General features: G+C 43.7%; 3 protein-coding genes across 7 annotated transcripts in view; 2 read left to right on the forward strand and 1 right to left on the reverse strand.

Annotated features, from left to right (window-relative positions):
• Positions 1 to 22,179: 22,179 nt before the first annotated feature.
• Positions 22,180 to 46,234, reverse strand: STX2 (syntaxin 2). 3 transcript variants are annotated; one of them, XM_081339311.1, is made up of 11 exons: positions 46,015 to 46,234; positions 39,747 to 39,821; positions 37,208 to 37,307; positions 34,389 to 34,463; positions 32,324 to 32,397; positions 30,454 to 30,562; positions 30,235 to 30,308; positions 29,731 to 29,868; positions 26,068 to 26,178; positions 25,297 to 25,423; positions 22,180 to 24,249 (listed from the first exon to the last, which is right to left on the reverse strand). In XM_081339311.1, the coding sequence occupies exons 1-10, from the start codon at positions 46,042 to 46,044 to the stop codon at positions 25,340 to 25,342; spliced, it is 870 nt and encodes a 289-aa protein (XP_081195437.1). In that variant the 5' UTR covers positions 46,045 to 46,234; the 3' UTR covers positions 22,180 to 24,249; positions 25,297 to 25,339. The 3 variants fall into 3 exon arrangements, with proteins under 3 accessions (XP_081195437.1, XP_081195439.1, XP_081195438.1); XM_081339313.1 differs by having other exon boundaries at positions 39,747 to 39,812; positions 46,015 to 46,193; XM_081339312.1 differs by lacking the exon at positions 25,297 to 25,423.
• A 1,976-nt stretch (positions 46,235 to 48,210) lies between these two features.
• On the forward strand, positions 48,211 to 54,355 carry RAN (RAN, member RAS oncogene family). Of its 3 annotated transcripts, none has more exons than XM_081338849.1 (7): positions 48,211 to 48,409; positions 50,073 to 50,118; positions 51,233 to 51,317; positions 51,848 to 51,973; positions 52,282 to 52,469; positions 53,691 to 53,861; positions 53,949 to 54,355. In XM_081338849.1, the coding sequence occupies exons 2-7, from the start codon at positions 50,080 to 50,082 to the stop codon at positions 53,991 to 53,993; spliced, it is 654 nt and encodes a 217-aa protein (XP_081194975.1). In that variant the 5' UTR covers positions 48,211 to 48,409; positions 50,073 to 50,079; the 3' UTR covers positions 53,994 to 54,355. The 3 variants fall into 3 exon arrangements, with proteins under 3 accessions (XP_081194975.1, XP_081194976.1, XP_081194977.1); XM_081338850.1 differs by lacking the exon at positions 48,211 to 48,409 and adding an exon at positions 48,700 to 48,762; XM_081338851.1 differs by lacking the exon at positions 48,211 to 48,409 and adding an exon at positions 49,122 to 49,749.
• Positions 54,356 to 67,180: 12,825 nt separating this feature from the next.
• Positions 67,181 to 70,966, forward strand: part of ADGRD1 (adhesion G protein-coupled receptor D1) — a gene marked incomplete at its 3' end in the record, with an annotated part of 96,717 nt that continues 92,931 nt past the window's right edge. The window contains exons 1-2 of the mRNA XM_081338815.1: positions 67,181 to 67,409; positions 67,539 to 67,575. Coding sequence (XP_081194941.1) covers positions 67,356 to 67,409; positions 67,539 to 67,575 — 91 coding nt within the window. The 5' untranslated portion in view covers positions 67,181 to 67,355. The remainder of the gene's footprint in view (positions 67,410 to 67,538; positions 67,576 to 70,966) is intronic.

Below are 70,966 nucleotides of genomic sequence, written 5' to 3' on the forward strand. Positions count from 1 at the left end.
ATGTTTGCAATCATGTGAGGCCTTCAGGAGCAGGCAAAGTAGTTCAACAGAGTCACAATGCCAAGGCGGGGGGGGGGGGGGCTAGACTAGAAGACCTCCAAGGTCCCTTCCAACTCTGCTATTCTGTAACATTTGCAATCATGTGAGGCCTTCAGGAGCAGGCAAAGTAGTTCAATAGAGTCACAATGCCAAGGCGGGGGGCTAGACTAGAAGACCTCCAAGATCCCTTCCAACTCTGCTATTCTGTAACATTTGCAATCATGTGAGGCCTTCAGGAGCAGGCAAAGTAGTTCAACAGAGTCACAATGCCAAGGCGGGGGGCTAGACTAGAAGACCTCCAAGGTCCCTTCCAACTCTGCTGTTCTTATTCTATTAATTGCTTCAGCCGTGCAAGAGAGCAACCGTGCACGTCTTGGCACGGACTTCACAGCATCAGGGCATCATCTTGGTTATTTGAGTAAGTGTCAGTCTTACAAAGGAGCTAACTTTATCAAAGTGTTTGAAGAGTCGGCCATCCTTAACTATTCAGGCTGGGCTCCAATTGCTATTCCTGTCTCGTGCTGCGATTGGCTCTCCTCTCTGAACGCTCCAGTGCAAAACTTTGCCACGTTTGATATTTATATTCACTCGCCTGCCCCTCTAGAATAGCAATCCTCCCCCACCCCAATGAAAGTGAAACATTATCCATTTGCATAACCGTGGTCTCTTTTTGGCTTCCCCAAAGAGCCGGGTCTTTTTAGGAAGCAATCAAGAGAAGGTTGTCTCTTTCCGAAACAAACTGGAGGAAATATCTCCACATTGACAATCATGAAACAGCTGGCTGAAGGGGGCTGTTCAAAGCCATAAAAAAAACGCAATGCAGGAAAACACGAGGAACCGCACCAGCATTCTCCCTGAAGCTATCTATCTATTCTGACACCCAACAAAGACTTGACACCAAAGAGGACCTACATTTGCAGCTCACCAGCCCTTCCTCAAAAAAGTGATTAAAAATGATAAATCAGAACTAAGACAGAGAAGACAGAATCGGTTGCTAGCTGAAAACACCAGTTGCAGACCAGAAACAATTCTATTTTAGAATAGAATAGAATAGAATAGAATAGAATAGAATAGAATAGAATAGAATAGAATAGAATAGAATAGAATAGAATAGAATAGAATAGAATAGAATAGAATAGAATAGAATAGAATAGGGTGGAGTGGGATGGAATAGAATAGAATAGAACAGAACAGAATAGAATAGAATAGGGTGGAGTGGGATGGAATAGAATAGAATAGAATAGAATAGAATAGAATAGAATAGAATAGAATAGAATAGAATAGAATAGAATAGAATAGAATAGAATAGAATAGAATAGAATAGAATGGGACCTTGGAGGTCTTCTGCTCAAGCAAGAGGACCTATACCATCTCAGACTGGTCATTGTCCAGTCTCTTCTTAAAAATCTCCAGCGATGGGACTTCCGGTGGCTCCGCGGCGACGGAGACAGCCTTCCCGGGCTGCCCGCGGCTCAGCTGTTGTTTTTTCGCCCGAAACAGCGCCGATCAGCTGTTCGGGCGAATTTGAAGCCCCCTCCTCGGGAGAAGAGGAGGGGGCGAGCTCCCAGGTAGGGGTAGAGTTCTCCAGGGCCGCCTGAGCTTATGGCTTGGGCGGCTGAAGGATTGAACTCCTCCGTAGCCTGGGCTGCTCCCAGCTGGCCGGCGCCTCTGCTCCTGATTCTTGGAGCAGAGCCAGGCGTCTGCGACCACCCCTGCCTGAAGGAATGACTATGGATTAAAGGAGCAGGCAGAGCGATACAAGAGGAAAAGGTGATATTTTACTCTCCAGCTTGATGGCCTTTTTTGGATTATAAATCTGAAGTGAAAGTGCGTCGCATTTGGTAAAAGATGGCGGCTAAACCACCCCCTAAAACTCTTCGGAGTGCTGGAACTTCTCCTGTGCAACAATCATTACTGCAGGCGCTGCATCCTCCTGATGTATTGACATCAAAGGACTTACAAGATGCTCTTGAAAAACACGCCCAGGTAATTTTGGAATCAATTAATGCTAGATTTGTACAGATGGAGGAGAAATTGGAGAAATTGGAGGAGAGAATGGAGGAGAGGATGGAACAGAAGTTCAGAGTGATGAAGGCAGACATCTTGTCTTCAGTGTGTAAAGTGGCTCGCTGTGTGGAAGAATTGGAGGAAAAGCTAGAAGATCTGACTCAAAAGAATGCTATATTAGAAGCAAAAGTATTGGAGAATGAAGATAAAGTGGAAAAGGAACTGAGTCTTGCTCAATATTACCAGATGCAGTTTGCCATTAGAGTTAGAGGCTTAAAGGAGAATACCAAGGAAGATCTAAAGCAGCTGGTTTCTGAGGCTTTTGAAGAAGTGTTGAAACAGCCAGCATCTGAAATAAAAGGAGGCATGGATAAAGTGTTTCATGTGAATTCATGGATTGCTAGACAGAGAAAGGTGCCTAGAGATGTGGTGGTATATTTTGCAAAAAGGGAAACTAGAGATGAAGTTATACGAGCTGCTTATGATACTAAAGTTGTGATTGCTAATCAAGAAGTTTTGGTCTTAAAAGAAATTCCTCCAAAGATTTTAAGGAGAAGGAAGGATTTTACATTCCTTGTGCAAGAGCTCAAGCAACGAGATATAAGGTTTAGATGGGAGATCCCAGCTGGGTTGATGGTGACGCACGAAGGTAAAAGGTACCGTCTGGTAACTGTGATGCAAGCGCGTGATTTCTATAATAATGTTTTAAATGCAACGCCATTAACATCTCTGGAAGCTGAAAAGGGATCTGGAGAAGGAGTGCATCAAGAGGTCGAAGGTGGTCAGATAGAAGACAACGGTGTTGGAAGAGATCAAGATACAACTTCGTCGGATGATTCAATAGAACAGAGGGTGACGCGTGCTGCTGCAAAACGAGCTAAGAAGAGAAAATAGCAGGATTTGCAGAAGTCTATGGAATTTCTACGACGTATTCATAGTCAAGTATGGGAGGTGGGAAAAGATTTGGGTGTAGATGCAATATATTTTTTACATGTGGTGGTTTTGTGGAAAGGGTGAGGTTTTTTTGGATTAAAGTTTGGTGGAATATATAGAAGATTTCCAAATGGAGGTTAAAGTTTTGTTCGCAATTTTTTTATTGTTTGGAATAATTATAGATGTGCTGGAAGAGGAACGGCCGATTACAGAAGACTGGACTTTAAAGTTTTCTGATTTGGTTGAGGTGGCGAAGATCTTGGTTAATTTGAAAGATTATTTGTAAGAACGTTATATCATGTAATGGACAAAAAGGGATGGAGTCTATTTAGGACAAGTATAGGTTGAGAAGTATTATATAGTATTTGAATAATTCTTTTTTCCTTTTTTTTCTGTTCTTTTTTTTCTCTTTCTATTTTGGGGTTCTTTTTCCTGTTTTTAATGTATATTTAATATTATTAAGGTTTGTCTTATTCTATATAAGCTAGAAAGTGTTTTTTTTATTTTAGTTTTTTATATATATTTAATAGTGCCAAGGTTTGGTTTATCCTATATAAGCTAGAGAGTGATGGATTTTAGAATTTATAGTTGTTAGTACATGGTTGCTTATGTTTGCCTTTCTTTTTTTTTCTTTCTCTTTTTATATATATACCTTGTATTCAGCTCTGGGAAGTCGGGGGGGGGGAGGGGGGGAGGGGGGGAGGCAGGGGGGGGAGGAGGGAGGGAGGGAGGGGGGGAGGTAGGGGGGGAGGAGGGAGGGGGAAGGGGGGTTTTTTAAAGGAAAATTGTATTTTAAAACTTTTCAATAAAAAAAAAATATCAAAAAATCTCCAGCGATGGAGCACCTGTGATTTCTGGAGGCAAAGCTGTTCCACTAGTTAATTGTCCTCACTGTCAGGAAGTTTCTCCTTAATTCCAGGTTGCTTCTCTCTTTGATCAGTTTCCAACCATTGTTTCTCATCCTTCCCTCTGGTCCTTTGATGAATAATTTGACCCCCTCTTCTTTGTGGCAGCCCCTCAGATACTGTAATACTGCTATCATGTCTCCCCTCTTTTACAAAGGCATCGTTGCATACAGAACTCATGCCTTCCTTAATTCAAGAGATATGCCAACAGCTTTGCAAGAGTCCTTTAGAATCTCACTCTGGATGATCTTACCAAATTTTTACGGGGGGGGGGGGGCAGGATCTGATTCTTCACCACTTCCTCCTCCCTTCCAGCAGGATCTGGGCCACTGAAAAGGTTTTTTTTTTTTTAATTTATTCATTGATGTATCATCAGACGTCTGAATAAAGGCTGAAATTCAAACCTTTGGATCTCTTTAGCCCTACTGAAACATTCAAAGGCAGACTTACACCTTCCACAACAAGGAACAGACTCTTTTTCATTTGTATCCAAAGTAAAGAAAAAGGGGCGAGTAAACGGGTAAACAGAAAAGGTCTCCAATATTTTGGGGGCAGCCAAGATTAGATATTCTACAATTTGGAGAAAACCTGGTTCAGTCTTCTGATTCTCAGTTGGATGTGTAGAAAGTCAGCTCACACACATACACACACCCTCCCAAGGAAGGAAATATTTTGGGGGTTATTAAAAAAAAGGCAGAATATTATATTTCCCCAAAGGAATCATCATCATCATCATCATCATCATCTTGGGCAGAAACCAGCCCCCAGTCTCCTTTCCCCCAGGCAGAGGCCAACTTTTTAGAAATGCAGATTTGGGACCATCCATTCATAAGCAAAATCTTTATCTTTATCTTTATCTTTATTAGACTTATATACTGCCCTTCTCCTGTAGGACTCAGGGCGGTTCACAAGGTTGTATTAAAATAACAGTACAACAATTACAAAAATTAAAAACAGTTAAAATAATTACATTTAAACCTTGAATAAATATAAAACCCCAACTGAAATCCAATTTAAAACCCCAATTAATACTCTCAATGCCTTCAGCCCCAGCCCCAGAGGTTTGCGCTGATGTGATTAGAAAAACATAGACTCTTGCAAACACAGGAGCATGACCTTTAGGACATAATAGGATTAACCCACCACCATTAGAATACCAAAAAGGGCACACTCAAGCTCAGGTCAAAGTACAGGAACAAATACAAAGTCCAAGGAAGGTATAAAAGCCCAACTATCCCAACTCCATATGGTCAGCTGTCCCAGAACCACATGCTGTTGGTTCTGTTCTTCAATAAACAACAGCCTTCTTTCCAAACAGCCTCCATACCAAGCACTGAGGAATGTCCATGCTTGGTCTGCACAGGCTGGCATAAGGAGAACATTTTTTCAATTTGTGTCATGCTGAATTGTGGACTCTCCAGGGGATGTTCTATCCAGCAGGTCTGAAGACAAATGAGTGGGCTTCCCACTCCCAATTATTTGCAGTAATTCCTCCAAGGGGGTTGCATTCCAGTACAATGCAGGGAGGGAGGGAGGGAGGGAGGGAGAGGAAGGAAGGAAGGAAGGAAGGAAGGAAGGAAGGAAGGAAGGAAGGAAGGAAGGAAGGAAGGAAGGAAGGAAGGGAGAAGGATCATCTGAAGTCTCTCAATCCAAAAAGCATCTAAGTATATCCCACATCTGGAGATGGAGCCTTCAGGAGAATTTCCTTCTTAAATAAGCCAATCCAGACATTCCAGAGACAATCCCATTTCAGGGCCAGACCTCATCCACAACAACATAAATGACTTCCTAATTTCAGAGGAACTCTAGAGTGGTTGAACTGACATGATCCAGAGAATGAAGAGACTGTTCCAGAATTCTCCAGAACTTTCCGTTTCTGGAGACAGCATGGTTTACAGGTACCCAGAATGAAAGTCTGTGGAGTAAGAAGTCTATAATACCATCTTCATTTTAAAAGAGGGTCTTAAGCTTGAGGTAGACCAACGGAATTTGTAAGAAATAAGCGGGCCATCCTATGCCTTATTTAGAAGATTCAGAAGCCAAAAGGCCAAATATAATGGTTCTAAAGGGCAGCAGAAGCCCTCTGTGGTCTAGTAATAAATGGATATTCTATGCTTAGCCATGATCAAATTTCTTCCAATTTTCTATCTCAGGGGCTGCCCCAAAGAAGAGGGAGTCAAGCTATTCTCCAAAGCCCCTGAAGGCAGGAGAAGAAGCAACGGATGGAAACTAACCAAAGAGAGAAGCAACCTAGAACTAAGGGGAAACTTCCTGACAGTGAGAACAATTAACCAGTGGAACAACCTGCCTCCAGAGGTGGTGAATGCTCCAACACTGGAGGTTTTTAAGAAGAGACTGGACAGCCATTTGTCTGAAATGGTATAGGGTTTCCTGCCTGAGCAGGGGGTTGGACTAGATGACCTCCAAGGTCCCTTCCAACTACTTCTTCTTCTTCTTCTTCTTCTTCTTCTTCTTCTTCTTCTTCTTCTTCTTCTTCTTCTTCTTCTTCTTCTTCTTATTATTATTATTATTATTATTATTATTATTATTATTATTATTATTTTACCTCCCCCTTCAGCAAAAAAATCATTCGATTAAGGACCAAAGAAAAAAATCATTGAAAGCCAATTTTCAAACAAGCCGATTGTTCCTATATTTCACATCGCATCCAATTATTCTTCCCATCCACTTTCATTTTTTTTTAAACGTCGAGAAATGGGAATCTACTAGTAATGGATTAAAGAGCTTAGAGTCCCTTGAAGGGAAGGAGATAAGAGAGTTTGGCAGACCAAAAAAAGAAAGGAAAGGGGGAAAAAAAAATGCTCATTTGAATAAACTCAGCAAGCATCTTCGTGGATGCCATAGCAACTCTGGAAAAAGCCAAATATGGGAGGGGGAAAAAAATGCATTAAGCCTTTACGTGACGGCTAGAGAATTAGAAGGCTCCTGGAGCTTTTAACACCGATGCAGCATTATTTGTCAATAACCAGGAGGCCAATGGCTTTACTTTTAATAAATGTGTCAACCAAACAGCGATGGTGGTGGGACAGTAGCTCACTTCTATTCAGGGCACGGCATATAAGCGATGCTTGAGCAAGGTCCACAGGATGGTCTGGGAATCTACACATCCATGAGCAGTTTTCCTTGTTGCCTTCTGGGACCAGGGGGCTTCGTGGTATCCGAAGCAGGAATCTATGACTGCTTGCTATGAGCAACTCACCGCAGCCAACTTTCCACTGGATAACTCACCGTGGCCAACTCACTGTGGGACAAGGGCTACATTAAACACTGAAGAAAGAGTGGAACAGAATCGTTAAAGAAAGGAACGCAAAAGGAGGGACAGAACGAAAAGGTGAACGACAAAGGTTAAAATCGTTTTTTTAAAATCATTTTAAGTAATTAAATTGAATTGTTGTAATTGTCCCGCAGCGAGGTGTCCTGTGGCAAGCTGGCCATGGCGAGTTGCTACGTGGAGTTGTCCCATTCTGCCAAAGCAGAACATCTAGATTCAGTCACAGTTTTGTTCCAACCTTGCAAACTCTCAAGTTTCTTCTTTCTGCTATGTATTCAAAATGGACAGTGACTAATATATATCTGTGTGTGTATATGTGTGTGTATATATATTTGTGTGTGTGTGTGTGTGTGTGTGTATGTATGTAGCATGTGTATATGTGTATATAGGTATATGGGTATATTAGCAGCCGTGGTGATGCAGTGGTTAGAACAGGGGTCTTCAAACTTGGCCCTTTTATGACTTGTGGACTTCAACTCCCAGAATTCCTCAGCCAGGCAGACTGGCTGAGGTATTCTGGGAGTTGAAGTCCACAAGTCACAAAAGGTCCAATTTGAAGACCCCTGGGTTAGAATATAGTATTACAGGCTAATTGTGCTCACTGCCAGGAGTTCGATCCTCACCATCTGAAGGTTGACTCAGCTTTCCATCCTTCCAAGGTGGATAAAATGAGGAGCCAGATTGTTGGGGGCAACAGGCTGACTCTGTAAACCGCTTATAGAGTGCTGTAAAGCACTGTGAAGTGGTATATAAGTCTAAGAGCTATTGCTATTGTCCTTCCTTCCTTCCTTCCTTCCTTCCTTCCTTCCTTCTTTTCCCTCCCTCCCTTCCATGGTATGCAGGGGTTAAAATGCAGCATTGAAGGCTGACTCTGCCCACTGCCAGGAGTTCGATCATGACCAGCTCAAGGTGGACTCAGCCTTCCATCCTTCTGAGGTCGGTAAAATGGAGATCCAGATTGTTGGGGGCCGTAGGCTCTGTAAACCGCTTGGAGAGGGCTATAAATCACTGTGAAGCAGTATATAACTTTAAGTGCTATTGCTAAGTGCTATATGTATCTCTCCTTTTTATTGAGAGCGGGCAACAGAATTTCATTTTTAATGTGGGCCAGTGTTGTCACAGTAAAAAATGGCAATACAGGTGATCTTATCTTACCTTACCTTACCTTACCTCACCTCAGTTGTGCTGGTTTCATTTCACTCAGCTTTGTATTGTCCTCGAAAGGTCTAGGTCTCTGCAAAAGCTTGATAATTCAATCAAGTCCCATTCCTAACTCGGCTTTCAACTCAAATTTCTATGTACGACGGAACCCGTATTTAGAAACAGACTGCTATTCCTAAAAATGTGGGTGACATTCCCCATCCTGGAGCTGGCAACCCACTGAAGCCGGGCCACGTTCTCATGAGCTGCTGAAAACAGGTTGCATCTTCAAAACACCTGGCTTCAGAAGTTCATAAAAAGATTGCACAGCTTCAGCAGTTCGTGGGTTCAAGAAAGAAGAACACCATCCTCCATTTTTAGTAATAGGAGTCTGTTTGTAAATATGAGCTCTCCATAACTCAGATGTTCTTCGCTTGGTGATTGCCCATATTGTATTTCAGCACTTGTTTGATGTGTTTGCAGAGCTCAGCAATGATCAATGGCAGAGGGAAAATTTGCCTTATCTTCAACAAAGGTCAACTTCAGTAAGATCAAAAGACACAGTTCATCCCTTTATATAGAAAGAATGAAGAGAAGGACTAGAGGTGACATGATAGCAGTGTTCCAATATCTCAGGGGCTGCCACAAAGAAGAGGGAGCCAAGCTATCCTCAAAAGCACCTGAAGGCAGGACAAGAAACAACGGATGGAAACTCATCAAGGAGAGAAGCAACCTAGAACTAAGGAGGAATTTCCCAATCATGAGAACGATTAATCAGTGGAACGACTTGCCTCCAGAAGTTGTGAGTGCTCCAACACTGGAAGCTTTTAAGAAGAGACTGGACAGCCATTTGTCTGAAATGGTATAGGGTTTCCTGCCTAAGCAGTGGGTTGGACTAGAAGACCTCCAAGGTCCCTTCCGACTCTGTTATTCTATTCTATTCTATTCTATTCTATTCTATTCTATTCTATTCTATTCTATTCTATTCTATTCTATTCCATTCCATTCCATTCCATTCCATTCCAATCCATTTTCTATTCTATTCTATTCTATTCCATTCCATTCCATTCCATTCCATTCTATATTTCTATTCTATTCTATTCTATTCTATTCTATTCTATTCTATTCTATTCTATTCTATTCTATTCTATTCTATTCTATTCTATTCTATTCCTATTCCTATTCCTATTCCTATTCTAGGTTTCCTGTCCACTTTTCATTCAGATCATAGTCTCAAGACAACTGCATCCCAGCCACCGTCTCCAGCCAAAGGATTCTAGTTGAGCAGCCTGGCCCAACAGAAGGCAAATCACCACAGGCTTCTCCTGGCTGTCCAGCAAAGCTGCAGTCCGTCACTTTAGGAACTGCAGGTGAATAAAAGGATTGTCTGGCTTGTAAGCCACCCGTTTCCAATGCCAATTCTTCTTTGTTCTCCCAGATTTTAAAAAAAACAACACCCAGGTTTTGCCGCCACCCCAGAAAACAAAACTCTACCCAACTGCGTAGAAATTCAGCTTCTGGAAGTCATCCAAGACCTTTTTTTTCCCCACTTCAAGAAGTCACAAAAGAGCAGCAAATTATTAGCTGTTTGATGCCTTAGTCCTATATTTATTTCTTTGATGCCCGTTCTATTTCGTTTTTCAGATGCCCTTTTCAGAGCTTCTAATCTGCATTTCTGCCTTGAGACTCTTATCAAAAGCTGGCCCAATTTTTTCCCCTTAAAAAAAAAAAGTTAGATGGTCAAGTCCTCTCTCCAGTGCTTCGTTCTGGATTAGGAGATCTTGGCGGATAAAAAAATGTTCTCCGTTTCAACAGTTCCCCTCCTTGTGAAGCCCGCTACTCTTCTACGCATGGATTCAAGCATTCCGTGGAATTGGATCTGGAGAAAGTGGGGGCTATTACCAAAAAGGCCCGCCCCACCTCCTTTTTTGTGTGTGAGCAATCTTTCTGGATTTGGTGGAGGGGAGCAAATTTCTTTTCTGAACTGTGGTGTTGGAGAAGACTCTTCAGAGTCTCTGGGAGATCTAATCGGCCGATCCTGAAGGAAAATCAACCTTGGCTGTTCCTTGGAAGGCAGACCCTGAAGCTGAAGCTCAAATATTTTGGCCACCTAATGAGGAGGACCCCTTGGAGAAGACCCCGATGTTGGGAAAGATGGAAGGCAAAGGGAGAAGGGAGGAGCAGCGGAGGGTTAGATAGCATCACCAACTCAACCAACATGAATTTGGGCAAACTCCAGGAGACAGTGGAGGATGGGGGGACCTGGCGTGCTATGGTCCATGAGGCCCCCAAAAGTCAGACACAGCTTAGTGACTGAACAACAACAATTTTTTTAAAAAAAAAACTCTGTTAGGCCTATTTTAGGCTTAAGCTATCACTAAGTAAAGTCTCCTTCACATCAGGCTAACTTCATGGATGCATAGGGTTTCCTTGACAACGGGATGGAGAGAGATTCCCGTTGCTTGCTTTTAGCACATTTGGGGTTTTTTGGGGGGGTTTTTTTGGTACCTCCTACAATGCTGAGGAAGGGAACGCGGTGGCTCAGTGGGTTAGGACGCTGAGCTTGTCGATCGGAAGGTCGGCAGTTTGGCGGGTTGAATCCCGAGTGCCGCGTAACGGAGTGAGCGCCTGTTACTCGTCCCAGCTTCTGCCAACCTAGCAGTTCGAAAGCACGTAAAAAATGCAAGTAGAAAAATAGGGACCACTACGGTGGGAAGGTAACAGCGTTCCGTGCGCCTTTGGCATCTAGTCATGCCGGCCACATGACCACGGAGACGTCCTCGGACAAGCGCCGGCTCTTTGGCTTTGAAACGGAGATGAGCACCGGCCCCTAGAGTCAGAAACGACTAGCACGCATGTGCGGGGGAACCTTTACCTTTACCATGCTGAGGGGGTTCCTGGTGGTCTTTCATCCCAGTCCTAACTGGGTCAGGGCCGGCTTAGTTCCTACGTCCAGGCTTCTGAAGCCCGAGAAAACCCTACGTCTATGCCAAACCAGGGCTGAGATGGCCTACCTCCCACTTAAATTCTCTGCTTTCATCCAGACCTTCGCTCAGCCACCTTCCTTGATGGACAAGCAAGCAAGCAATTGTACGTGCGTGTCTGGATAAGACCCACAGGGCTGTGGTAGAAGCGATCCTGTTAAGGCAGAGGCCCCCAAGCTTTGGGGCACCAGGGACCAGTTCCGTGGAGAGAGGTTTTTCCACGGACCGGAGGGGGTGCGTGGTTTTGTGTGCTGCCTGCATCCCACGGATGGGGGCTTTGCTTGTTTGTGCGGACGGGTTGCTGACATGCCGCGGCCCAGTACCGGCCCACGGACTGGGGGTTGGGGAGCCCTGTATTAAGGTGCCCACACATTTATTTATTAAGACAACCGACCAGCTCACGGTTGTTAGCTCAGGGATGCCTTTGGAAGAGGGAATTTCTCCTCTCTGTCGCTACTTAGCTCTTGCTTTAGCCTCGCTGATGGATTCCAGCACTTCACTTCTGTGGGCACTTGATGGGGTTTGCAAAAACATTCAGATGAATAGAGTTTTAACAACAGCAAACCACACAAAGCTGCGCAGAATGAGACTTGTTTTCTTTCCCCCCCCCCCGCAAAAGGGGGAAGGTAAGGAATACAAGATCTCAGATTGACATCTAGCATTTGTTTGCTTCTTTATTTTCCATATCTGCCCATCTCAGGAATACAAGGTCCCAGATTAATTGACACCTAGCATTTATTTATTTTCTATATCATCTGCCCATCTCAGGAATACAAGGTCCCAGGTTAATTGACATCTAGCATTTATCTTTTTATTTATTTCCTATCTCTGCCCATCTCAGGAATACAAAGTCCCAGATTAATTGACATCTAGCATTTATTTATTTATTTATTTCCTATATCTGCCCATCTCTGGGCGGCTCACAATTTAAAAAAAAGTTGAAAGGAAAGAGGTTCCATGGCCCGTTTAATGTTACGACAACAGTACTGGGGGAAAAAATGACTTAAAACCGGTCCTCAGACTGACGCCTCCGGCCATGGGATCAAAATCGACTCAATCCCGCCAAGACTGAGTGGCTGTGCATATCGGCATCTCGGGTTAACCAAGTTATTCCATCCTTAATGATGGGGGGTGAGGTGTTACCCCCCGTTGATAGGGCTCGCAACCTGGGCGTCCTCCTGGATTCACGGCTCAATTTTGAAGACCATATAGGAGCCGTGACCAGGGGGGCTTTTGCACAGGTTCGCCTGGTGCGCCAGTTGCGTCCCTATCTGGACCGAGACGCCCTACGCACAGTTACTCATGCGCTTGTGACCTCCCGTTTGGACTACTGTAACGCTCTCTACATGGGGCTGCCCTTGAAGACCACACGGAGGCTTCAACTGGTGCAGAATGCGGCCGCGCGAGTTGTAATGGGGGTCTCCCGATACTCCCATGTAACACCTCTACTCCGCGAGCTGCATTGGCTTCCGGTTGCCCTCCGGGTGAAATTCAAGGTGCTGGTTATTACCTATAAAGCCCTACATGGCCTGGGTCCGGGTTATTTGAGGGAACACCTGCTGCCGGCATCAAACGCCCTTCGCCCAGTGCGCTCCCACAGGGAGGGTCTGTTCAGGGTGCCGCCGGTGAGAGATTGCCGGCGGGTGACACCCAGGGATAGGGCCTTCTCAGTGGGAGCGCCTGCCCTCTGGAACCAGCTGCCGGTGGAGCTGAGGACTGCCCCCGACCTCCGATCATTCCGCCGGGGCCTGAAGACCTGGCTCTTTGAGCTCTCGGGCCCAGGCTGAGGAGAAATTTTTAATTGGGGTTTTAATTGTGTACAGGGTCAATTTAATATTTTTTAATTCGGTTTTAACTTTTGTATGTTGGACTTTTTAATTCCCTGTAAACCGCCCTGAGTCCTCAGGGAAAGGGCGGTATATAAATGTAACTAAATAAATAAATAAATAAATAAAATGGTCAGGCGCTCAGCATATACCTACACTAGTTGCAGCGCCCCAGGGCTGTGTGATCACCCTTTGCGGCCTTCCTAGTTGGCTTCCTATGAGCATACTCAATGGAAGGGGGAGGAGGGAGCTGGAGTTGGTTAATGACCGCAGGATTCACTTAATTGCAGTGATCTGCTTAACAAACAGGGCGGAAAAGTTCATACAATCAGGCATAATTCACTTAACAACCGGGTTGGGCCAAGAGAGAGGCAGTGGCCCAAAGTCACCCAGTTGGCTTTCATGGCTAAGGCAGGACTAGAACTCACTGCCTCCTGGTGATTGGCACAAAGTCACCCAGCTGGCTTTCATGGCTAAGGCGGGACTAGAACTCACTGCCTCCTGGTGATTGGCACAAAGTCACCCAGCTGGCTTTCATGGCTAAGGCGGGACTAGAACTCACTGCCTCCTGGTGATTGGCCCAAAGTCACCCAGCTGGCTTTCATGGCTAAGGCGGGACTAGAACACACTGTCTCCTGGTGATTGGTCCAAAATTACCCAGCCGGCTTTTATGGCTAAGGCGGGACTAGAAGTCACAGTCTCCTGGTGATTGGCCCAGTTACCCAATCGGCTTTCACAGCTAAGGTAGGACTAGAATTCACAGTCTCTTGGCGATTGCCCCAAAGTCACCCAGTTGGCTTTCAGGCTTAAAACGGGAGTAGAACTTGTCATCTCCTGGTGACTGGGCCCAAATCATCCAGCTGACTTTCATGCCTACGACAGGATTAGAACTCATGCACTCCTGGTTAGAACTCATGCACTCCTGGTTTCTAGTCTGGTTTCTAGTGCCTTAACCACTATACCTATGCCTATACATGTACACAAATACACACACACTTGCACATTCAGAAGCTCCCCAAAGGGTAATTTCCACACCAATGAAAGCACTCCGTTGCAGAACCAGCTTGCCAAACCCCAAGGATGGATAACTTTGAAGTTCCAGAGAGGGTCCAATCCCATCCTCCTCCAAGCGGAGGGCGGCGGACCCTCTTCTCCCAACCGCCCATCCCCCGCTCAGAGGCAGCCAAGATGGAAAAGGCAAAGAGATACTTGGAATCCCCGTGGTGGATTTCATCCCAAACATCTCAAGTCTCGGAGACAGACAGACAGAGAGAGACAGAAAGGGGGAAAGAGAAGGAGAGAGAGGGAGAGAGGAAAGGGAGGAGAGAGGGAGTAGATGGGGAGAGGGAGGGAGGAAGGGAGAGGGAACTGGGAAGAGGGATGGAGGGAAGGGGAAGGGAGAGGGAGAAAAGGGGGAAGGGAAGGGAGGGAGAGAGAGAGGGAAGGAGGAAAGAGGGAGAGGGAGAGGGAGAGAAGGGGAAGGGAAGGGAGGGAGGGAGAGAGAGAGGGATGGAGGAAAGAGGGAGAGGGAGAGAAGGGGAAGGGAAGGGAGGGGGAGAGAGAGAGGGATGGAGGGAAGAGGGAGAGAAGGGGAAGGGAAGGGAGGGAGGGATGGAGGGAAGAGGGAGAGGCAGAGAAGGGGAAGGGAAGGGAAGGAAGAGGGAGAGAGGGATGGAGGGAAGAGGGAGAGGGAGAGAGAGAGAGAGAGAGAGAGAGACAGAGAGACAGAGAGAGACAGAGAGAGACAGAGAGAGAGAGAAAGAGAAAGAGAAAGAGAGAGGGGGGGATGTAGGTATAATGACAGCAGGCATTTCAAGGCTCAAAGCCTGGTTGGAAAAGCGAGGGATCCCATGAAACCAAAGAGGAAGGAAGTAAAACTGGAGGATTGAGGGGGGGGGGAGGGAGCAGAAAGACATCGATTAGCAGGATGACAAAGTTTCCCCTCGGTGCAGACATTCAGACCGTGGCTGCAAAAGCAGCTTCCAACATCAGCTTTCCGAAGAGGCCAAGATCATACCCGGGGGAGATGACACAGGGTTTCCCTTAAAAAAAGATGCACGTACTTTCTCCTCTTAATCATGCATCACCCCAAGAGAGGACAGTGGTGGGGGTGGGCAGGAGAGGGGGACAGAGGCAAGGAAGAGCAAACGGCCAAACAGCAGAGAAGCTGAAGAGAAGGAAAGGAAAAAAAAAGAGAGAGAGACAGAGAGAGAGAGAGAGAGAGAGAGAGAGAGAGAGAGAGAGAGAGAGAGAGAGAGAGAGAGAGAGAGAATAATCTAGCAAAAGGGTTTAATCCGGTGCAGATCTTAACGCTGCCGGCCTCAGAGACAGGCCATTTCTTCCAACCGGCCAGACAACCAAGCAAGCTCCCCTCCCTATCTGGGAAGCCTTTGAAGGACATCAAAGCCCCCTCCCCACCCCCAAACAGCTACATTCCAGCAGAATACGAAAGTTTGGCTGCTATCTGGATGACCTCTCCTGCAGTGGGGTGGTTGGTCAGCCCCGAAAGGGGTTAGAGAGGGGAGAGAAAATGAAAAAAAAAAAGAGAGGAGAGACAGAGACAGAAAGACACAGAGAGAGAGAGAGAGGGGGGGGGGAGGCCAAGGTTGGGTGACCCTCTTAAGCCAGTTAAGCAGATAAAGCTATTTTTAGGAAGAAGGAGCAGAATGGGAGCAGACCGTCAGGAAAAAAAAAGGTAAAAATGAAAGAAACCGCTCCGCGCCTTACCTTCAGAATGCAGCTTTTTCCCTAGAAACGGGAGGGAGGTTGCAAACCGGAGTGGAGGAGAAGAGAAGAGGCAGGAGCAGAAAAAATAAATCAGCTGGGAAATGAAATCAGAGGAATGAGCTCTCGGTCTGGACTTGGGTGGCCGCTGTCCTGAGAGGAGAGGAGGAGGAGGAGGAGGAGGAGGAAGAAGCAGAAGAGCAGCCGGCAGCCCCCGTGCGCCTGTGAGCTGTCCAAAGGCTCCTGGGACTGTGTGCGGGGAGGCAGGCAGGGTGCATCATTGGCCATGCAGCAGGCGCCCCAGCCTATGGCACACCAGCACTTTGGCGCGCCTGTGCCGTGCACAGGACTCACACGCACGCACAGCCTGGACACACACCAAGATGGCTTTCCTGGGCTGGGCGGAGAGCTCTTCCACCCCAGCACGGGCAGCCTGCTTTGAGCAGGCCCACCTGCTGGAGAGGGTGGATGGAGAGATGGAGAGAGAGAGAGAGAGAGAGAGAGAGAGAGAGAGAGAGAGAGAGAGAAAAGCACAATGCGGGGAAATTTAAGTATGGGGAAAGGGGAGGTGGGCCAGGAGGGTGGGGAAGAGTGAGCGGGATGAAGAGCTTCAGCTTCCCCCCCCCCTCGCCCAGGCTGGCACAGGAGAGCTTCTCAACAGGTCTTGGGGAGAAGCTAGCAAGAGATGGATGGATGGGGTGGTAGGAGAAGCTGATAGAGGTCCTGGACACAGATGGGCCCAAGCACAAACCTACCGTTGAAAATCTCCCTCCTTGTGACCCTCTGAAAGGTATTTCAGAGGGGTTAGCTGGAGGCTTCCAACCAAGGGGTCCTCCTTGTGTCCTCCCCCCCCCCACTCCTTTCTTTGACAAAAGAAGGCCGCAATCAACTTGCACCCCCAATTTGCAACTTCTCACTGGGTGAACAGGCAGCTGCCTAGCAACTGGAAGGAGGAGGAGGAGGAGGAGGAAGAGAAAAGAAGAGACCTCTTCCTGTGCTAAATGAAAAAAAAAACAAAAAAACGAACTCTTGAAGATGGAAGCCAAATCTTTTAGCCTTCTGAGAAGAGAAATGGGAACACCACGGTTGGGTACCCACGAAAGCAAGATCTGATAATGTTTGTGTTGGGCCAGGTGAGATGAGCTGTTTAAAAAAAAAAGGGCGGGGGGATAATATTTCATATCTTTTCTTGCACACCTGCCAGAGCTATTTTTTTTAAGAATCTACGATCAATGCAAGAGCCTCTGTCCTTATTTCAAGCAAATGACTTTTTCTACAGCCAAAGGTTCTTGTGTGCCTTTTGCAAAAATGAACATTCTCCAAGTAGGAGACAAGAGAAGGCATTTCCCCAAGCTGACGTACCAGGCTTGTCCATAAAATGGACGTGGATGGTCCCAGGAGATTTGGATACAGAGTGGTCTCTGCAGCCACAAGAGGTCCTTCTGGGACTGCTTCATCAGCTGTTCCATACTCCTTGGCGGTGTTCCACCAGACCTTTCTGTAAGGTCACCATATTCCTTCAATAGATACTTGTTCCTGCTATTTTTAAACTACAGGTAGTTCTTAACTTATGATCACAACTCTCACGCTGTCACCTCTACAGCTAATAACATGGGAAGAATCCCCAGGCCTCTTTCTCCACCCATTATGCAGCTGTGGGCTATGCTGCCTCTTATCTGACTATTCCTTAGGCAGCATCTTGTCTCCCCATTTCCCACGGTCTTTCTCACATACCATGACAGCCCCCTCCTTTACAGCCTAAGAAGCTATAGGGATGGTCCCTTCTGAGTATCTTTCTCCATCTATTATGCAGCTCTGGGCTATGCCCTCTCTTATCTTATCATTCCCTAGGGAGCTTCTCTTCTGTTTGTCTCCCAAGGTCTTTCCCACATACCACAACCATTCTCCTTTACAGCCTAAGAAGCTAGGGAGGGTCCCTTTGGAGTATCTTTCTCCATCTATTATGCAGCTCTGGGCTATGCCCTCTCTTATCATTCCCTAGGGCGCTTCTCTTCTGTTTGTCTCCCAAGGTCTTTCCCACATACCACAACCATCTCCTTTACAGCCTAAGAAGCTAGGGAGGGTCCCTTCTGAGTATCTTTCTCCATCTATTATGCAGCTCTGGGCTATGCAGTCTCTTATCTTATCATTCCCTTGGCAAGCACCTCTTCTCCCTGTCTTCCAAGGTCTTTCCCACGTGCCATTACACTTCTCTTCCAAATCTTAAACAAACAAAAGGAAAAAAAATAGAGCTCCAGAAGCTAAACGGCAAGCTTTAGAAATCACGAGCGCCTATGGCTCTGAAGTAGGATCCAGCAGTTGACAAAAGGGTCTGTTTGGATGCACACTCTGAAATTATCTTTAAAACAGTGAAATGATTTCTAAACGTTCGCAGATTTTCCATTTAAAAGAGATGGCAGTTCCCTTATGGATCGTTATTTACCCCATGAACATCTAAGCTGATTACAAAGACTTGATCTCTCGATCTTAGAAAGCACAAGAAACCTAAACTCTGACATCCTGAGATCCCCCCATCAACGGGTCTCCTTCTCTTTTCCAGTTGAGAGCTTTTTGTTCATCTCATGTCTGAATGTGTTCTTGTTGCTAATTTTTTCCACCCAGCTTCTTAAGCATTCTGGCACATATAGAATGCACCAGATTGAAAGATGCTGGGCTAATCCAAGATTCTTCCTTACCCAAATGGAGAACCTTTGCAAAAGAGACTAGGATGGTCTGTTTCTGTAAATGAGGATGGAGCCAGGATTCTAGATGTCACCAACTTGACCAACGATGAGAAATAGTTGAGTCTTCAGCAACATCTGTAGGGGAAAGGTTCCTATCTCATCTTTGGACATAAAGGAATGAGAGGACCTCTTTTTCCCCCAAACATGACATCTTCCAATGGATCCATGGGATGTTGGAGTTAGGCCAATCAGCAAGGTAAGGCTTCCTCTTTGCAGCCATCAAATTAACTTGAGTGATCTTGAGACCATCAACACCTCAAGATAAAAGTGGTGAATGGACTCTAAACTCTGGTCAAAATATGGCATTCCACCCACGTGAGGGGAAGGAATAGCTACAGCTAGCTTTGATCTGATTTTATTTTAAATTGGTCAAAATGAATGAAAGCCTACAGTAGACGGTTAGGTCCTGGTTAAACCTTGGCTGGTCCAAAAAAAACAAGTTAGAGTAGACCGACAATCTGTAGATGGGAGACTGCCAGAAAAACCCATGGATGTCTGGCAGTCTGAAAAGTTTGGGTGGATAGGTGGGAACTCTTTCTGGGCAAGATAATTGCAAATAAACTCCATGCTATTGTCAAGGAGACTACATGGACATGACTTTGAGGCAAGGGGAAAAGAGTCCAGATGCCCTCTACTGTTCAATTACAATCTGCGCAACCGACAAAATTCTTTCGGCGTAAAGTGGAAAGGGCGAGGGGGGGGGGGAAATGATAAAATACATTCAGAAAAGGGGTGAAGAATTTCAAGGCAAAAATAGGAACATTATTAACTGGAAAAAGACTAAAAAAAGCCCCACACATTCTTCCACCTCTCAATTCCTGAAGTGTAGCCCAGCGTATCCAGGAGTTGTGACGCAACTGTTCAGGTGTCCTTCTGAAGACCCAAGAAAGAACAACAACTGTTCAGACTTCCAGATATAACCGTAGCTCCTTGGATATCCAGATATTGATGTTAAACCCTGAGCGCATCCTACAGAGGTTTCTTGTTTCCTCCAGCCTTATACAGGATATGAAGAGAAGAAAGAAGATGACTAAGAGACACCTACTTCAACAGAAGATCATGGGCTGTCTCAGCTTATGAACTTGGCTAAGGTCTTCTCAAGATGTCATTATTTTTTACAGACGAGGGATATTAAGACATGTTCCTGAATCTCTTTAACGCTGTAGAAGCCACCCATTGGGACTTTTCTAGTCCCCTTTTATCAAAGGGTTTACAAACCAGGTCTTTGTTTTAGAGTGTTGAGAACTTATCATTCATTGGTTGAATCTGTATTACTTTAGTAAAGGTAAAGGTTCCCCCGCACATGCGTGCTAGTCGTTTCCGACTCTAGGGGCCGGTGCTCATCTCCATTTCAAAGCCGAAGAGCCAGCGCTTGTCCGAGGACGTCTCTGTGGTCATGTGGCCGGCATGACTAGACGCCAAAGGCGCACGGAATGCTCTTACCTTCCCACCGGAGTGGTCCCTATTTTTCTACTTGCATTTTTACGTGCTTTCCAACTGCTAGGTTGGCAGAAGCTGGGACGAGTAACAGGCGCTCACTCTGTTACGCGGCACTCGGGATTCGACCCGCCAAACTGCTGACCTTCTGATCAACAAGCTCAGCGTCCTAACCCACTGAGCCACCGTGTCCCTCTGTATTACCTTATGTCTGTATTTTATTGCATTGCTCTAATGGCATGGGCTGCCTTCAACACTCTTGATGGTTGACAAGAAGAGAGAGAAATCAAACAGAATAGAGGGGACAGTAAAGAAGATAATAATAAGGATAATAATAATACTGCAGCCATACTATATGGGTAAATATGCATAGACATTAGACTGTGAGAATCAGGTGTTCAGCAGAATGGGGGGGGAACCTGAGTGAAATAAAGCTGAAAAATTGGGGAAAATCATCTTGAAGCGTCCATTTTTTCTCGTTGCTTTCCAGAATTCTAAAACCTGAATCCATGACGATTGATGTAATGCTGACAGATCTGCCAACGTGTATTTTGCAAACAAGGTTTCTATCATGCTGAACAAATGATAAAGCCAGAGACATCACACATTAAACTTAGGCGTTTATTGCTAAGATGTAGGTCTAACAGGAGCTGGAGTTCACGAGGGATCCACGACAGCAGAAAACTAACCTTCCATCCAAAACGCATTTGCAAATTACTTGGAGAGAACAAAAGAAATTACGTTGGCCAGGTTAATGGTAAAGCTTTCTTCCATTGAGCTGACTTATGATTCTCCACTGAATCTCAGAAAAAGAAAAAAAGTAGGAACTCAGTTTGAAATGTGTGTTTTTCAAGAGCTCCTGAAGCAGACAATAAAAGGCAAGCAACACACCATGCATTATTTTAATGCAAACTTCACCGGCCTTCGTCCCACATTTCGCAGGGGATCCCTGCCGCTCGAGAACTAGCTGAATTCTGACGACCGACAAAGGGGAGTCGAGTAACCCCAAACCATAATCAAAAAAAGAAACTAGAGCAACATGAGAATGATGGATGGAGGAATAACGTTGAGATCACTCTTGTTTTCTACCGGGTTTCACATCAAATTAGGGCTCCAGTGCTCAAACTGGCACGAGTCCCGCCATTGAAAAATGAAGAGCTCTTCTCAATCCTGCAAAAAAAGAGAGGATTGAGCATGGGCGATTTCTCAGCTCCCAATCAAAATTGGCAGGAGCAACTCCCCTCACCATTTCTGTTTCCGGATTAGCCAAAGTGCAAATTCTCTTGGTATCTTGGTTCTAAACCAAGGTTAGGACTTGGCCTTCCTTTGGATCGAGAGAGGCGCCACTCCAGGGGTGCCTTGAATCCTGCCCCCAAATAGGTTCACAAAATGGACCAGCTGCATGGAAGCCAAGATACCAATCGGCTTGAGGGCTTACGTTCTTTCACAGGTGCCCCATTTATATTTAGCAAGCTCTGAGTCACCAAGGGTGCACCGAAAGGCCCTTCAGGCAAAACGTCGCCAACGTTGGTCTCATTTTCCCCTCTTTTGCAAAAATAGCAATAGCAGTAGCACTTAGGATTTATATATACCGCTTCACAGTGCTTTACAGCTCTCTCTAAGCGGTTTACAGAGTCAGCCTGTTGACCACCGAACAATCTGGGTCCTCATTTTACCGACCTCGGAAGGATGGAAAGCTGAGTCAACCTTGAGCTGGTTAGGACCGAACTCCTGGCTGTGAGCAGAGTCAGACTGCAGTATAGCATTCTAACCACTGCACGCCATGGATGGATGGATGGATGGATGGATGGATGGATGGATGGATGGATGGAAGGAAGGAAGGAAGGAAGGAAGGAAGGAAGGAAGGAAGAGCAATAGCACTTAGACATATACCGTTTCACAGCCCTCTCTAAGCAGTTTGCAGAGTCAGCCTGTTGCCCCCAACAATCTGGGTCCTCATTTTACCGACCTCGGAAGGATGGAAGGTCCTTAAGCGTGTACAAAATGCCCACAAAATGTGTCAAATAAAACGGGAAGTTCTAGGAAACAGATTAGCTGCAAGGTAAAATAAAGCTGTCATTAATGCTTGAATGAAAATGCCAAAAGAAGAGCATGTCAAAGCAGGTTTTGTTAAAAAAACAAATAAGGCACCTATCACCATTTATTTCGTTCTCAGCATAAATATCTACATATATATTTCCACAATAAGAAAGCAAAACACAGTTACATGTGCGTATATTTACAGGAATAATACTATGCCAAAAAACAAAACAGTAAAGCGAGGTTAAGACACAATTTAGTTTTGGTGGCCTCTGGATTGTTTATAAAAATTCTTAACAGCTGGACATTTTGGGTTCAGACCTTAGAGGGAAGTATGTAACCCACCCCATTAAAGTCTGCAGGACTTCAGTGCAACTAACCACCGCTAAACAGAGATCTCTGCAAACCATGTCAACTCTTGGAGTCAGCCCTTCCAACAAAATCAGGGTTTAAGACGAATGGCTTAAAAAGATAATCGCAAAGACCTTTATTCATCATAGTTCCTCAGCTGGCTAGCAACAAGAAAAGTTAAGAATTGAATGCACTTTAGACCAAGTTGTAACACCATCCCAATTTTACTCCACTAGTAAGTCAGCCCCTTTTCCTTTCATATTCCAACTTAGGTGCACTAAGAAAGAAAATTCAACTTGAAGGCGACTTCGTTCCCCATTATTAGACTTCTGTGTGTGCAACCTAAAAATTCATTTTCAACAGCTGCCTTGCTAACTTTATGGAGAGCTGCAGAAGCAACTTTGCAAACTCAGGCTGCCCAAATCGCACATATAAACCTGTTTCACGCAAAACAGATCTTCTCCAGTTCTTTGGCTGAAGGGGTTCAAAGATGCAGGCAAGGCCATTCTCAAGGGCAGCTTAAAATAAGGTGCAAACTGCTCCCCTCCCACAGGCTTTTGAGTGTTTTTAGAAAGAAAAATCTGAAATTAAAACAGACACGCACAAAACAAAATAGCTTAATAAACTTCACAGTGTATTATCTTTAAGGCGAGGAAGGCTTGGTTCACACATAACACTAAAGTTGGGTTTAGTGTTAGCTTTGCAGGGAAGCAGGAAGATGGCGGAGCTGAGAATTGGGATCCTGCACACTCTTTGAAGGATTATAGGATTCAAGTCAAGGTTAATTTCATTTTATGAGACAATGGGCTAATTGTGAACTTCAGTGGACAAGATGGTTTCAAACTAAGATTAGTCAATTTCAAGTTGTGTCAATTTCAAGCCATGAGCTAATTTGCTACTTGATTTAACTGAGCAGAATTTACTTTAAATTAGGGCCACTGGCTCAAATGTAATGCCAAATTACATTCTGTATACAAAAAAAAATACAACATTTTTGCTCAGCCAGAAGACAATTGAGTGTGAAGACTGAATCCTAGCCCTGACTTTGCCCCAGCTTTATGTGAGAACCAGGTCAGTCTGGGATAACAAGTAAACTAACATTATTTAACAACAGTGCTGACATTTCCCAAAAACAGTTTGCAGTTTCGCTTCTAGAAAAGGAGGCACTTAAGATTTCCACCCTGTGGTCTTGAAGCGATTAAAACGTTGAAAACATTTTGTTTACCGATATGCAGCAGTTTTAAGATGATTTAAAAACGCACGACAACTGGAGAGAGGAGAAAGCCATTTTATGTCCCAATCCCAACCATGTTTGCTTAAAAATAAAACACAATTAATTCTCATGAAACATACCTCTGAAACATAGTGTTTACGGCTACAGTCAATGGCAAATATGGCTGCTTTAATTTCAAACAAGACAAATTTCAAGATCTCTACTTCTGGGTGATGAAACTACACATCTCCAACTGGTAACACTGATGTACTGGACGTTTGCAACCCATCATATATATTAGCATGTATTGTAAATTAAAGCAGCCTTTAAATGAGTCCACATCAGAGGTGTTCCAGCTTCCTTCATGTTTGTTTCAGGTCTGCAGATATCAAAGCGTTAAGAGTCCTACAAGACATCTACTAATTTTGCCATCTTGGAAAACAGAAAATCCTTGTTTTGGCAAGAAAAGGCATCTTGATGAGAACTTGGCTGCCCTGTGGAAGAGATTCCGGAGAGTCCCAACCTCCGAACAAAGGCTAGGAGAAGTGTGCAGCTAGGATAACTCCAAGGATAACAATCAAGACAGTGACACAAATTAGCATGAACATCAGTTTCTGCAAAGAGAGGGGAAACTAGGATTAGCGCATCCCCAAATAGTGACGCACAGATGTATAAAAACCAAGAGGTGAGATGTGAATTAATGGAATAACAGAGTTGGAAGGCACCTTGGAGGTCTTCTAGTCCGACCCCCTGCTCAGGCAGAAAACCCTATTCCATTTCAGACAAGTGGTTGTCCAATTTCTTCTTAAAAACTTCCAGTGTTGGAGCACTCACAACTTCTGGAGGCAAGTCGTTCCACTGATTAATTGTTCTCACTGTCAGGAAGTTTCTCCTTAGTTCCAGGTTGCTTCTCTCCTTGATTAGTTTCCATCTGTTGCTTCTTGTCCTGCCTTCAGGTGCTTTGGAGAATAGCTTGACTCCCTCTTCTTTGGGGCAGCCCCTGAGATACTGGAAGGATGCTATCATGTCACCCCTGGTCCTTCCCTTCATTGAACTAGACATCCCCAATTCAAGCAACCGTTCCTTATATGTTTTGGCCTCCAGTCCCCTAATCGTCTTTGTTGCTTTTCTCCGCACTCTTTCCATTTTAGCATTTTCATCATAACAATACTGAGGCAAGCAATTTCAAGCAAGGAGGAATGGGGTAGCCAACTGATCTAGAGAGTCAACTTCTCCCCAAAAGATCTGCTGAAATCGATCTAACATGCTTAGATCAGGAGGGGATTACAGCCTGCGATCTTAATCCTCAACTTCCCTTCATCCCACCCTCTTCTATAAACTGATGAAAAACTATCTGTAAAATCCCAAGCTTCCATTTTCCTACTAGCCTCCCCCACCCCCCCAAAAAAAAAACGGGCCCCAGGGAAGCAGAGCAAAATAAACTGGATTTTAACCCCAAGAAATATCGGAATGCAAACCAAAATACTTAGAGCAATTAGTCACTTGGAGGTCTAAGACCCCGTGCAAAATCTGCTTTTTTGCTCTCAGAGCAAAGGCTGGGAAGAAGGCAAGCATACATACAACATTGCAGCAAGAATACAGATTACAGGTTGAGAAAAAAGGTTAACAGGTGAGGCCAGCTAGTCATAATTAGTACTTACTAGAGGTAGCAGAGACAGTTGTTCACGGGCAGTTATCTAAGCATCATGGCACCCCAACAGCCAAGCCAATTATGAGAGCCAGTAGAGCTAAGAGCACCAGCACAATAATGACAATAATCCATTTTTTCTGCCAAAGGAAAACAAGGCAATTCTCTTGGTTAAGGGTTGTTTTTTTTAGTTCTAAATAGAAATTGAATCAGTTGTCAAGAGGCAGAGAGGAACTTGGATACAGCAGCTGGGCCTCAAAATTAGTAAGCATTCCTTGACTCACAACCATTTGTTTAGTGACTGTTCAACATTACAACAGCACTGGGGGGGGGAAGAGAAACTTACAACCTGTCCTTGAACTTAGGACCATTGCCGCATCCCCACGTTCACCTGATCAAAAGTTGGGCGCTTGGCAACCGGCGTCTGTATTTAAGATAACTGCATCGTCCCGGGCTCCTATGATCACTATCTGTGACTTTCCCAGCTGGCTTCCAACAAGGAAAGTCAATAGGGGAAGCTGGATTCGCTTAACGACTGCACAATTCACTTAATAACTGTAGGGATTTGCTAAATAAGTGGGGCCGAAAGGGCATCAAATCAGGCAGGGCTCCACGTCTTAACAACTGCCATGCTTAGCAATTCTGATTCCCATTTTGGTTGTAAGTCCAGGACTCTCGGTAACCCTGGAAGGACTGTGGCACACTGCGTGGTTCGCCAGACAACACACAACATAAAAAAAAGCTCCGGAAACAACGGATCAAGGTTTGCCCACGGAAGACTTACTCTACGCGCTTTACTTTGGTATTTGACAGCCTTCTTGGTCTCCTCCTTGGCGTGTTCTACATAATCCACTGCGTTCATCACATTCTTTTCGATGCTGTTGACCATGTCGCCCTTCGAGGGGGGAAAGCCAGAAACACACAACAACAAAGAGCAGGATTTGGCAATTAATGTCACCAAAGAAGGAGAATATTTGCAGCTCAGGGTTGAAACGAGGGTTCCTTGGTGCTCTCTTGAGCTTGATTGTTTTCTTGCAGACGTTTCATCACCCCAACTAGGTAACATCATCAATGCTAACACTAATCATCAGCTCGTATTAGCACTGATGATGTTACCTAGTTAGGGTAATGAAAAGTCTGCAAGGAAACAAGCAAATTCAGAGAGCAACAAGGACCCCTCATTAATGTCACCTTCTGGAGTCCTTTCAACAACAAGAGAATTGAGATGACGCCCATTCAAATCCAGTCAAGGAGGGGATGATTACATGAGGATGACCAACGGTTATGATGGCATTCACAGAAACAAAGATGGAAATGTTAGGCTGGCTTTATTTTCTCATTCGAATGTTGGACGTTTAAGTGGGGAATACCAGGAAATCACATCAACAAGCAAAACGAGGGTAAAAAAACACAGAAGGCTGGATTACAAAGATGAAATTTATTTTGTTTTGTCGAGCCTGTTCAGGACAGACATTCTAATAGGGAGTGGAAGGCCACACATCTTCAAAAGTTATAGGAGCCTTGGTGGAGCAGTGGGCTAATGCCTCCTTAAGTAACACCAGCTGCCTGCCATTAGTGCAGGTTCGAGTCCCACCAGGCTCAAGGTTGACTCAGCCTTCCATCCTTCCGAGGTAGGTAAAATGAAGACCCAGATTGTTGGGGGCAACAGGCTGACTCTGTAAACTGCTTAAGAGAGGGCTGTAAAGCACTGTGAAGCGGTGTATAAATCTAAGTGCTATCGCTATCTATCATCTATGTATATCATTCATCTATCATCTATATCTGTCTGTCTGTCTGTCTGTCTGTCTATCTATCTATCTATCTATCTATCTATCTATCTATCTATCTATCTATCTATCATCTATCATCATATGGCTATTATCTATCCATATCTATCTATCTTGGTGGAGCAGTGGGCTAATGCCTCCTTAAGTAACACCAGCTGCCTGCAATTAGTGCAGGTTCGCGTCCCACCAGGCTCAAGGTTGACTCAGCCTTCCATCCTTCCGAGGTAGGTAAAATGAGGACCCAGATTGTTGGGGGCAATTAAGCTGACTTTGTAATAATGCCGCTTGGGGGTGTGTGTGAAAGCAGGCATATACATAGAATGAAGGCTACTGCTAAGCTTGTAAGCCGCCCTGAGTCTTCGGAAAAGGGCGGGATATAAATGGAATTAAAATAAAAAATAAAATAAAAAATAAAAAAAGTTGCCAAGGGTGGGGAAAAAAACCCCAAAACGGTCTACATCAAACTTGCAATGTCACGTGACGTTGCGCAACGTATCGGGAGTTTTGCCATTGCCGGCAATGGGGTGGGCGCGGCTTCCGGATGACACATCCGGCCCACGGGCCAGCAGTTTGACATCCCTGGTCTACATAGATCCCCAATTGCTTGATGAGAACAGGAGGAACTACATTGAAGCCCAGTCAGCCAACAGTCCTGAAATCTACCTCTATTAAAATGCTGGTGTATGCCATTAATGTGGGTTTGATGAAGCAATTTGGTGAATGGCATGGGAAAAGATGAACATATTACAAAACACGAGTTTACCTGGCTTGTTCTATCCATCAGCAGACATGTACAGCAGCAATAAACAGCAAAACGTTTAAAAAGCTCATTACAACATTCACTTCTGTGCCTTTTTCAAGAAAGGAACTTAAAAGTGTCAGCTCGTGAAAATTCAGAGAGCAGGGTGACAAGTTATGAAAACTCATTTCATCCTGTGGTAAGGATGAAAAACATTCATAAGCACATGGGATAATTTAGGTAATGTTTGAAGGAAAGCTTTCCGGGAAAAGAGAATTCGAAACTAATCTTTAACACCCACATAACGGTTTTCCAAGAAATAGTCATAGCCACGAGCACCCAGAAAATACTATTTAGAATTTTTATCCGATTTACTGCCCCCTAATGCATATGAAAGGGGGGGGGGAAACATCCAAAGAAGAAAGGTGACACTCATTTTCCTGACTGGCTGGATTTTCATGGAAACTCCTCTCAAATAATTGCATAATAATCGCTCTTAGTATTATACAAAGACCTACCTGCCCCAGGAAACATCGTTTAGTTACTTGGCTTTTATACCTCTAACTATCAAAGTCTCTTGGTAGTTTATATTGAAAACATGAAATGGGCATTACCAAATAAACAGAACCAAAATAAAAACTAAACCCACCCAATAATTAACAAGAACAGTTTTTTTAAAAAAATGATGCTTTAGCAAAACCAGGAAATGAAACAAACCAATTGCACTCACTGTCTTTGATTTCTAGATACCCCCCACTCTTACCCTGATAAGCCACATATAATGACTATTTTTTTCCATATTCAGTTATGAGAGAAAGAAGGACTCAACTGCGGGCAAATCAGATGGATGGATGGATGGGTTGGTGGGTGGGTGGATGGGTATAGACAGAGAGAGATGAGACAGAGAAATAAAATATAGATGTATAGATAAGACAGGACTCAACTGAGGGTAAATCAGATGGATGGATGGACGGACGGATGGACAGACAGAGATACAGATATAGACACAAACAGATGAGAGAGAGATCAGATATAGATATATAGATATAGATAGGACTCTGTGGGAAAATCAGATAGATGGATAAATGGATAGATAGATAGATAGATTAGATAGATTAGATAGATAGATAGATAGATAGATAGATAGATAGATAGATAGATAGATAGATAGACAGACAGACAGACAGACACACACACACACACACACACACACACACACAGATGAGACAGAGATCAGATATAGATATAAAGATATAGATAGACAGGACTCAACTGTGGGCAAATCAGATAGATGGATAGATGAATGGATGGATAGATATAGACACGCATACAGACAGAGATGAGATAGAAGATCAGATACATAGATATATAAACAGAGATAGACAGATGGACTCAGTGTGGGGAAATCAGATAGATAGAGATAGAGAGATGAGACAGAGATGAGATATAGAGATAGAGATAGAAATAGAAATATAGACAGAAGGACTCAACTGCAGGCAATGGATGGATGGATGGATAGGTAGGTAGGTAGATAGGTATGGATGGAGATTGATAGATTGATGGAGAGACAGACAGATAAGATTGTAGGTAGAATTGGCTTGCACCAATGTTTCACAAATAACAGGTGTCATAAATGTGATGTGCACACCGTGTACATGATTCAAGATCTTTTACTAAAATTACCAGCTATTATTGTTTCCTACTGAATACACAACAGGGAACAGTGCCAAACCAGTATATCCTATTTTATATGTGATCTCCATAGCTACTAAGCTGGTAGATAGAACTGGGATTCTACCCTCTTAGAAGGCCATTTCCTGCGTGGCGTGGCCGTTTTTTAATAACAAGAGTTATTATTATTCCAGCACTCTCCCGCCTACAAAGTACCATCCACATTATACCACGGGATTTACAGACTGACCTGAACCTCCACGAGCATCGCCATGTCCATAAACATTTCGTGCAACTCCTGTATGCTCGATTCCAGTTTTATAATATCTTTATGACGTGACTCAATCTCATCAACGGCTGCTCTGGTCAGCTTGGTGTCCAAAATTATCTTTGCAGAGGAAGGAACAGACATGAAATAAGTACACTTATTGATTTTTGTTTGATAGAACAGAATTTGTGGATCTTTGGATTTTAATTCAATTGCCTTGTATTGCTCAAAGGTCCTTTAGACCAGGGCTCCCCAACTCCTGGTCCGTGGATTGGTACTGGGCCGCAGCATGCCAGCAACCGGTCCGCACAAACAAGGAAAGCCGTGGGATGCAGGCACCACACAAAACCACACCCCCTCCGGTCCACGGAAAAACCTCTCTCCACGTAACCGGTCCCTGGTGCCCAAAAGGTTGAGGTCCTCTGCTTTAGACCCAAAAGATAAAATCTATGCTGAAGCCAGCAAATGCAGATTTGAAATACGTACGTCTGAAGTGAAAATGGACAGATTGCCACTTTCCAACATGTCTTCCAGTTCTTCATCTGTGGTGGTTTTTCCAGCTAGAGAAAAATGACAAGAGATCGTGTTCTTGCAAGATAGGTCAACATCCCCCTTTCCCTTGCATTATGTTTTTGCTAGAATGTCTTTTTAAGATGAGGCAGGTTCTTCAGAGTACGAAAAAATTAGCAAGGAAGGATCACTCACTTATTTCCAACTGGCGCCGTATCTGGTCTTTCGTGCGTTCCCGGAAGATGGTTTGAGTTCCATTATACATCGTCATAACATCCACAAACTTCCGGGTCAACACTGAATGCTGGAAAGGGGGATGTGCCAAGGGATTTTGCACAAGTTAGTTTGAGAATTCTCCTTTATAGTGAAGGCCTTTATAGACATTACTAAAACTGATTGTCAGATGCAGGTTTGCAAATGTTTATTGAAAGGAGACATCTAATGGGTAGAAGGAATGACCTTGAGGAATAGAACAGAACAGAACAGAACAGAATAATAGAATGGAGTGGAGTGGAGTGGAGTGGAGTGGAGTGGAGTGGAGTGGAGTGGAGTGGAATGGAATGGAATGGAATGGAATAGAATAGAATAGAATAGAATAGAATAGAATAGAATAGAATAGAATAGAATAGAATAGAATAGAATAGAATAGAATAGAATAGAATAACTTTTTTGTCACTTTAAATGTACACTAACTGGCATGCATTAAAATGAAATTTTGTTGTATACAGCTCTCAAAGTGTCATCACCTCCAATATACACTACATAAATATGACCCCCCAAAAATTGCATATACCCACACATATTCTATGCCACAGAGAAACAACACAGTCTAATTCAGATGTATACATGAACATGGCGAGAAAAATGAATCTTGCCAGTTTACCAGACGGATGGGATATAGGGAACAAAGCTGTTACAGAATCTAGTAGTTTTGCTATAAATACTTCTAAATCTCCTCCCAGAGGGGAGCAACAGAAACAGGCCATGAAGTGGGGGTGTGGGGTCTCTAACAATGCTTTGAGCTCTAAGCACATATAAGTGCTTGTAAGCAACATCCTGAATAATGGGAAGCAAGCTTGCTATAATCTTCTCAGCTGTTCCTTACCACTCTCTGTATGGACCTTCTATCTCAGGCTCTGCTACCACTGAACCAGACACGGATGCAGTTTGTTAAAATATTCTCAATCATGCCTTTGTTAAAAGTGGCCAGGACAGAAGACAGAACAGAACGGAAGAAAGGACAGGACAGGAAAAAAAAGCCAGTACCAAAACAACAGTTGGATGAAAAAACATTCAGTCCAGGGCAGAAACATAATCTGAGAAAGTGTCTTGCACGTGACCCCTGCTTCTTCATGAAGATAAAGGGAGGGAAGGGAAGAACATCCAACCTGCAAAATCCTGTTACTATAACTTTACATCAGGCCCCAAATCCAAGATGCAGGTTTGCAAATGTTGCAAACAAGTTGATGTTTCCAAATCTATAGTGTTGTGCCAAATTAAAGCACTCCAACTATCTACATCATGCACCCACTATTAGGGAGTGTTTGTCTTCACCCTCTTTCTCTAACACATAATATCCAGGGTGAGTTGCCGCTAACTCTTCCTGGGAATCCAGGCAACATGCCATCAGTGTGTTTATTTTGTGTCTGTCTATCTGTCTGCTTGCCTACCTATCTCATTTATATGCCTTTCAGCACCCACTCTAGTTTTTAATCTTCCCCATAACAATAGGTCACACTAAGAATGAGGGCCTACAGCCAACAAGGCTTCTTGTTTAGACGATTCAGCAAGTCGGTTGATTGCTTTTTAACAAGAGCCTAGACACCCTTTTCAACTGGACACTGTGGAAGAGGAGGAAACAAAAATGTCTCACAATGCCCTTCCTCACAGGAAGATAAGCAAATACACAGCTTGCAATTCTTTTCTGCATCCTTCTCTTTGAAACCAGGCCAAACAAAAGGCAGGTCACGAGTTTCCTTTCTAAACAATGCCCTTTCCCCCCGCCTAGGTCTCCCTCAGCTTTGATGGTGGTTTGCCAAGACTGACTTTCCTTTGCTACATTTACCTGTGATTTTCGTATCCGGACATCTGCTGAAGTTCGGTTAATGTTCTCATCTCGAGCTAAACTTTGTTCCATGGCTGTGAAATGGACAAAACCATTTCAGAGATGATAGTCATTACCATTCATTCATTCATTCATTCATTCATTCATTCATACATACATATATGCATGCATACATACATAAATATAAAATATGAGCCAGCCGTGTGCACAGCAGCCAAAAGAGCTAACACATTCCTGGGTTGTACAGAATCAAGATCACACAAAGTATTAGTACCGCTTTATAAAACCCTAGTGAGACCACACCTGGAATACTGCAGCCAATTTTGGTCACCATATCACAAAAAAAGATGTTTAGAGTTTGGAAAAAAATTCAGAGAAGAGCAACTAAGATGATCAAAGGCCTGGAGACTAAAACATACAAAGAACGGCTGCAGGACTTGGGTTTGGCTAGTCTAAAGAAAAGAAGAAACAGGGGAGACATGATAGCAGTGTGCCAGTATCTGAGGGGCTACCACAAAGAAGAGGGGGCCAGTTTGTTCACCAAAGCACCAGAGGGAAGGACGAGAAACAATGGTTGGAAACTGATCAAGGAGAGAAGCAACCTGGAATTAAGGAGAAACTTCCTGACAGTGAGGACAGTTAACCAGTGGAACAACTTGCCTCCAGAAATCGTGGGTGCTCCATCACGGGAGGTTTTTAAGAAGAAGCTGGACGGTCACTTGTCTGAAATGGTATAGGTCCTCCTGCCTGAGCACAGGGCTGGACTAGAAGACCTCCAAGGTCTATTCTATTCTATTCTATTCTATTCTATTCTATTCTATTCTATTCTATTCTATTCTATTCTATTCTATTCTATTGTATCCTAATTCATCTTTCCTACTACCTTCTCCTATTGGTGTATTAAAATGAAATGCTAGGTACACAGAACAAGACTTATTCCCAACTCCTTTACCATTAGCAACCATAGAAGCCCCCATCTTTTCTTCCATTATAGCAGGGGTCTTCAAACTCGGCTCTTTTATGACCTGTGGACTTCAACTCCCAGAATTCCTCAGTCAGGCATGCTGGCTGAGGAATTCTGGGAGTTGAAGTCCACAAGTCATAAAAGGGCCGACTTTGAAGACCCCTGCATTATAGCCAAGAAAATATCTTCATGACGTGTAAGGTACGTTTTACATCTCTGTGTGCTCCTGTTCTCCCCTCATCTTGCAATAGTGTGTGTTCGCACAATGGAATGCAGGAAAGACCTTGGAAGACTGGATGGAGAGATGGTCCAAGGAAATGGTCAGATAAGAGACTGCATAGCCCACAGCTGGACAATAGGTAGGGCATTAAGCTCAGAGGGGACCCTCCCAAGTTTTCTCTGGCTGTAAAGGTGGAGGGGAGAGGAAAGAATCATACTTTCAGACTTGAAAGCTTGATGTCAACATTGTAGAGTAAACCAGATAGGAATCACAGGCTAATTCTACTTTATTGTAAAACTACGTTGACAGAATCTTGCAGGTCTGAAAGTTGAAGTCCACCCATCTTAAAAGTTGCCAAGGTTGAGAAAGACTGCATTAGATTAAATATAAAAGCAAATACATTTTAGGTATCTTTTTAGGGGGCAGAGTCTAGATAACTTGCCTGGGCTTAGAGGATAAGCAGGGTTGGTCCTGGTTAATAATGGGATGGGAGAGTGCTGGCCACAGCACAGCTAGACTATCATTTTTTTAAAAAAAAATCCAGAATATAACAACTATGCTGTCGGCAAGAAGGATGTCTATATGAAGTCACCAGGAGCACACACATACTTGAAAATTTACATTTTTGGTAAACGGTGAACTTATCCTCCAAATCAGTCACTCAATTACACATAAATTCACTGATAGTCTCACATTAATAAGGACAACTAAGACTTTTCCAACTTTCACGCGGTACAAACGCATACAATGCGGTCCACGGAATAATCTAGACACAACTGTAGCAAAGATCTTTTTTTCTGGCACCTTCATAAAAATTTCTATACAGTGTATGTTTCACTGCTTCCGAGTTTTTATTTTACTCACAGTTAGGGTATACTTACACTTCAATTTAGCACGGACTATGTTTGCTGTTTTTCTGATTTCTTTGTTCAGTTCTTCGAGTTCTTCCTTGGTTTCTTTAATGAAAGGAGAAATGGGAACTCAGCACGGTAGATAATGCTCTCCAAACAAACATTACACATGTGGATGTCCACCTCCTACCAAAGACACAATGATGTTCCCATAGAGGATCCTGGAATTAGGGACTCTCTGAACTAGGATGGTCAACATCAGGAGTCAAGAGTCTACACAAGAATCTGGTCAACTGATGCTAGGTAAGTCAATGGAATTCAAGAGGTGTTAGACCAATTGTGGGAACGTATCAACTCTAGGCTGATGGCTCTCTTGACTCCTCCCTCTGTCTGTCCTTCCCCTATACATGTCACCCAAGCTCTTAGCAGGCTGCTTTTCATGGGTGAAGAACAAACGATGACCCTGCCTAGTAAAAGGCACCCAAATCTTGTCCCATGTCTCACATTCAGTTCTGATCTCATTTTCCTTCTGCTGTTGAAAGACAAGGATTCTGAAGTTCTAAAGTTACACCCCGATCCACAAATTAACTTTGGACGCTGCCTCTGTAAACTGCTCAAAATCCTACATGGATTTCATAATAGTCTTATGGAGCTCTTGACACCAAAAGGACAAATCAGAGAAAGGATCTCCACCCACCAGCTCTTGCAACTCACAAAAACCTGTTTCCTTTTTCCTGTCCAAAATAATTCAGCTCTATCTCCCAGCACTCTTCAACTAGAGTTCACAAGAAGCATCCTCTATACTCCAGCCCCAATGATCAGCTGACCAAAAGCAAGAATTTACAGGCAAGGCTCTCTCTTAAGTATTATATATCTTGAAGCAGCACTGCAATATTTTTTTTTATTCTTTGATTAATATTAGAGAGCCAGTTCGGTCAAGTGGTTAAGGCAACCAGGCTAGAAAACAGGAGAGCATGAGTTCTAGTCTTGCCTTAGGCACAGAAGCCAACTAGGTGATTTTGGATCAATCACCAGGAGACAGTGAGTTCTAGTCCATCTTAGGCACAAAAGCTGGGTGGGTGGCTTTGGGCCAATCACCAAGGATGTTGTGAGTTCTAGTCCTGCCTTAGGCACGAAAGCCAGCTGGGTGACCTTGGGCCAGTCCCTCTCTCTCAGCCGAACTCACCTCACAGGGTTGTTGTTAGGGGGAAAATAAGGGGAGGAAGGCATGTTGGATACTTTCACCACCTTGAGTTATTTGTAAAAATGATAAAGGGGGGGGGGAAATACAAATAAACAGATAAATAAAATATTTCCAATATCGTAGATCCCTCTGGTGAGCCACTAATGAATCCAGCAGCACAGATTCCCAGTGTTGACTTTCCCCTCTGTTCTTAGGGCGAATATATAAAGAGAAAATATTTCAACTTGTGATCCCTACACACTCCTTCAAAATTTTCAAGTGCTTTATATGTGGTAATTATGATTTCAATTTACTATACAGGAGAACGACAGCAATGCTCTTACACTTAAAAAACCCACAAACATCCATTTTAACGTTGAAACTGGGTTGTTGTTTTTTTTTTAAAAAAATAAAACTATGTTTGTTCCTTCACAACCCTCAGTCAAACAGCCGTACCAAGCACGGCTGGCATGGCTCTGGAGACCTCTGTATACTGTATTTAGCTCATTCTATATATGAATCTAAGAGCAGAGTGCTAAAATTAGCCCACAATTATGAGTGCTAGAGAAAACAAGTGGATTTTTAAAGACTGCTAATAGGATGCAGTCTTGATATACTGCTTTTTAATTCCTCCTAATGTGAGGAAGAATATTTTGTTGGAAGTAAGATTTAGGGATTTTAACGGAACATTATCCTTCCATTCCATACTTATTTATTTATTCGGTTTATATACCGCCCTACTCCCAAAGGACTCAGGGCGGTTTACAAGGCAAAATTTAAAAACAATACAATATAAAATTAAAATAAAATTAAGTCTAGCCGCAAAAATTAAAATCACAATTTAAAAACATTAAACCCCTCAGTCCAGACCAGATAGCTCAAAGAGCCAGGTTTAGAAATAGTTCACAAAAATAGTTGATTTTGGGGGGGATTGAGTCTTTGGCCATATACTCATCAGAGACCCCCCAAAATATATAGGAAAGCCTCAGTTTAATAGCCCAATTAAGAGAGTGGGTGTTGCTTACTCCCAATTGTCTGTTGAATGCACAGTATGTTATCCATGGTCATTTTATGTCTCTGATAAGTGATTTGATGTCAGACAACACAAATTTCATCTATTGCCTTTGATGCCTGTTGCGTCATGATCAGCTAAATTGTGGTTTTGCTGCTTTTCCAATCATTCTTTGCTGGTTTTGGGGGGGGGGGTTGCCAATGGGAATACCCTCTGGATGCTCTGAATATTGTATGAATAGTCAGGTAGCAGGAGTAGGAACTGCCAAGAAATAAACAGGACTACAAAGCCAATAGAATTGAGCCCCAGCAGCAAAATAAATATATTGTCTAGAGTAAAATTATGACATTAAAATTATGAATCCTTTTTTTTTAGATGCTAGCTCTAATAGTTGCTAAAAGCCACTCACTGTGACTTTCCATGCAACCTAGAGGTTTTTAAGACATGTTTTTTTAAAAAATAAATAAATAAAAATAAATGGAAGTTTTTAAGAGGAGATTGGACAGCCATTTGTCTGGAACGGTTTAGGGGTCTCCTACTTGAGCAGGGGGTTGGACTAGAAGACCTCTGAGGTCCCTACCAACTCTGTCATTCTGTAATTCTGCAGCCTCAGTGGCCAGACTTAAAAAAGGCACAGAGATGGAAAAAACTTACTGTCTTTTGGATGCGTGGCCGAGAGGATAATGCTGTGTTTCTTCCTCACTTCTTCCACAACATCTGAGATTTTGGAGATATACTTCCTAACTTCCTCGACCTTGGGAAGAGCAGGAAAAGGCATCAACAGGAAGCAGGTTTAAATAATTGACGGTGGCATCCAAGCAGACTCAATCCATCCATCAACAATAAACACAGATAATCTCTTGACTTGCGACAGTTCGCTTAGTGACCATCCAAAGTTACAACGGCGCTGGAAAAAGCGACTTAGGATCATTTTGCACACTTATGACCATCACAGCATCCCCACGGGCCACCTGATCAAAATTTCAGATGCCTGGTAACTGGCTCCTCTTTTATGACGGTTTGCAGTGTCTCGGGGTCACGTGATCCCCTTTCGTTAAGCAAAGCAGCCGGGGAAGCCCGATTTCACTTCACATCCATGTGACTAACCTAACAACTGCAGCGATTCACTTTGCAACTGTGGCAAGAAAGGTCAAGAAACGGGGCAAAACTCATTGAACCAATGTCTGGTTTAACAACAGAAAATGTGGGGTTGAAGGACTACCCGCAATAAACAAGATCCTGTTATTAAGGTGGAGAAAGGTTTGGTTGCAACCCGAACGTGTCACAGACCGGAGCCGTTTTGTTGAGTAGATAAACATTGGGGACCGTCCCTAAAGCATGGGAAGCCGCGTGTGACCCTTGTTTGGCACCCACAAGGGATTACAAAACTCAGGGGAATCCTGCCGAACACAACGGAGTTTAGTTTCTGCTGCTTGGGAGTCTGTAGTTCTTTTAGTCTCTGGGCAAAGCCACCATTTTTCCTGTTTCCTTGAGAAAAGTTGCATGCTCTGAAACAACCAAATATTTTGGAGGCCAACTAGACCTGGGGTCCCCAACCCCCCGGCCCATGGACCAGTACTGGGCCGCAGCATGCCAGCAAACGGTCCACACAAACAGGGAAAGCCCCATCCGTGTGATGTAAGCAGCATACAAACCATGCACTCTCTGGTCCGTGGAAAAACTTCTCTCCATGGAACTGGTCCCTGGTGCCCAAAAGGTTGGGGGCCTCTGAGATAGATAGATAGATAGATAGATAGATAGATAGATAGATAGATAGATAGATAGATAGATAGATAGAGAAGAGATACATAGATAGATAGATAGATAGAGATAGATAGATATGATATGATATGATATATGATATGGATGATTGATGATAGGTGATATGGATAGATAGACAGACAGACAGACAGATATGGATAGACAGAGATTGATGGATTTATAATAGAGCTGGATGAATAGATAGAGCAGGGGTCTTCAAACTTGGCCCTTTTATGACGTGTGGACTTCAACTCCCAGAATTCCTCAGCCAGTGTGCCTGGCTGAGGAGTTCTGGGAATTGAAGTCCACACGTCATAAAAGGGCCAGGTTTGAAGACCCCTGAGGTAGAGAATGGAGATAGATAGGTAGAGATAGATGATGGATAGACAGACATGTGACAGAGATTGATGGATGTATAAAAGATGTGGACGAATGGATAGAGATATATAGAGATAGATGACAGTATAGATCAGGGGTGTCAAACTCAATTTCGTTGAGGGCCGCGTCAACACTGCGGTTGCCCTCAGGGGGCCGGGTGGGTGTGGCCAGGGTGGGCGTGGCCTACTGGGTGGGCATGGCTAGAGTGTGTATGGCCTACTGGGTGGGCGTGGCCAGCTCTACATCGTTCGCATCAAGGGTGCCTATGGGGGCCTGGGCAGGAGTGGGACAGATCGGAGGGTCTCTGGCAGAAGGAGGGTCTCTGGGCCAGGGCCAAGGCAGTGGGGGCCGTTCCCTCACTGTTTCCAGGATGGCTTCGCGGGCCACATGAAACCACTTCGCGGGCCGGATCTGGCCCCCGAGCCTTGTGTTTGACATGTCTGGTATAGATCAAGGGTCGCTAACCCCTAGTCTGTGGACCAGTACCGTGCCACGGCATGCCAGCAACCAGTCCGCACAAACAAGCAAAGCTCCATCCATGGGATGCAGGCAGCACACAAAACCATGCACTCTCCGGGCTGTGGAAAAACCTCTCTTCCACGGAACCGGTCCCTGGTGCCCAAAAGGAGTAGGCATTAAATTGCAGGTAGTCCTGCAAATACCATTTAGTGACCATTCAAAGATACAATGGCCCTGGAAAAGGCAACGTAGGACTGTTTTTCACACTTACAGCCATCGCCGCACCCCCCCACGGTCACATGATCAAAATTCAGACGCTTGTCAACTGACTCATATTTATGACGGTTGCAGGGTCCCAGGGTCACGTGATCCCCTTTTGTGAGCTTTTGACAAGCGAAGTCCATGGGGAAGCCAGATTGACTTGGCAACTGGGTCACTAACTTAACATCCCTTTACAACAAGCCGGGCAAGAAAGGTTGCAAAATGGGGGCGGAGCCCACTTGTCTTGCTTAGCAACAAAAAACTGGGGCTCAATTGTGGTCAGAGGTTGAGGATTACCTGCATTAAGAAAGTTGCTTCCAGCATAAATTTTTACCTGTAGGAAAAAGTCTTCCATATAATGGTCACTTTCGACGACAACTGTTGCTTCTCCATCTTCGTTCTGAGTGCGCTAAAAAAACAGAAATATTTCACTGTGCGAGTAAAGCCTTTTCAAAAGCTACAACTACAGATTAGACGTGAAACCTGGCACAAAAACAGCGACTGTCAGAGGGACTTTGGAGTCCTAGTGGGCGATCACTTGGCTATGAGCCAGCCGTGTGCAGCCGCCGCCAAAAAAGCTAATACAATCCTTGGTTGCATAAACAGAGGCACAGAATCAAGATCACGCAAAGTATTATTACTGCTTTATAAAACCCTCGTGAGACCATACCTGGAATACTGCAGCCAATTTTGGTCACCATATTACAAAAAAGATGTTGAGACCTTGAAAAAAAAAGTTCAGAGAAGAGCAACTAAAATGATCAAAGGCCTGGAGACTAAAACATGTGAAGAACAGTTGCAGAAATTGGGTACAGCCAGTCTAGAGAAAAGAAGGACCTGGGGGTAACATGATAGCAGTGCTCCAGTGTTTGAGGGGCTGCCACAAAGAAGACAGAGGTCAACTTAATTCCAAAGCACTTGAAGGCAGGACAAGAAACAATGGATGGAAATTATCAGAGAGAGAAACAACCTGGAATTAAGAAGAAGCTTAACAGTGAGGACAATTAACCAGGGGAATAGCTTGCATTCAGAAGTTGTAGGTGCTTAATCACTAGAAGTTTTTAAGAAGGGACTGGACAACCATTTGTCTGAAATGGTAGGGTCTTCTGTTTGAGCAGGGGGTTGGACTAGAAGATCTCCAAGGTCCCTTTCAGCTCTATTCTGATTAATGATTCGTGGTTATGGCTTGTAACACAAGGTAGCCTAGTAAAGAACGGAAGCTCAGCTCAACCCAAACTTTTTTCCTTTGCACTGGTAGCTTGTTTCCCTAATAAAATTACCGTATAATTGATGCCTTTTCCTGCCGTTTAAAGATTGGTGACAAAAATGTCATTCATGAGTTTGCTGTCCTTTGCGTCTTCTCATTCTTATGACTCATTCATAAGACAAAGGAGAAGCTTTTCAAGCCAGGAACAGACACACAACGGAAATATTTGTGCACCAAAAACTTTCCTATGTGATCCTTGGAGAATAAATTATGCTTTTCCCCCCACCAATTATTGAAATCTTTCCTAGCTATTTAGCTAAAAGTTCAACCTGACGCATGCCTTCTGGGAGATAAAACTCGCTAAAAGCAGCAGGATGCTTTCACAGTTACACACCTTTGGGGTCTGTTCAACCTTTTTTCAGGATTTCACCCTGAGCTGGTCACGTTTGCTTTAGAAGAACATCAATTATAAGAAAAAGCTGCTCTAAACCCCAACAAGTCGTCCCATCTTTCTCTATGATCCAAGAAAGTGAATCTGAGATTATCTGTGGAGATAGAAGACCTGCAAGGTCCCTTATAGCTCTATTCTAATTGTAATTCTATTCTTACTCTACATTCTATTCTGTTCTTACTCTATATTCTATTCTATTCTTACTCTATATTCTATTCTATTCTGTTCTTACTCTACATTCTATTCTATTCTTACTCTACATTCTATTCTATTCTTACTCTATATTCTATTCTATTCTTACTCTACGTTCTATTCTATTCTTACTCTATATTCTATTCTATTCTTACTCTATATTCTATTCTATTCTTACTCTACGTTCTATTCTATTCTTACTCTATATTCTATTCTATTCTTACTCTACAATTCTATTCTATTCTATTCTATTCTATTCTTACTCTACATTCTATTCTATTCTTACTCTACAATTCTATTCCTATTCTATTCTATTCTATTCTATTCTATTCTATTCTATCTCTACAATTCTATTCTATTCTATTCTTACTCTACATTCTATTCTATTCTTACTCTACATTCTATTCTATTCTTACTCTATATTCTATTCTATTCTTACTCTACGTTCTATTCTATTCTTACTCTATATTCTATTCTATTCTTACTCTACAATTCTATTCTATTCTATTCTATTCTTACTCTACGTTCTATTCTATTCTTACTCTATATTCTATTCTATTCTTACTCTACAATTCTATTCTATTCTATTCTATTCTTACTCTACATTCTATTCCTATTCTATTCTTACTCTACATTCTATTCTATTCTTACTCTACAATTCTATTCCTATTCTATTCTATTCTATTCTTACTCTACAATTCTATTCTATTCTATTCTGTTCTTACTCTACATTCTATTCTATTCTTACTCTACATTCTATTCTATTCTTACTCTATATTCTATTCTATTCTTACTCTACGTTCTATTCTATTCTTTATATTCTATTCTATTCTTACTCTACAATTCTATTCTATTCTATTCTTACTCTACATTCTATTCCTATTCTATTCTTACTCTACATTCTATTCTATTCTTACTCTACAATTCTATTCCTATTCTATTCTATTCTATTCTATTCTTACTCTACAATTCTATTCTTATTCTATTCTATTCTATTTTTACTCTACAATTCTATTCTTATTCTACATTCTGCTCTTACTCTACATTCTATTTTATTCTATTCTTACTCTACGTTCTATTATATTCTATTTCTATATTCTATTCTATATTCTATATTCTATCCTATTCTGGTCATTGTTATCCCAAAGGTGCTTTGTCAAAAGGCAGGTGGACTTTATTTTCCCTTGAACACATTTTGTTTCTCTTCCAAGAAGCTTCTTCAGTTCTTACTGAAGTCTTCCAAGAAAAAACACAGAAGGTTTTCTTATTTTTCTTAGATATGTTCTTTTAAAACAAATGTGGCCGGCTGGCAGTGAAATTCTAAACCTCGAATGAAGCCCAGGGTGTGTAATTGTGGAATCAAGTATAATAACCAGTTTTTCTTGTGTTTGAAGCTACTGAGGTTAAGCAAAAGGCTCTTCAGTCCTAACACCTTCCTTTTCTTTCTAAAGCTTCTTTGTTGCCACAGGAAGAGATAAGAATGAGAGGAAGGAAAAACATATCACAAGTGCACAGACACACTCAAATTGTGATACCAAAAAAAAAAAAAAGTCAGAGGAATACTGATGGTATTGTTCTTGCAAATTACCTTGGACAGCACAAAACGAAAGCAACGTAAACATTCTGACAAAACAGTTCCACTGCAAGCCGCTTATGACGCAAAAAAAGTTAAAATAATAATTTTAAAATTATGATTTCTGGCTATCTTTCTTGATAGCCCACACTTCTGCAGAGGAGAATTTTTGTGCTTATATAAAAGTTAAAAAGTTGAGGTTTCATGTTATTTATCTTGTTTTACTACACCAAAAGGAGTTGCAAGTGAGTGCCTTTCCCGCCCCCCCCTTTTCCCCTCTATCCTACACTTTTCTCTTTTCTCTCCCCCCCATTTTACCTTTCTTTTTCTTTATATATTTGGAGAAAAAGCCGTGGTGGTGCAGTGGTTAGAATGCGATACCGCAGGCTAATTCTGCCAACTCCCAGCAGTTCAATTGCCACCGGCTCACGGTCGACTCAGCCTTCCATATTTCTGAGGTCGGTAAAATGAGGACTCAGGTTGTTGGGGGCAAAATGCTGACTCTGTACACTGCTTAGAGAGGTCCGTAAAGCACGGTGAAGCGGCATATAAGTCTAAGTGCTAGTGCTCCTTCCCTTCCCTTCCCTTCCTACACAGTGGCTAGAATGCAGCATTCTAGGCTAACTCACTGCCCTCAGCCAGCAGTTCGATCCTGACGGGCTCAAGGTTGACTCAGCCTTCCATCCTTCCAAAGGTCAGTAAAATGTAGACCCAGATGGTCGGGGGGGGGGGGCAATAGGTCGACTCTGTAAACCGCTTAGAGAGGGCTGTAAAGCACTGTGAAGTGGTATATAAGTCCAAGGGCTATTACAAGTGCTATTTTATGTCTTGATAAAATTTTGTTGTGAGAATCTTTTTGTTGTCCTCATTTTTTTAAATTGAGAAACATTTCCTCATTACAAATGTTTGGGGTCATTACTGCTTTGGAAAAGAAAAAAAAAAGTATTATTTAATTTATATGCTCACCCCCACCTCAGGACACTTTGAAATGCACTACAGCTCTGGAAATGCAGAGCTGAGCCTCCCTTCCTTTCTAGGAAAACAAACTAAGATGACAAACTGGGATCGGGTTAAACGTTTCCCAGCCAGAAATTTATCTCAAACAGGCACCCTCTGGCAGACCAAATCCTTCAAACAGTTAGGTGGATTACTATGGCGGCAACCTCCGAATTCATCACACGGTGCTGCTAATATCAATGAGGATGGCACTGCCACCAAAAATTGCCACACTGCTCCTAAGAAACATGGGGAATTCCTGAAAATCCTCAAAAAGCCCATTACACAGAAACGTGGCTGTATCACGTATAGGTGCAGGCATTCAGATCTATACACAAATGTACAATACAAATAGTCCTCGACTTACAACAATTCATTTAGTGACCGTTCAAAGTTACAATGGCACTGAATGAACGTATGACCATTTTTCACACTTATGACCATTGCAGCATCCCAGTGATCACGTAATCAAAATTCGGACACTTGGAAACTTTATGACGGTTGCAGTGTCCCCGGATCATGTGATCCTCCTTTTGGGACTTTCTGACAAGCATAGTCAATGGGGAAGCCAGATTCACTTACTCAATTAACAACTGCAGTGATTCACCTAACAGCTGTGGCAAGAAAGGTCGTAAAATGGGGCAAAATTTACCTAACAGTGTCTTGCTTAGCTGCAGAAATTTTGGGCTCAATTGTGGTCGTAAGTTGAGGACTATCCGTATATACCTCCCTCTGTGTGGAAGCTACAGCTTCAAATAAATATTCTTTAAAAGGCACAAGCTCTCCTTCTCTTGGAGTGAACTCCAAGAGGGTAAGAAGGTTGAAATTGCAATTCAAATATTAATTAGAAATATGGACATATTAAATGCAGGGACAGACCAATATCTGCACACCATTGATGCAAGATGCTTTCTTTAAAATAACACACACACATTGGTGCCCAAACTCTTATCAACATCCGAACTTTTAAAACTGCTAATTTCTTCCAAGTTGTTTGTTCACCCTGATTCTTTGTATCTTCCCCGCCAGTAGCAAAACAGAATGCAATGTTTTCAAAACACCCGGTTCATTTGACACAAAACCTTTTGCTGAAAAGGTTGCCTGCAACCATGACACAAATACTTGCATTTTATTAGGCAACTTTGCTTTGCCCCATTTTAAAATAAAGCAAAGGAAGGCTCTTCCATTCCCAGCAGAAAACGAATGCTTTTTAAAAAAAATAGTTCATGTCAAAAATTTAGGCTCTTTTTAGGAAAAGGGTTAACAAGAAGGGAAGATGATTGCCGAACTTAACCAGTAAGTTGGTGGAGCAGTGGGCTGATGCCTCCTTAAGTAACACCAGCTGCCTGCAATTAGTGCAGGTTCGCATCCCACCAGGCTCAAGGTTGACTCAGCCTTCCATCCTTCCGAGATAGGTAAAATGAGGACCCAGATTGTTGGGGGCAATTAAGCTGACTTTGTAATAATGCCACTTGGGGTGTGTGTGTGAAAGCCCTAATAAGCAGGCATATAAATAAATACAAATACAAATAAATAAATAAATAAATAAATAAATATACATAGAATGAAGGCTACTGCTAAGCTTGTAAGCCGCCCTGAGTCTTCGGAGAAGGGCGGGATATAAATGAAATAAAAATAAAATAAAATAAATAAATAAGTATCCCTAATCCATGCCCGCAGAAAAGGCACCTCTAGCAACATTCCTCAACCTGGGAATGTTTGCTTTGCCCAGCTGTGTTGTTTTGTTTTGAACCAGAGGCTGCTCTGAGCTGGCTGCCCTACCGGTGACGAACGCCTTTGGGAGATAAATGCAAAAAAAATGCAGAAAGCTTCACTGGAACAAAAACACACCTGGCAAAGATCATGTAAAGCCACACAGGGATGGGGATGGTCGGCATATAAACTGAACGTATAAATAAAACAAAAGGCGATGGGAGCGTAGAAAGAGGCTTTTTTTCTAAAGGCGTGCGACTACCACGCCTGTCTTCTCCATCCTCTGGGAGCCGTCGCCCGTCTCCTTTGCAACGGGCGCCAGGTTGCAGCAGGAGGCAAGCGAGCGGCGCTCCCGGACCGGGGATGCTGCCGCGCATCCGTTAATTGGTCTCTCCCCCTCCCCCCCCGGAGGGGGGCTGTTCTTGCCCAGGGGTCACCCTCCCTCCGCCGCCGCCTCCTCAGCCTCTCACCGATGCCAGCTCGGCCAGACGGTCTCTCATCCTGGCGGGGCTCTTCCAGCCGGTTCTCCCCGGGCGTTTCTGCCGCTCTTTGCTCACCGCAAGCGGCTCCTCGTTCCGGGAGGCTCCAGCGGCGGCTCAACACGGCCGCCGCCTCCTCCTCACTCGCTGATGCCAGGGTAACCACTGCCCCGGCCGCCGCCCACTGCGCAGGCGCAGGCGTCGCCTCCCCGTTATAAAGCCGAAGAACCCAGCGGGTCGAGGACCGACGGAGGGGTGTGGCCGCTTACAAAGGAAGGGCGGAGCTATGCAAATGTAGAGTGTGGTCCAAGCGAAGAGGGAGGGAAGAGGGAGCTCGTATTAAGATTGTTGGTGGAATATCACTGAGGGACAGGAGAGGGGGTGTGGCCGCTTGCAAAGGAAGGGCGGAGCTATGCAAATGTAGAGTCTGGTCCAAGGGAAGAGGGAGCTCGTATTAAGATTTTTGCTGGAATATCACTGAGGGACCAAGCGAGGGGGTGTGGCGTTATAGAAAGGGCGGAGCTATGCAAATATATCTAGTCCAGGCCCAGAGAGAGAGAGACAGAGAGAGACAGAGAGAGAGAGAGAGAGAGAGAGAGGCTGGGGACCACATTAAAATCCTTATTAAAATATTAAGAGATGCTTTTTTAAAAAAAATTGAACATTTCAAATTTAAAAACATTTAATGCCCGTTGTATTGGGTTTTTTTTAGCTTTTCTATTTAATTCTTCTAATTTTAATCATACTGCAGGACTTTTTACTATGTTTTATCAGGTTGTACCACATCCAAAGTGGCTGTATCAATGAGACAGGTGACGTAAAAAAATTAATAAATAAAAATACTCATGTTATGACCTAGGTGTGTGATTTTTTTTGAGCATCTCCCCACTGTTTGCATATTCAACATATATGGGGGTTGATTTATTCATTTAGCAAAACCAAATGAATGGTTCCTGCTGCTGTCAGTCAAAGTACCTTTCAATCAATGTTTCTCTTCTCATTTCTAGTAAATCAACAGATGCAGTGAGAAAAAAAAATAAAAAATACATTTGAAAGTTGCTGGTTTTGGAACTGCACCCTTTTTGCAGAAAGAACAAAAAAGAATCAAGTACAGGTCGTCCCCGACTTGATTTTAAAATGCCCTGTAAACCGCCCTGAGTCCTTTGGGAAAGGGCGGTATATAAATCTAATAAAATCTAATAAAATCTAAAATCTAACCACAATGCAGCCCAAAGTTTCCATTGCTAAGTGAGAGATTTACTACGTGAGTTTTACCCCATTTTACAACCTTCCTTGCACAGCTGTTAAGTGAATCACTGCAGTTGTTAAATTAGTAACATGGTTGTTAAGTGAATCTGGCTTTCCCCATTGACTGTGCTTGTCATTTAGTGACTTTGGTCACTAAATGAACCGTTGTAAGTTGAGGACTCCCTGTAACATGATTGATGCCTTGCCAGAGCAGAAATTATTTCAGAGGCTTTCAGAGGTGATGGAATTAAAGGTAATGCGAATTTCTTTTCTGGCCTTTAGAGGCCAGAAACAAACATTTAAACTGAGGGGATGATCAGATAAGCTTTGTCTTCGGCCAACCACTTGGGATCCATTCACCATCGCAATCGTCCCATGAATGGGGAAAAAGCATCCCCCAAGTTCATCAGGCATCTGTTCCCCAACTTTGCAATGCTAAACTACATAGCCCATCTTCCCCACCTTTGGCAAAGCAAGAAAAGCAAGCATTATTTTTGCCATCAGACCACCCTTTGGCAAGAAAGAAGCCCCTTGCTGGTGCCCATGGGTCTTTTGCATCGCCACTTGCATTGCTTTTTCTTTTTAATTATTATTTCTTGCTCCTCCTTTTTTTCCTAAATATTTTAAATCTAAAATAGCAGCGCGCCCAAGGGAGGGGGGGGAAAATGAGCGCTCCCCTTTCGCGCCAAAAGGCCCGCGCGCCACCGCGCAGGCGCACCCCAACGCGGGGTGATGGCGGGGGCGGAGCTTTCGAAGAAAGCGCGCGCATTTACTGTCTCCTCTTGCCGAGAAAGGCGGGGCCCCGGCGCCGCGAGGGCAAGAGAAAAAGCGAGCCCAAGTTTCTGAGGCATCCCACCGCGCAGGCGCGGTCGCCTGACGCCAGGCTCCTCCCTTCCCGTTGCGCGACGCGGCGCAGGCGCGCGCTGATTGGCTTCTCCCCGCGCGGCTACGTGAGCGGCGTGCGCGCTCCCCGCCCTCTGCTGCCGCCGCTGCTGTTGTGGCTGCTGCCTCTTTCAGGGCGATTTGAACGAGCGCGCTTCCGCCATCTTCCCTCACAAGCCCGCTCGCTTCCCTTCAGCAGCAGCGGCAGCCGCGAGCGGAGAAGGCAGGCAAGCAGCGGACGAGACGCCCCGAGAAGGTAACCCGCCCGGCGAGGTGAGGGAGAGGAAGGAAGGCCGCGGCCTGGCTCGCTCACCTCGCGGGAACGACCAGGCCGCCTCACTCCTTTCTTCCGCCCCCCTCCCCCCTCTGGCCAAGAAAGGGCGGGAAAGGCCTTCCGGATGCCCCCCCCCGCGAGGAACGAGGGGAGGGGGCCCTGAAGCGCACGCGCGCGCGCGGGGGGGAAAAAAAGGCGGTTGGCGGGAGGCGGTTGGCGGCGGGGGGGGGAGCGAGCGAGCGGCGGCGGGCGTTGTGCGCATGCGCGGGCTGGCAGGGAAGGAGAGAGGAATGGGCGCCCAAACGCGGCGCTCTCCCTCTTTCCTTTCTTCGGAGGTGAGTCGGAAAAAAAGGGGTGGGGAGGGACGGAAGGAGCCTACTGGGGAAAAAGGGGGCGCCTTTCTGGGAGGGGGAGTCTCCAGCTTTCACGGGGGTTTCCCCCCCTAAGGGGAGAGGCCTACAAAGGTGGGGGAGGGGCGCTTTTTTTAGGGGGGGTTTCTCTCTTCTACCCCCTACCAGACTTTTTTTTTCTCATGGTGAGAGAAGGTGCTGGGGGGTTTTTTTTGGGGGGGGTGCTCTTACTTATGGACTTTTACCTTGGGCGAGATGCCGGGGAAGGAACTGCCTTCTCCCCTCCAGATTTTTGCCTTGGGGGGGCGTGCCAAGAAATGTGGGACGGAGCCCTTTAGGAGGCTCTCTTGTGCCCCCCCCAGTTCTGTCTTTAGGGGGAGATACCCCTTTAGGGGATTCGGTTAAGGTGGGAGGGACCCCTTCAGGGGCTCTTGTGCCCCCCCTGTTTTGTCTTTAGGGGAGATGCCCCTTTAGGGGATCCGGTTAAGGTGGGAGGGACCCCTTCAGGGGCTCTTGTGCCCCCCTGTTTTGTCTTTAGGGGAGATGCCCCTTTAGGGGATCCGGTTAAGGTGGGAGGGACCCCTTCAGGGGCTCTTGTGCCCCCCCTGCTTTGTCTTTAGGGGAGATGCCCCCTTAGGAGATCCCATTAAGGAGGGAGGGGGCCCTCCTTCTAGAAGTATCTCTCTTTTACTGCCCCTGACTTTCCTTTAAGGGAGATGGCAAGAAACGGGAAAGGTAGACTTTCTTCTGTCCCCCCAGACTTTCGCCTTGGGGGGGTGGGGTGCCAAGAATGCTGGGAGGAGGCCCGTCTTCAGGAGATGCTTCTTTGCCTTGCCCAAGATTTTCTCTTTTGGGGGAGATGTCAAGAAAGGGGAGGGGGGCCCTTCTTTAGGGGCGCACTCTCTTTTGCCCTCAGACTGGGATGCCTGGAAGAGTGGATTAGAGGAGGCGCATAGTCCTAAAGGAAAGCAGGTGATTTGACTTTGCAGCTGGGCCCTCTTCCCCCCCCCCCCTTCACTCCCTTTTCAGACTGTTTTTCATCGCCTCTGACAAGCCCCCGTTGGGCAGTTTTGTGTGGAATGTGTGTGCATGTGTGTTGTTTTTAAAAGGGCTGGAAGGGGGAGAGGGGGAAACGCACACAAAAGCCCCGGCCAGCCCCTGTCCCTGCCTTCCGCCATTTACTGCTTCCTCCTCCTCGACCCGGATGGAGAGCTCAGCCAGCCAGCCACGCGCCTTGGAGGCAGATGATCATCTGCAGTGCCGCCTCTCCACTCATACCTTGCTCTTTCCCACAGACACAGCATGGCCGCCCCACAAGGAGAACCCCAAGTGCAGTTTAAGGTAGGGCTGAACGGCCTTCTTTTCACCTGGTCTTTTTCTAATAACTTTGTCCTGGTGGAAGCCAGCGCAGCAAGCCAGGCCTCTGAGCTTTCTTTGTTGGTTTGCAAATCCACAGGAATGCTTTTCTGGCTTGTGCCAAGCTCCTGTTTGGGCTGACTGTATTTTTTTGCCCTTTTTTTTTCTTCACTTCAAAGAAATGCCTGTTCTCAATGGAACGCAAATTTATTTTCAATCTGTTGAGGGCTGAAATTGTGTGGTTAGAAATTTGATATGGTTTCTTTGCAGGCAGAGATGCAAAATATGATAACTTAATTCCCAAATAGCCTTGTGGCCTACACTGTATGCCTGTTTTCTTAGTATGTATTTGTAGACTTAATGCTGGAATACAGAGTTCAGTCCCAACTCAAAAAGAATCAGTTTGCTATCCAAATGTAATTTTTAATGAATCATGTTGTCTTTGATTATTTATATTGAAGGAGTGTTTCTTTTGATGTGTACCTTTTGGAGAGTGAAGGTAGTGCTTTTGGTAAATTAGTAAACTTTTTTAAATAGTTGGATTGAATTTGTAAATAGGAAATATTACATGTACTACATGTACTATAATTTTATTAATATTGTCAAAATAGTTCCTATTTGATATTCTGTTCCAAACGGTGGATGCTTTTAATTGTAAAATTGTATAGCTTCGAATACATAGAAACAGGTGTGAGTTTTCTAGTTCTTCTGAGTAATTTCAAAGAAATGGAAATAATTTTTTAAATCAAGCAAAATTAATACTTCTATATATAAACCATTCTTTTGCTTAGATTTTCCTTAGATTAATACACGGATTTGCCAATAAAACAAGGTAGAAAAAAAATACATAAATGAATTAGTTACTTTTCATTTAAGAAACATTTGTCTGCTGGTTCGTTGCCACAACTTGAATAGCTTCCAAGGTGTAGATCTCTGGTATTTTTGAATATGTTTTAGTTTTTGATGATCAGTGCGACTGTTCTATAACAATTACAGCATACTGGCTTGGTATATATATATGTTTTTGTAAGATTGATACTGGTTGAAAAAAACGTTAGCATAAGACATAATTTTCTTAATCTTTTTTTTTTAAATGCAGCTTGTTTTGGTTGGTGACGGTGGCACTGGTAAAACAACATTTGTGAAACGCCACTTGACTGGTGAATTTGAGAAGAAGTATGTAGGTATGTAAACTCTTTAAGTCATGTGTTGTTAGCTGCGAAGTCGTGTCCGACCCATCGCGACCCTATGGACAACGTTCCTCCAGGCCTTCCTGTCCTCTACCATTAAGTCATGTAGATCCATTAAAATGATTTTGATATCTTGCCTTTTATAGGACCAGATCTAAACTGTAACTTGGGTGTAAAATTCTAGATCTCTGTACATAATTTTATGGTCTGTATATTCTAAGGGTCCAAGGTGTTAAACATCATACAGTTTGAGCTGAAAAGACACCTGAGTTATAATTACTGTTTTCATCTCTCCTGGTAGATCAAGGGGGTGGAGTGAATAAAAAGAGAAAAAAGGAGTCAAACTGCTGGGGATTTTTTTTTTAAAAAAGCAAATGTTTAAAGAAAAGTTGCTTTTTTAAAATCTGTAGACAAGATGTGAACAGGCCCGAGATGGATAAGTAACTTGCCTTCAAATAATCCTTGAAAGTTTTGTGTTGTGCCTTCACATGCAGTGTAGCAACTAACATTTCATTTTGTTGCAGCTACTTTGGGAGTCGAAGTCCATCCTCTGGTGTTCCACACTAACAGAGGTCCCATTAAATTTAACGTATGGGATACAGCTGGCCAAGAAAAGTTTGGAGGTCTGCGGGATGGTTACTACATTCAAGGTCAGTTCAAGAGTGATAGGATTGGCCATGTACATTTAGTAAATAAGTTATTTGAACAAATATTTGTAAACAGGAAATAAAGAACTATCCTACTTCGGTAACTTTAAGTGTTCCCATTTCTGTTTTCTATCAAAATGTTAGAATTGTGTTTTCATTACATTTATGTTTAAAAAAGTCAAAATGGATACTGTTGAAGTAACAATACAAACACTTGGGACCGCTTTTATATAGAATTGCTTTAATATTAGAATTGTAAATTGCATGCTTCTGTCCCCTTGACTAATAATGCCCATGGCTTTGCCTTCTAGCTCAATGTGCCATCATAATGTTTGATGTAACATCAAGGGTTACATACAAGAACGTACCCAACTGGCATAGAGATCTGGTACGGGTTTGTGAGAACATCCCCATAGTTTTGTGTGGCAACAAAGTGGACATCAAGGACAGGAAAGTCAAAGCAAAGTCCATTGTCTTTCACAGGAAGAAAAATCTGCAGGTAAGAACAAGGCATCTCTAGCTGAAAAGAGAAAGGTCAACAGAACCAAATGTTGATGTGACCTAGTTTATTGATTTATTTAGAAAATTTATACTGCCGCCTACTCCAGGGGTTCTCAACCGTGGCAACTTTAAGACTTGTGGACTTCAATTCCCAGAAGCTGGCTGAGGAATTCTGGCAGTTGAAGTCCACAAGTCTTAAAAGTTGCCAAGGTTGAGGACCCCTGGCCTACTCGCATTGAGGACCCAGATTGTTGGGGGCAATTAAGCTGACTTTGTAATAATGCCGCTTGGGTGTGTGTGTGAAAGCCCTAATAAGCAGGCCTATACATAGAATGAAGGCTACTGCTAAGCTTGTAAGCCGCCTTGAGTCTTCGGAGAAGGGCGGGATATAAATAGAATAAAAAATAAAAAAATAAAATAAATAAATAAATATGGTGACTCAATGCGGCTTACACAGATATAAAAACACCCTATAAAAAAAAGAAAAGTAATCCTCCTCCCCCCAACTCCAGTGACTACACACATTCAAACAAGCCATTTAATGGGCTCTATCCCACTCTGGGTTCCCCAGAGCCCACTGGTAGAATCCAGGTCTGGGTAATTTGGGTAAGGAAATGTCTGCAAGGAAACAACCAAACTCAAAGCATCAGGGAGCCCTCATAACCAAATGTACCCATTTTACAGGTTTAATTGTCTATATTTCTGGATTTTAATTCAGCAAACATTTGTTAAGTGCTTTTTCTGGTGGGGGAACTCCTTTTTATAGATTGTGTAATGTGATTGAAGCAAAATAATATTAACCATACTTGATTTATGCAGACATTTCATTACACAGCTAAGTAACATAACTGCTAGCCTAGCCATTGTGTTACCTGTGGTTACCTACTTCGATAATGAAAGGTCTGCAAAAAAAATAAGCTCGGAGAACATGGAAGATCCCCACAGTTCAACCCTAGCTAAAAATATTCTCTTCTATCAATGTTTGATTTAGTTGGTAACGATTCCTGAAGTGATTTTCTCTCTGAATCTGCTCACTCTGAACTCTCAATTCCAATAAAAGTAGGCAGCTATCTTGTGACAAAAAGATTTAAAATAAGTCAAATCTTCTCAGAAAGCAAACCGCAAATGCGCAGTAGAAGTCGGAGAAGTTACCTGCAGAGGATAGCAGGCCCCTCAATCTCTGCTAACTCAAGTTCCTCTCTCTCACCTTTGCATTTAGTACTATGACATTTCAGCCAAGAGCAACTACAACTTTGAGAAGCCCTTCCTTTGGCTGGCGAGAAAGCTCATTGGCGATCCCAACCTGGAATTCGTTGCCATGCCTGCTCTTGCCCCCCCAGAGGTCGTTATGGATCCAGCGTTGGCAGCACAGTACGAGCAAGATTTACAGGTAACCCTTTTTTAAAAGACCTTGGCCACCTGCCCGTGGCCTAGACTTTTTCAGAGCTCTTGACCCTTTCTTTTCCCCCTCTTCCAGATTGCTCAGACCACTGCACTGCCAGACGAAGATGATGACCTGTGAGGGAGGCGAAGCTGGAGCCCAGCGTCAGAAGTCTAGTTTTATAGGCAACTGTCCTGTGATGTCAGTGGTGCAGCGTGTTTGCCACTTTATTATTCTAGCTGATGAGAACTTGTGCTTTAATCTTTGGGATGCTGAAAGAGAGAATGGGGTTTGGCGCGTGAATGTGGCAGTTAAAATAAAATTCCTTCATTTTTGGACCTGCATATTTAGCTGTTTTGGACTGCAAATTTACTCCACATTTGAGTTACAAATCTGACTGCTGCAGTCTCATTACAGTATTCAGTGGTAAATCTTGTTTGTTACTGTCATTCCCATTCCTCTGTTTAGAGCATAATAAAGTTGTATTTCAAATACCCAATCAAGCGGCTCTTTTGAAGGATAATTATTTGAAGCAAGATTTGGAAGTTTTTTAAAAAACAAAACAACCCCTTCTAAAAGATTCCTCCAAGCAGGTAGTAACTGAAGCTCAAAGTTCGGCATCTAAATTTTAAATTAATTTTCTAGCCTAAACGAATTTGCGAGCCTAAGTCTTATTTTGGTTCAGCCTAAATCAGGGGTTCCCAACCAGGGGTGCGAGACAACATTCCAGGGGGTGCGAAAATTTAGGTTTTGAAGTTTCAAAAATATAGTGTATATGTTCACGTCATTCAAAACCAGGTATCACTTTTGAAGGTGCGAGTATAAGAAGCGTTCTATGGATGCGGGTTATAGAAAAGGTTGGGAACCACTGGCCTAAAATAATTGTTGCAGGTAGATCTGAAGTGTACAATAGATGCCGCCCTCTGGGTTTCTAGAGTTGAGGCAAATCATTGAATGCTAGATGAAATGATGAAAGGGGCTGCTTCAGTCAGATTAATTTTTGAGAAACATTTTTGGGTTTAAACCTGCTTTTCTTCTATCTTGGTGGCTGCCTGCAACTAACCTAGTCCTAACTGACACGCTAATACTTAATGTCTAGTTAAAGGGGAGGGTGAATTTTCTGGAGGTTGGTGTTTGTGATTAATCTCTAAAAGCAACCCTCTCCAGTGGCTTCATTCTGGAAAGGGAGAGGAGTGACCAACTACCAGCCTTAGAAATACATTTAGAGACCCCCGCTGAGGACTGGTGCCTCTCAACATGCCAACATCTCATGTCATTTTGAATAATGTCAAAAAGCAGGGATCCTTATGGGCATCAACTGGGACACCCGTAGGAACTATTCGTGTGCGGCATTGTGAGTTTGGCATTGTCTTCTGTAGAGGTTGACTGAACTGATTAGCCAGAGCTACAACTGCAGCCTCTAGAGTAGGAAATGAGGAACCTTTTCTTGGCCAGTGCCCGGTATTTTTGCAAGAGACGGGTTGCAAATATGGAGGTTGAGTGGGCACAGCCACAGCCCAGGAGTCTTGTGCACTTCCTGCTCTGTAATGGCGTAAAAACCCTCTGGTTTATGGCCCAAGCAGGCCTTGCAGACTGCAAATGCAGTTTTGAGACCAAACTTTCCTTTATTAAAGAGGAACAGGCTTTAGCTGGGTAGGTCTGCCAGTAACAACAACCCAGTTACCTTAGTTGAGCAACTGTTGGCTGGGCGGGTGAAAAAACAGCAGCATATCTGACTTTAGCCAAGGCAGAAGAAAGCAAATCTGACTTCTTAATTCATCTCAGAAAATGAGCAAATGTGTCCTGTGTTTACACATTGCACTCAATAGGATCCCAGGCTGATGGTGGCTTGGCTCAGCTTGAGCCTTTATGTTACGCCTCCCCAACCTAATGTCATTTCAGAGTTTGAATACACAAAATAAAATGCCTAACGAGTTAGGGTTCTAGCTGAAGCTGTCTTCTGCACCTTGAGTTACCTGAAATGCTGATATTGGTGAAACAGCAGGATGTAAGTTATTTTGTTAGAAAACTTAAATCGGTACGCAGAGTCTAAGCAAAATGGTTGCCTGTGTCTCAACTAAGGGAGAATGTTCAGGGGAAAAAATTGCTCAATTCAATTAGAGAAGCAGAGAGGAAACATTGCACACTAATCAAATTGCTCTCCCTTTTATGGTGAATTCTGTTTTCAGGGGGGATTGAAACTATTTATTTTTATTTATTTTTATTTTTATTACATTTATATCCCGCCCTTCTCCGAAGACTCAGGGTGGCTTACAAGCTTAGCAGTAGCCTTCATTCTATGTATATGCCTGCTTGTTAGGGCTTTCACACACACCCCAAAGCGGCATTATTACAAAGTCAGCTTATTGCCCCCAACAATCTGGGTCCTCATTTTACCTACCTGGGAAGGATGGAAGGCTGAGTCAACCTTGAGCCTGGTGGGACTCGAACCTGCACTAATTGCAGGCAGCTGGTGTTACTTAAGGAGGCATTAGCCCACTGCTCCACCAAGGTGGTGGAGCAGTGGGCTAATGCTCCACCCCATGGTGGTGGTTCACTCATAATTTGGTCTTGACTCAGAAATGGGGCAGAATTTTAGGTAAACTGGATGTTTTTAAAGATGGGGACTAAAAAAAAGAGTTAAAAAGGCACCCCATGTCTGTTCTTACATGGTAGTAAAGAAGAACATGGTTACTTGTCCTGAAAACGGGACTTTTTTTATTTCATCCATTAGAGACAGCATCCTCTTAATATTTTGTGAAGTAGCCCACAGTTCTGTCAGTTAAAAGCCCAACATTACTCAAAGATGACAGAATAGAGTTATTTACTTGGAAGATCTAAATTACTCCTCTAGTGGCTCCAAAGCAGTTTAAGAGACAATAAAAACATACCTTCCAATAAAGTGTAAACCAGAACAGCAGCATGAAAAAGGCTGGGGAAATAAATGTGTTTTGAGGCGCTTCCTAAACTTCAGTAAAATACTTGCTTCCTGTCATCATAATTTGTTCCAAAATAGGGATCCCACCAAGGAGAAAAGTGAATTGGACATTGATATCCCAGAGATCTACATAAGCATCTCTAGGGAATCTTATTATATACGTAGGTCTCACCTGTGTCAGGTTTTCTATCTCATCCTCCAGGCATTATAAGACCACATGTAAATGTCTAAACCAATGTTTCTCAACCTTAGATACTTGGAGATGGGTGGACGTCCAACTCCCATCACTTCCCAAATAGTTTGCTGGCTGGGGAATTTGGACGTTGAGGTCCATCCATGCTAGATGGGAAATTCTGAGTGTTGTCCACCCATCCTCAAGTTGCCATGGTTGACAAGCACTGGTCGAAACTCTTTTGAAGTCAGTCCACAAAGAACACAAATCTCAAGGTCACAAATGCCAGATCTTTACCCCGATAAAAACGAAACCACTTTATCCGGAAGCCTCCCGAATTCCGAAGTCTGCTGTCCACCATCTCTTAACAGTTCCTTCTTGATGGCCTTCAAGTCATCTAAACATTTCAAGTTGGAGTCACCAGCTTACTCACCGGTGATTCAGCTTCATCCCTCTTGACCGGCTTCCCTTTGAATGCCGGGATTCTTATTTTTTTATTTTTACATCATGGTATTGAGAGCGAGCCATTCTTCTTGAGCTAAGGGAGCCTGCACATCTCCATTAAACCATTGTATTAGTTGCAGAAGCCAATCATTTTTTTTACCCCGCCTGCATTACCGTGGCTGGATCAACTAACAGGAGAAGAAGGAGTGGCTTCTGTTGCAGTCCACTTTTCAGAAATATTATGAAGACCACAAGGTGGTGCTCTGCTTCCATTCAAGCATTATGCTTTCTGTTGCAGCACAGATACTTTTAGCCCATTTGAGTCGTCCTATGCCACAGCTCAAGGGACGTGGTGGCTCAGTGGGTTAGGATGCTGAGCTTGTCGATCAGAAGGTCGGCAGTTTGGCAGGTCAAATCCCGAGTGCCGCGTGACTGAGCGCCTGTTACTCGTCCCAGCTTCTGCCAACCCAGCAGTTCGAAAGCACGTAAAAATGCAAGTAGAAAAATAGGGACCGCTACGGTGGGAAGGTAACAGCGCTCCGTGCGCCTTTGGCGTCTAGTCATGCCGGCCACATGACCACAGAGACGTCCTCGGACAAGCGCTGGCTCTTCGGCTTTGAAACGGAGATGAACACCGGCCCCTAAAGTCGGAAACGACTAGCACACACGTGCGGGGGAACCTTTACCTTTACCTATGCCACAGCTCAGGGTGGCTGATAACGTCCGACCTTAAATATAGAATAGAATAACAGAGGTGGAATGGACCTTGGAGATCTTCTTGTCCAACCCACTGCTCAAGCAGGAGACCTTATATTATCCTGGACAAATGGCTGTCCAGTCTCTTTTTGAAAAACCTCCAGTGATGGAGCACCCACAATTTTTGAAGGCAAGCTGTTCCTCTGATTAATTGTTCTCACTGTCAGGAAATTTCTCCTTAATTCTAGATTGTTAAGCTTATCTTCTCGTCTTTACTCTGAAAAAGAGATTTCTCTCTCTCCAAATTGGTTTGTCAAAAACATGCCCCTTCCTCTGTCCCAAACCTTCCCTCCTGCAAGTCTAATTTATGCATCAAGGTAACATTTCGTGCATCGCTCCAGGGCTTTTTATTGCTTGCATATGTTTGCATCTATGAGCACAAAGCTTCTGGACAAAAATTTTATCGAGAGTTGAGCCCCACTTCAGCTTTTCAGCTGCAATCAACTTCCCTTGTACTCCAGGACAGGATTTACTCAGTGCATAGGTTGAACAAGCCACCTCTGGCCCATCATATATCAATCGTAGCTTGCAGACCTATGATAAATGTATTCACACAGCTAGGTGGATCAGGTGCTCAAGTAGGGCAAAAAAAAAAAGGAATTTCTTGCTGTGCGAAACTGTTAAAATGTTTAAAACTGGCTGGGAACCTTAGATAAAAGCATCCAATTAATACAGATTCTTCTTAATGAAGTCTGACATATAAGCAATTAGCATAGATTAATCATTAAGAACACCAACAGCAAAACCACAGTGCTATTAAACAGAAGCTTACACCAGCCAATATTTATCACACAGCAGCATGCCAATAGATTTTTCCCTCCTGTCTTATGATTAATAGAGGGATAGAATGAAGATCATGTGAAGTTCTAATACTGCTTTACAAAGCCTTAGTAAGACCACCTTTGGAATACCTCATCCAGTTCTGGTCACCACAGTATAAAAAAGATGTTGAGACTCTAGAAAAAGTGCAAAGAACAGCAACAAAGATGATTAGGGGGCTGGGGGGTAAAACATATGAAGAACGGTTGCAGGAACTGGATATGTCTAGTCCACAGGTCTGCAACCCGCGGCTCCAGAGCCGCATGCGGCTCTTTCAGCCGTCTCCTGCGGCTCCCAGTCCTCTGACATGCGCAGTCCAAAAAAAAAAAAGTGGGACTAAAAAAGTTCAGCCAATCAATTCAAATATGCAGGGTAGGTGCATATCTCACCTTGGCTCCACTCTTCAGTCAAACCCTGTTCTGCGCATGCGTGCATGTACGCGCATGTGAACACATTTTTTGCGGCTCCCAGTTTTTACTTTTGTGAGGGAACCGGTTCTGAGTGGCTGTTTCACTGTTTCAGGTTGCTGACCCCTGGTCTAGTCTAATGAAAAGAGGATACCAATGTTCCAATATCTGAGGGGCTGCCACAAAGAAGAATGGATCAACCTATTCTCCAAAACATCAAAAGACAAGACAAGGAAGCTAACCAAGAAGAAAACCAACCTAGAAATAAGGAGAAATTTCCTAAAGGTGAGAGCAATCAACCAACGTAAGAGCTTGCCTTCAGAAATTGTGGGTGCTCCATCACTGGAGGCTTTCAAAAAGAGACTGGACAACCAGTTATTTGAAACAGTATAAGGTCTTCTGCTCAAGCAAAGGATTGGATTAGAAGACCTCTTCCAAATCTATTATTATTATTCTGTCTGTCAGGCAGCTTTCCTTCAATACTTGATATTTTGTCAAAAAAAGATGTTTGCCAATAATAAAACAGCACATCCGCTGCCCATTTAAGCGCTGACACTAATAGCAACTCAAATGCCCATCCCTCAACTTCCCCAGTTCCATTTTCCCATCCAATCTGAAACTTAGGAAATTGAGGGCCCAGGAGAAATTCGGTCTGCCTTGCAATTAACGGGCTCCCCTCCAGCCAAGAATTAGCAGAATCAATTGCCCGTTGTCACATTTGATAAAAAAAGAGCTTGATTGGAAATGTCAAACAGAAGGAAGCAGAAGGAGGAGAGAGGAAGGAATGCAACTCTATTGGTGACAAGGGGGCATTAAGAGGAAAAAATAGTTTTTCAGCCTCACCATCCAGTTGACCTCTCGAATTAACGAATCCCATTTGCCGTGTTGGCTGGAGATAATTGGAGTTGCGCAGGGCTTCAGCAGCATCTTTTATTTATTTTCTTTATCTCAATTCATAACAAAATCTAGTATTCAAAATACATATCTTGTCTATTTGAGTATATTCTATTTTAATTAGTAATATAAAATCCTCTCTAATAAATCAAAACCCCAATTTTCTTCAGCCTTATTCTGGCTTTCTTCCTTTGCCAGCTCACCTTCCATGTCAGTGCTTTTAAGTCATCAAATAGATCTCCCTCTGTTGTTATATTCCAGATCACCATAGTTCTCCTGATATGTTTGTCTTCCCTTTGGTCTGTTCTTGCTCCTCAAGTTTCTTCTGGTTCATATAGAAAGTCTTTTCCATCTTCAGTCTTGTCAGTCCCTTTTCTGGACATCTTTTAATCTGTTGTGAAATTGGGTTGGGCCGTCTCACCCAATGGGGCATCCGACGGTACCCACCCGCTTAAGACGCAGCCCCGTTATGCAAAGATGACAGTTTTAATTAGCCATGGCCCCTGATGGAGTCAGCTTGTTACATTTGATGGGAGCTGAGCCGCTCAGAATAATGGCGAGAAGATCATTTTTCCTCCTCTCGCCGTGGAACGCAATTTCTCTAAGAGGCCCTGGGTGTCACATCAGATTAGCTTTGCTCCCCACAACTCCTGGAGAGGGTGGGGGTGTGTGGCACTGCTTTAAACACGACAGTTCTCAATTCCAAAATGCAGCGTTGTCGGGAGAATCAGAACAAGCTGCAAAGACGGGCCTTGTTTTCACAAGGGACTGTGCGCGATGCAAGCTGATTCTTCCCATCTCAGCAGAGTGATCTAGAAATGCTAAGAGGCTGAACTTTCAAGAAAGGCTTCTTTAGTAAAAAAAACCAGTAACAACAAAGTTTTAAGGCAGACTCCCGGTGCTGGTGAAATTACAAGGTAGTCCCCGACTTACCTCCACAATTGAGCCCAAAATTTCTGCCGCTAAGTAAAGCGGTTGTTAATGGCATTTGGCCCCATGTTATGACTTTTCTTGCCGCGGTTGTTAAATCATTGTGCTTAAGTTGCTAACGTTGGCTGTTAAATGAATCTGACTCACGCATCGTTTTTGCTTGTCAGAAGGATCCCAAAAGGGGATCACGTAAGCTCGGGACGCTGCAACCATCATAAATATGAGTCAGCCTCTGAATTTTGATCACATGATGCTGCAACGGTTGTAAGTGTGAAAGATGGTCATAAGTCACTTTCTTTGGTGCCGTTGTAACTTTGAATGGTCTCTAAATGGACAGTTCCAAGTCAAGGGCCACCTGTAAAACGAGAGACCAACTTAGAATAACCGGGTTGAACTGAACCAGCTTTCAACTGAAATCAGTTGTGCACAGTTAGGTTAAAAGTGCCATCTCGGCCCAGAGTCGTATACCAGATGGAGAGCAAATCAGTTTTATAAATCAATAAATCACAAATAAATTTGTCCGAAAGAGGAATAAAAATTGGTGAAGTTAGGGGAAAGAGACCTCGTTTAGAGTTTGTAGAAGAAAAACTGTTTAGACTTGTTTTCTTTAAGAGGGAACTAAAATATTTCTCTTTTCCTTTTTTCTTTGCTCCAACAGAAATCTCATTCTGTGTCGAATCCTCGGGACCTCTTTCCGGGTTGGACCACAAGAGGGGATGCCGAAATGTCAAGCTAAACATTCACCTGGACTAAACTTTGAAATGTACCTTGCCTCTTCAGCGTGTTGTTGAACCGGACACAGATGTGTTTTCCAACCACTCTCATTGAACTTGTAGGTTTGTATCGTCACAAAAAGGCAGAGGGCTGCATTTTACGGGGTTGCCAGGACTATTTGCTGTTATTTTCATGACTGTCTGAAGGAAAAGGGTTTTTTTTTCCCTCTAGAACATAGAATAATAAGAGTTGAATGGGACGTTGGTGGTCTTCTAATTCAAACCCGTACTTGAGCAAGAGACCCTATGCATGCCAGGGGTAGGCAACCTTGGCTCTTTTATGACTCGTGGACTTCAACTCCCAGAATTCCTGAGCCAGCCACACTGAGGGGAAAGGGAGAGGTTTCCATGCTGAGCCATGCTGGCTCAGGAATTCTGGGAGTTGAAGTCCACAAGTCATCAAAGAGCCGAGGTTGCCTACCCCTGTGTTAGAACATAGAATCACAGGGCTGAAAGGGAACTCAGAGGTCTTCTAGCCCAACCCCTTGCTCAAACAGGAGATCTTATTCCAGGGGTCTTCAAACTTGGCTCTTTTATGACTCGTGGACTTCATCTTCCAGAATTCCTGAGCCAGCCACACTGAGGGGAAAGGGAGAGGTTTCCATGCTAAGCCATGCTGACTCAGGAATTCTGGGAGTTGAAGTCCAGGAGTCATCAAAGAGCCGAGGTTGCCTACCCCTGCCCTATACCATTTCAGATAAATTTCAGTCTATTTTTGAAAGCCTCCAGTGATGGAGCACCCACAACTTCTGAAGGCAACCCTTTTCGCTGATTAATTGTTCTCACCATTAGGAAGTTTCTCCTTATTTCCAGGTTGCTTCTCTCCTTGATTAGTTTCCATCCGTTGCTTCTTGTTCTGCCTTCTGGTGCTTTGGAGAATAAGTTGACCCCCACTCCCCCTCTTCTTTGTGGCAGCCCCTCAAATATTGGAATACAGCTGTCACAACACCCCTAGTCCTTCTTTTAATTAAACTAGACCTACCCAATTCTTGTAACTGTTCTTCAGATGTTTGCAGAAGGAAGGGCTGGATCTCTATGGTAATAATAATAATAATAATAATAATAATAATAATAATAATAATAATAATAATAATAATAATAATAATAATAATAATAACAACAACAACAACAACAACAACAAACAACAACAAACAACAACAATAATAATAATTAATAATAATAACAACAACAACAAAACAACAACAAAACAACAACAACAACAACAACAATAACAATAACAATAATAATAATAATAATAATAATAATAATAATAATAATAATAATAATAATAATAATAATAATAATTCCGCCGGGGCCTGAAGACCTGGCTCTTCGAGCTCTCTGGCCCAGGCTGAGGATTAATCTTATTTTAACTGGGGTTTTATTTATGCAGGGACAAATAAAAAATTTTTAAAATTTGTTTTTAACTTTTGTATTTTGGTTTTTTAATCACCCTGTAAACCGCCCTGAGTCCTTCGGGAAAGGGCGGTATATAAATGTAATAAAATAAATAAATAAATAAATAATAAAAAGTTGGAAGGGACCTTGGAGGTCATCTAGTCCAACCCCCTGCTCAGGCAGGAAACCCTATATACCATTTCAGACAAAATGGCTACCCAGTCTCTGGTAGAATAGTAGAATACATATCCCTAAAAAAAACCCCATCTTTGTCTAATTCTCAGTGTCTCCATGTCCCTTCAGAGGCTGATGACATATTGTGATGTGGATGAAAAGGCTAATGGGAGTGGTGTGCCCTAGAGAGTCTTTAACACAGCAAACATGGTTTTGTTTCCTGCGTTTCTTTTCTTGGAAACAATCAGGAAACCACCACCACCACCACCCCGCCCCCACTCACCATGACTGTCACTTTCTGTAATTCAACAGGGTGTGGCCAAAGTCTCTAGAAGTTAACTAAGCTTCGTTGCCTAAGCCTCGTGTGATCCACGATTGCTCATTTCGGCTCTGTGGCCCTCAGGTTTTCTTGGAACACAAGGACATTCCCGATGGCTCATCCCGAAAAGACTTTTGGAACCATAGACCGTAAAGCTTTGTGGAATATTGGCCATCATCTATCGCAGCGTTTTTTCAGTCTTGAAAAATGGAAGTGGCTTGCCCCGGCTTCCTTCTTCCTAAGACTGAGAGAGAAGGACTGGTCCAAAACAGGACTAGAATTCACAGCCACCCAGTTTCTAGCATGCTGCTTTAACCACTACACCAACCTGGCTCTCTAACGCAGGGTCCAGTCTGTGTTGGTCACTGCGACCAGGTTTTTTTGTCTTCCGAACTTTCAGGCTGGTGCTGGTTCCTCAGGGAACATCTGTGAAGGAGAAGTTACTAAGAGAGAGTGCAATAACATGTTAAAACCTCATTTGATGCATTCCCAGATCATAATCAGAATAGAATAGAGCTGGAAGGGACCTTGGAGGTCTTCTAGTCCAGCCCTCCGATCAAGCAGGAGAACCTATACCATCTCAGACAAGTGACTGTCCAGTCTCTTCTTAAAAACCTCCAGTGATGGAGCACCCATGGTTTCTGGAGGCAAAGTTGTTCCTCTTCTCTGTTTCTCTAACCCACATTTTTTCACCTTAAAGCAGTCCATGCACCTTGGATCTGCTTTCTTGCACTTGGAAGCAAGCTACCGTTTTGGAAAAATGCTCCATGTCTCTGAGCTTTCTTGTCAAACATTCCATATTTAAATATGTTGCGTTGGCTGGCTTGCAACCAGGACAAAAACATTCTTTTTTTTGGGGGGGGGGAGAAGTGTTAATGGTGATTTCTATTCACCACTAATCATCAGTGCCCTGTCCATCAGATTAGCAACTTCCTGTCTCTGCTCGCTTCTGAATACTCCTTAGGTTTTGTGTCCAGATAATGAAAGAAGGGACGCGGTGGCTCAGTGGGTTGGGACGCTGAGCTTGTCGATCAGAAGGTTGGCAGTTTGGTGGGTCGAATCCCGAGTGCCGCGTAACAGAGTGAGCGCCTGTTACTCGTCCCAGCTTCTGCCAACCTAGCAGTTCGAAAGCACGTAAAAATGCAAGTGGAAAAATAGGGACCACTCCGGTGGGAAGGTAACAGCGTTCCGTGCGCCTTTGGCGTCTAGTCATGCCGGCCACGGGACCACGGAGACGTCCTCGGACAAGCGCTGGCTCTTCGGCTTTGAAACAGAGATGAGCACCGGGCCCCTAGAGTCGGAAACGACTAGCACACATGTGCGGGTGAACCTTTACCTTTACTTTTAATGAAAGAAAAATGAACTTCTATTTTGGTTCTGCTCGCCCTCTTCCTTAATCTGTATTTTCATAGTTCTGCCTGAGGGTGGTGAACTTGAGCAACTAATGAAGCAGACATAGCTTGGATTAGTTGCCACAGCTGGCAAAGGTTCAGATAAGAAACACCAATATGCACACCTGGCCCAGGAAACGTCAAGGACATTCTCCTAATGCAAATCAAGAAACTGGAAACAATGCTGCTTTTTCAGCTAGTAGGAATTTCTGGATTATTTGCAGCAGAAAACCTGTAGATTTAAGCTGTGGGCGCTCCATCCCTGGAGGTTTTTAAGCAGCTCAGGAATTCTGGGAGTTGAAGTCCACAAGTCATAAAAGAGCCAAGGTTGCCTACCCCTGTCCTACACCATGATTGTCCAATTCCTCCTTGAAAGCCTCCAGTATTGGAGCACCCACAACGTCTGGAGGCAAGTTATTCCATTGATTAATTTTTCTCCCTGTCAGGAAATTTCTTCTAAGTTCTAGGTTGGATCTACCTATGAAGAATTTCCACCCATTGTTTCTTGTCATGGCCTCAAGTGCTTTTGAGAATAAATTGACCATGTCTTCTCGGTGACAGCCCCTCAAGGACTGGAAGACCACTACCATGTCACCCCCTGGTCCTTCTCTTCATTAGACTAAACCAGGGGTAGGCAACCTTGGCTCTTTTATGACTCCTGGACTTCAACTCCCAGAATTCCTGAGCCAGCATGGCTCAGCATGGAAACCTCTCCCTTTCCCCTCAGTGTGGCTGGCTCAGGAATTCTGGGAGTTGAAGTCCACGAGTCATAAAAGAGCCAAGTTTGAAGACCCCTGGAATAAGATCTCCTGTTTGAGCAAGGGGTTGGGCTAGAAGACCTCTGAGTTCCCTTTCAGCCCTGTGATTCTATGTTCTAAGACAGGGGTAGGCAACCTCGGCTCTTTGATGACTTGTGGACTTGAACTCCCAGAATTCCTGAGCCAGCATGGCTCAGCATGGAAACCTCTCCCTTTCCCCTCAGTGTGGCTGGCTCAGGAATTCTGGGAGTTGAAGTCCACGAGTCATAAAAGAGCCAAGGTTGCCTACCCCTGGACTAGACATTCCCAGTTCCCACAACTATTCCTTGTTACGTTTTAGTCTCCAGCCCCCAAATCATCTCTGTTGCTCTTCTCTTGCACTCTTTCTGGTGTCTCAGCATCTTTTCCGGTATCAAAGAAAGGACGTCATCTCACCTCTGAGCCACCAGCGTATAAAACCTTAAGCCTTTCTCTTGATTCCTTCTCTCAATGCCTCTCCTTTTGTCTTCCCTGGCTATCTTCCCATCCTCTGAATCTCGTGCTTTCTAACTGACTGGGGCTAGGACCCAGAAGAGGAAGCCACGTTGGTAATGTGATATAAATAGAATACCCAAATGGGACAAAGTTTGAGAAGAAAGTATGACATCACTTTGATTTTGCTCTACACTCCATCAGGACGGGGGATAGAGGTGTGTATCCCTGAGATGGTCAGGTTTTTCCCAAGAATGAACAGTTTCTCTCCACAAAAGCCCACCCTCTTTTTGCCCCAGAGAACAAATATTTAAAATCTTTACTCTCCGAGGCACTTTCTTTCTCTTTCTCTCTCTCTCTCTCTTTTTGTTAAAACAAGCCAAATTCCATTTCCACCCAGTGACATCTGATCAAATGAAGACAAATCTAAAAAGGGAAAGCTGCTAGCAAAAGTTGGAGAAGAGAAACTTGCCTCTGCAATCATCCCAAGTTTATTCACTTTTTTCCCCCCCTTCATTATTCACTGTTCGTCTTCCTTTTTTTTTCTTTCTTTCCTGGAATGGATTTATCAGCCACGCAAGGAGGACTCCACCTTTTGAAACCTTAATTCTTAGACCTCAAGGAAGAAGAGTTGGGTTTGGTTTCCTTCCCCCCCCCCTTGCTACAAACCAGTCGACGGAATGGGCTTATTGTATGGATGATTAGAAAACACCCTTTTTTAAAAAGAAGAAGAAGAAGAAGAAGACCAGATGGCAATGGAGAACTGGAAGTTTTATTATTAGTGATATTATGACTACTGTGAGCTGAGATTTTATCATCGTGTGTGTCGGTTTCCTGGTGTGCAACGAGATAAGGGATCATGGCAAATTGGCTGGTGAAACTTTCTTATCTCTTTTTGTGGATTTTATTTCAGGTAATGGTCTCAAAAACCTGTGCTGTTTATTTTTTTTAAAATTTTTTTAATCTTTCTTCTTTTCTTTGGAAACGTTCGCTGCTCTGAATCCTACTGACGCATCTCTCTCTATATATATTTAACCTATAGGTTTACAGGACTCATACCTGGCTACAAAAACATCCTGGTAAGCAATCTTTGCTATCTCGAAACTCTGAAAACCTTTATGATTGCTGCGTTCCCCCTTGTCCTGTCTCTGTCTTCTCCATCTTCCACAAAAGCATGGTTAGATATATTGCTGAAGAACATCAAATGCAACAAGAAGCAGCAGGTTGCCTTGCCTGGGATGTCAACCCATGTTGGGTCTCACCAAATCAGGGACTTTGTATGTAGGGCTTGTGAGTCAAAGTAGGAGGATTGTGAGGGTTGTCACAACAGGTCTCAAAGGATAGGGGTGTACTGGCAGTGCTAATCTACTGGCAGCTGTGAGTTCAACTCTCTACACAAACCCAGTGGTTGTTGGGCAACTTTGTGAAGGTTGGACAGTTGGCAGATTAAGCGACTTGAGATCGTCCTACCTAGCCCAAGAAAAATGAAGGAGCTGTTAAGGCTAGCAAACAGATCCTAGAATTAATTTTAAAGCAGGAATGGCGAGCTGGTAACATTTCAGCTGTGGCTGAAGTGTTTCTTTTTTTTTATTTCTCATGAGATCCATCTTTGGTGACTGGCCAAACCATTTTGTCAATCGCCACTGTGGAGTTATTTTTCAGTTTTCCATTCTGGAACCCGATGCTAAATTGCAAAGTATTAATTTTTACAGGCTTCTTCTTTCAAATGCAGCTTTAAACTGACTTGTCTGAACATCTGCTTTTTTTTGTTATCTCAGTTTCATTTTAAATAAAAGGGAATGTAGGTTTATAAAAATGATTTACTTTGGGGCCAGCTCAACCTGTCCGGCAACGTGACTTCCTTCATTTTGAGATCAGATGATGTTAGAGTTCAGTAACGTTGATTTTTTTCATTCAATTCCCTCATTCCCTAAACCAAGAATGACTATTTTTTTTTCATGATAAGCGCTTTCAAGAAGTTGAAGTAGCTTTTAGGGGACTGGAGGCTAAAACCTATGAAGAATAGTTACAGGAATTGGGTATGTCTCATTTAATGAAAAGAAAGGACTAGGGGTGACACGATAGCAGTCTTCCAATATTTGAGTAGCTCAGTGGGTTAGGACGCTGAGCTTGTCGATCAGAAGGTCGGCAGTTTGGCGGGTCGAATCCCGAGTGCCGCGTAGCAGAGTGAGCGCCTGTTACTCGTCCCAGCTTCTGCCAACCTAGCAGTTCGAAAGCACGTAAAAAATGCAAGTAGAAAAATAGGGACCGCTCCGGTGGGAAGGTAACAGCGCTCCGTGCGCCTTTGGCATCTAGTCATGCCGGCCACATGACCACGGAGACGTCCTCGGACAAGCGCTGGCTCTTCGGCTTTGAAACGGAGATGAGCACCGGCCCCTAAGAGTCAGAAACGACTAGCACGCATGTGCGGGGGAACCTTTACCTTTACCTTTACACAAAGAAGAGGAGGTCAAGCTATTCTCCAAAGCACCAGAAGGCAGGACAAGAAGCAACGGATGGAAACTAACCAAGGAGAGAAGCAACCTAGAACTAAGGAGAAACTTCCTGACAGTGAGAAGAATTAACCAGTGGGACAGTTTGCCTTCAGAAGTTGTGGGTAGAGGTTTTTAAGAAGAGACTGGACAGCCATTGGTCTGGAATGGTATAGGGTCTCCTGCTTGAGCAGGAGGTTGGACTAGAAGACCTCCAAGGTCCCTTCCAACTCTGTTATTCTCTTATTTTGCTCCCTTCCGAAGCATATAGCTAGCTTTGTTTTTAATTCTAAAGTGGAGCAACTAACAGTCCCTATACCTATCTTAATTGAAAGAGGATGTCAGTCCTGCTTCGCAGGCACCAGCCTCCATAAATCACAGGGAGGGGTCCAATCATCAGAGGGAAAAAATGTGGTTCATAAGAACCGGAGACTTGCATTTTTACAAGACTTCTGGAATGTTTTGGCAGCACGCTTTCATCGCACCGTTGTTGCTTACAAGGTTTTTTTTTTTAACTTTTTAATCCACAACCATATTTTTGGCAAACCTTTCTATCTCTGTCCGCACTCCCTTCTGAGTTGCCAGGAAGTGAGCAAGCAATAAAGGCAACATTTAAGGAGAATCGATTACAAATCTGGATTGTTTCAAGAGCAGGCTTCTGATGCTAAAAATATGCATTGCAAGAAGGTCACTGTTTTTAAGCAAAGTTGAACTGGTAGCGATCTGGATGTTACTGGAGTCTGATTCCTATTAGCCCCAACCAGGATGTTCAATGGTTGGGTATAATGGGTGCTCCAGCCCACCTCCTTCTTTCTTAGAGCTGTGTATTCTGTCATTCTCACCACTCAGGGTTTCTCACTGAACACCTGAGAACAAAGATATATTATTTTCTGCTTCTCTTTACCAGCTCAAGCTTTCTTCCACACTTGTTGATTTAACACTTGTGTGCTTGAGTGTTTATACTGCACAAGGAAGGATTAAGGACATCCTTAGCTTTCACAGCTACTGCTTGTATAATCTCTGCTTCTTAAGGTTGCATTCTTTCTGTGCTGAAGGAGTAGTTACTGAGTAGCAACTTGGTGGTAGAGCAGAAGGAGACAGGGAAGATCTGAAGTTCATCAGTTTTGCCTCATATGGCAACGTCCCCGTGTTCAGTCCTTACCTACTTGACTTAGAAAAGCTCAGTCTTCAGAAGACCTTTTCACAGACGGATACAGTCTCAGAGTAGCAGAGTTGGAAGGGGCCTTGGAAGTCTTCTAGTCCAACCCCTGTTTAAGCAGGTGACCCTATACCATTCCAGACAAGTGGCTGTCGAGTCCCTTAAAAGCCTCCCGTGAAAGAGCACCCACAACTTCTGGAGGCAAGCCATTCCGCCGGTTAATTGTTCTCACTGTTGGGAAGTTTCTCCTTAGTTCTTGGTTGGTTCTCTCCTTGAGTTGTTTCCATCCATTGCTTCTTGTCCTGCCTTCTGATGCTTGGGAGAATAGGTTGTTCCCTCTTTTTTGTGGCAGCCCCTCAAATACTGGAAGACTGCTATCGTGTCATCTGTAGTCCTTTTTGTTAAACTAGAGACATACGCAATTCTTGCAACCGTTCTTCATATGTTTTAGTCTCCAGGCCCCTAACCATCTTTGTTGCTCTTTTTTGCACTCTTTCCAGAGTCTCCAACTTTAATTGTCAATTCCCTCCCCCCCATGATGAAATGGGTCTTTGAAAGGCCAAAGAATTTCAAAAATTGGTTGGGTGGGGTAGGAGATGCTTAGAATCTTCTCAAAAAAATATCCATCAACTGATCTTATCAGAGTTAGAAATGGAGGGATTGAGTACACGTTCTCCCATTTTCAGGTCCACGTCCCCAGCATTTTTCAATTTAAAATCTAACTCAAGAGAAGCAAAAACAAATCAAAGCAGAGGGGAAGGGAAGATAAATAAAGAAATAGCTGGCAATTGTTTGAGTTTTTCACAAAGGGGATGACCT

Source organism: Vipera berus, assembly GCF_964194415.1.
Source record: "Vipera berus genome assembly, chromosome: 14".
NCBI lineage: Eukaryota > Metazoa > Chordata > Lepidosauria > Squamata > Viperidae > Vipera > Vipera berus.

Bases quoted from the DNA above. Each gene is read 5' to 3' on its own strand.
- STX2 (XM_081339311.1), bottom strand. From the start codon at position 46,044: ATGAGAGACCGTCTGGCCGAGCTGGCATCG. The intron at 37,308-39,746 runs GTAAAAATTTAT...GCTCTTCCCAAG, and splicing joins TGGAAGACTTTTTCCTACAG to GTCGAGGAAGTTAGGAAGTA. The intron at 30,309-30,453 runs GTGAGTGATCCT...ATTTTTCTCTAG, and splicing joins ACGGCGCCAGTTGGAAATAA to CTGGAAAAACCACCACAGAT.
- RAN (XM_081338849.1), top strand. From the start codon at position 50,080: ATGGCCGCCCCACAAGGAGAACCCCAAGTGCAGTTTAAG. The intron at 51,318-51,847 runs GTATGTAAACTC...ATTTTGTTGCAG, and splicing joins ATTTGAGAAGAAGTATGTAG to CTACTTTGGGAGTCGAAGTC. The intron at 52,470-53,690 runs GTAAGAACAAGG...CTTTGCATTTAG, and splicing joins ACAGGAAGAAAAATCTGCAG to TACTATGACATTTCAGCCAA.